Here is a 72,089-nt window from a genome sequence, read left to right on the forward strand (position 1 = left end):
CAGAACAACAAGGAGGTAGCTAGTAATGAAAGGAAAAGAAGAAAGGCCATCCTTTACTTGCACATGCAAAGTGTGGTGGTGCATCCCTCCAGCTCCAGACCTCAATATGTTCTGAGAAATGCTTGTCAAGCCTTGGCCCTGACCGACAGCACCTGAGCTGAGCAACTGTTGAGCCTATCAGAAATACCATCTGCTCCCAGGAACTTGTGCTGCCTAATGAGCTCCTCTCCCTCATTTTTTAACAACCTTGGAAGCTTCTTTTGCCTGAATAACAGCTCAAGTGGAATGATATTTTTGTTTTCATACTTTCAAAGAAAGTTTCCCATCTGAAGTGTGGCCAAGATGAAACATTGCTACGACTAAAGCTGACTGTCTTGCAGCCCTATAAACAGTGGTTTAATATGAGACCCTTTGAGCTGTCCTGGACCAGCAGGCTATGACCAGCAACCTCCCTCTGAGCAGAACACCTCTCAGAGCCAGCAAACTCTCAGGTACTTGAAGGATTGCCAAATGACAGTAGATCTGATACCCTTACTCCCCAAGGCTCAACCCCTTTACCTATTGACAGGATGAAAAGGCATCTTAAATGAGTATTCCACTACCTTCATGGGTAATTTTTCATAGTTACCTTGTACAGATTTTATGCCTATGTGCATGCAAGCATGCATATTAAATGTGGGAGAAATGCTGCTCTCCTTGATTCTTAAGTACTTTAGATTTGTAGGGAAGGTAGGCCTGTAATTACTGTTGTGATATAGTAAATCCTATATTAATTCTTTGCCAATTTGTTTAAGTTATGAAGTAAATTAGGTGAAATGTTGTTAAGTTTAAGTACTATCAAATTTAAATGCTGTTAAGTGCTATTGGGCCCTTAGGGTTTGGATTGATTGCCTCTGGATATTTTTGGTTGCTTTTCATCAGTGTGCCTTAACCATCTAGTAAGTAGTAGATTAAACCTTGTCAACAAATTTTGTCACTGTCACTTTTATATTAAACCTGTTCTTACTGATGCCTTTGCTGGTAATTCTTTAAGCAATCTTTAAATACTCTTTCATTATATACATGCATAGGAAGAATTTGAGTAGGAAAGAGGAACTGGTGTAATGTGTTCATGGAGAAGTAATTCCCTCAAACAAGGAGAAAACAGCAGGACAAAAATGGAGATGAAAGAAAATCATTCAACTGTGAAACACTCTGGGAATAGGAAAGGTGCCCCTGAGGACTTCACTTTGCACTTGGAAGGAGTGAGGGGAATTGACCAAAGTGCCTGGATACCAGAGGCTTCCCGTTGGCCCTGCTGCCAGCATGCTGCCCAGCTGCTACACAGCCTGCCTTGTTTGCAGCCGTTTCCCCAGCAGATCTCTGTGAGTGGAGAACATGGGTGTAAAACCAGCAAGTACTTCAGAATTTTATGTTTAGAACTGGGGCTCAAACCAAGATCTCTCTTTATATATTGGTTCCTTACTCAGCAGCACAGAGTGCTTAGTGTGTGCCCTTCTTCTCCTTTTCCCTACTTTCATCTTCTCCTTTTCCCTACTTTCATCTTCTCCTTTTTCCTCCTTTCATCTTTATCTTGAGAAAAGTGAAAGTAATGGTTTAATTCTCTCCTAAGCTCTAAATTATTTTCCCATGACCCATTAAAGAGCTACAACTACAACAACAATATCAAAAAACTCTCAAAAAAAAAAAAAACAAAAAAAACCCAAAAACCAAAATCAAACAAACAAAAAAACCCCATCCAAACTAATTAAACAAACAAACAAAAATATCCCAGTAAATCTTTGTTTTCTAGTTTTCTTTTTAATCAGGCATACAGGCAGGCTAAAGGATGAATGTTTATTAGGTAATTTGGGTGGATTTCCATAGGATAATAACCTCTTGGTGCTGAATTCTTCAAATCTAGCACACAATAAGACTCCCTGACCATGCCCTGAGAATTTCTGAACTTTTCCATATTTCAGAGTTGTATTTCACTGTTTACTGATGATTTTTGTTGTTTTGACTTATAATTGCTACAGTCTCTAAAACAGTTTTAAAAAACTACAATCAATATATGAAGGCTTCTGTGGTAACTGATATACATCCATGCATCTGAGAGCTAGGTGCTCCAAACTTTAAAAGAATTCTACTAAGCAGCTATTCAGTGAGGTATGTCACAGCTAGCACTTCCTCTCTAACAGAAATAAAATAACTGAAAACTCTTTATTAAACTACTCTTCTATGTAAAATTATGTATCTTTACTATATTTGGACAATGATGCTCTTTTCTTTTGGTCAAAACTTGAAAATCTTTCAGATTTAAGAGAAAAATTATAATATTCTGAAAATTCAGGCATGAAGAATAAGGAATTAAGCTAATATAATTTGCATAATTGTGATTACCAATGATGGGTCTTTACAGCTTAACGTTTTGGTCTCCCACATGCATCCCAGCATTTATCTAAGTGTCCCTGTGAACACAATCACACTCCAAAACAGCATAGATGGCAAAAGTATTTCCATACATGTTTTGAAGTGTTCTTCTAAAGGAAGCAAATATTCTTCAGAAACAGAAAAAAAAAAGTAATTGAAATATAGTTTAATTTTGAACTTCTTTTAATATTAAAGTTATGCAAGTTTGATTAAAATAGAAATTTTAACCAAGAGTGAATTGCTCACTGAAGAACAGCTGTGTATGGTCTGCAGCTAATTTTCCACAGCAGCATGCTGTTCCACAGTCCTTCAGCTCCCTCTGCTGCTTAATCGATTCACAAATTTTTCATATTTGTATGGAGTTCTTACTTGGTTTTTTTAACCTCTGTTTCAATGAGAAAAAAGGATGCAGTTTTAAATTGCACCTGAAGCAATGAAATGATTGCTCAAATTGATAAACAGTGTGTGCAAAGTTCCATGTAATTACTGTCCCTCCTTTTCTCAGGGAATGAGAAGAAGCCCATTAGATTGTCCTGAATACTTTCAGGTGACTTGCTGTGCATATATTCTGCCATTATAATTTGACTTGGTATAACTGAAAAGTATCTGTTGCTTAAACTGACTTTTTCTGGATATGCAATTTTATTTCATAGAAATTATTACATAGAATCAAATAATCATTCAGGTTGGAAAGATCAATGAGTCTGACTGTTAACCTAACGATGCCAAGTCCACCACTAAACCTACACCTACATGTCGTCTAAATACTTTCAGAGATGGTGACTCAACTATTGTTCCAATACATGATAATCCTTTCCATGAAGAAATATCTCCTGATATCCAATCCAAACCTCTCCTGGCACAACTTGAGGTTATTTCCTCTTGTCCTGTCACTTGTTGTTTGGGAAAAGAGACCAAGCCCCACCTGGCCACAACGTGCTTTCAGGTAGTCATAGAGAGAGAGATAAAGTTTCCCCCAGGCCCCTTTTCTTCATAATAAAGGACCCAAATTTCTTCAACTGCTTTTTATATGACTTGTGCTCTAGATGCTTCATCAGCCCTATTTCCCTTTTCTGAACATGCTCCAGCACTTGAAGCAAGGGGTTCAAAACTGAGCACAGGATTCAAGGTGTGGCCTCACCAGTGCTGAGTATAAGGGGATGATCATTGCCCTGGTCCTCCTGATGCACGCCAGGATGCCATTGACCTTCTTGGCCACCTGGGCACACACTGGCTCATGTTCAGACAACTGTCAACCAACACCCCCAGGAGCACCTTTCCAGACACTCTCCCCCCAGCCTATAGTGCTGCACAGGGTTGTTGTGACCCAAGAGCAGGACCTAGCTCTTTGCCTTGATGAACCTCATACCGTTGACCTCGACCCATCAATCCAGCCTGACCAGATCCCTCTGCAGAGCCTTTTTACCCTCCAGTAAATCAACACTCCCACCCAGCTTGGTGTTATCTGCAAACTTGCAGAGGGTGCACTTGATCCCCTCATCCAGATCATCAATAAAGATATTACACAGGACTGGCTCCAATACTGAACCTTGGGGAACATCACGAATGACCCACAGCCAACTGGATGTAGCACCATTCACACCACTCTCTGAGTCCAGCCACCGAGCCAGTTTTTAACCCACTGAACAGTGCACCTATCCAAGCCAAGAGCAGCCAGTTTCTCCAGGAGAATGTTGTGAGACAGTGTCAGAGGCTTTACCAAAGACCAGATAGACTGCATCCACTAGGTCACCTTGTCACAGAAGCAGATCAGGTTGGTCAAGAGGGACCTGCCTTTCATAAACCATGCTGGCTGGGCCTGATCCCCTGTATGTGCCACATTATGGCACTCAAGATGATCTGCTCCATGACCTTTCCCGCCCCAAAGGCAAGGTTGACGGGCCTCTAGTTCCCTGGATCCTTTCGACCCTACTGGTAACAGGGCATCGCATTTGCTAACCTCCAGTCAACTGTGACCTTCCCATTAGGCCATGACTGCTGATAAATGATGGAAGATAGTTCAGTGAGCACTTCTGCCTGCTCCCTAAGTATCTATGGTTGGACCCCCATCCAATCCCAGGGACTTGTGTCTGTTTAAGTGGTGTAGCAGGTCACTGACTGTTTCCCCTTGGATTATGAGGGCTTCATTCTGCTCCCTGCCCGTCTCCCATGCCAGGGGGCTGGGTTCTCACAGAACAACTGGTCTTACTACTAAAGACTGAGGCAAAAAAGGCATTGAGTACCTCAGCTTTTTCCTCATTGTTACTGTGTTTCCCCTGCCATCCAATAAAGCATAAAGACTCTCCTTAGCCCTCCTTTTGTCACAAAGGCATTGATTGAAACACTTTTGCTGGTTATTTTACGCAATAGCCAGATTAATTTCTAGCTGGGCTTTGGCCCTTCTAATTTGGTCACTGCAAAACCTCATGACATCCTTGTAGTCCTCCTGAGAAGCCTGGACCTTCTTCCAACTCTTCTGTTTTCCCTGAGCTCCAGCCAAAGCTCTCTGTTCACTCAGTCTGGCCTGCTCCAGCCCCTTGACAATTTCCTTCTTGAAGCATGTCCAGCTTTCTTGACTCCTTTGCCCTTCACGACTGCCTCCCAAGATACCCTGCCAACCAAGCTCCTAAACAGGATGAAATCTGCTCTCTGGAAGTCCAAGGCAGCAGCTCCAATGAGTCCTCTCCTTACTCCTCCAAGAATTGCAAAATCAAACATTTTGTGATTACAGTGCCCAACATGGTCTCCAACTGTTTCATAGTGGTATAAATATATATGTTAAGAATTGTGTCTTTCTATAGCCCAATGTCCTCTTTATTAGCAATATTTCTTACAGATTATCTCTGCTTTCTTTCCAAGATTTTTATCATGTTCACATATCAAAAATGTTAAAGGAAAAAAAAAGCAATTTGTATGCTTGCATTTTCTAGTTTTTATTGCTATATTTTTCATTTCTAAGCTTCATAAAGCTTATCCCAGATAGAAGACAAATGTATATATTCAAACTATGTATTGGTCAAAATACAATATAAATGCAAACACACACACATTAAAGCAGAACTTTGGTTAATAAGGTAAAATGAAGGGAAGGCAGAATATGTCAGAACTATAAAAAACCCAGCATCATACATCATACTGACTAAAACGGTGACTTGAAGAACACTAAGGATTAAGGGAATATTAACACATACTATTATGCAGATTTCAAGGCATCTCTAATCCTCAAAGGATTTTGGAACCTGCAGGTCTATAGAGATTACATGGAAAATGGGAAGCCTAGAATTCAACGTATAATTTTCTCCATAGGTATCTAGGTTATTATACCCATTTTTTTCTGTTCAGATATTCAGCCATGAGATTATGTCAGTCACTGATGAATTACCCCAGGAAAATAAGATTATGAAATCTCCATTTGAAATTCTGTAAAACTACTGAAAGCACAGGTTTGAAGAATCTTAGTCAAGACCTAACTTCCTCCAGTACAACGGGGATGACTTTCAGTGCTACAGGGATCTACATCAATGCTTAGCCCCAGAAGCAATGGTTCCTGTAGGTATGAATATGCTACAACTGGAAATAAATGCAACCCACACATAGTCCAACACAAACAGAACTCAGGTAATTCAGGCTTGATCAGCTCTCTCAGGCACTTTGTGTGTGTTCTGCTTTGTCCTTTGTGAGGACTGTGCTTAGGTTTTAATCTTCTCAAAGTGTTTGCTGCTGATCAAGAAAAGGCAACACACTGTTGTCATCTTCAGGCATCTTGTTCCTGAAAGTCACCTTCGAAGCAGGACCACTGGGCTGGAGACTTATCACATGACTGAATACTTCCCAGGAGGAAATTACAGAATGATGGTCAGATCCAAAACATTGTAGATACGTGAATAGGTGGATTGCAGGACCCAAGTCTACAGTCAAACAAGGGCCCTGTCAAAGGCTGCTAAATTCTGGAGGTACTTGGGATTACCTCCCCCTTTTAGCTGTAGCATGTCAGGCTCTTGAAATTGGTGCAAGTGCTGACGTTTCCCTTCCTGAGGAGTTCAGTGCCTCACTGCAGCTCAAGTCTCACCAGAGTCTGCTGCCCCACCAGAGTCAAATTATGTATTGCCCAAAAAAGCTTCATACGTTGACAGTTCTGTTATCACAAAACATTTTGGAACACAGAACTGGAGAAGGTAACAATGATCATCCTACACAGCCCTCCAACACCAAAGACAATGAGGACATGAGCAGCATGTTCAGGGCATAAAGGACTCAAGTCACAAAAGCTTTCCCACCACTGGAAATGTTAGACCACCCAAGAATTTCAGGAGGTGCTCAAAAGCAAATGTGGCAGTTACTAATTTTTGGGTTTAGCCATAGTTATTAAATCTAGAGCACAGAGCTGTAGTTCAGGTGCCCATCTGTTAAAATAAAATGATGAAGATTATCAAGTTCATTACTGTGTATTGAAGACAGGGAAAATGATTTTATGGAAAGATTTATTCAGTGACAACAAAATTTTCAGAAACCAAGTCCTAGTCAGTCAGAGTGAAAAAATTAAAAGCACACTGAATTGTATTTGACAAGTTATTTGGCATACTAAATTATCTTTCTGGAATAACAGGTGAGGAAGCACTGTTTTTAGTCTTGTTCATTTACCCCATTTACTTCCACGGAAGTTGACTCATGAAAAATGTCGAAAAAATTCATTTATATGTGTGACAGATCTGCTGTTTCCACGAGCACTGTGGGCATAGACTATAACTCCAGATGTTACTGAACAATCAGTATTAATTCAATTTCTCACAAGGCTTTTCCTCCCCCTCCCTTACAAATTAGCAGTATAGCGATCTCTGTTCTGAAAGTCTCTGTAAGCACGTTTTGCATCTGCCTTGCTGTGTGGGATTCTTCCAAAAGGCTCCAGATCATTGAAGCAGGCATCAAAAACTTCATCCACAGCTTTTTCTGCTGTTTCTTTGCTAACTTTTCTAACAGCCAGAATGGAACGAATTGCTCTGTCTCGTACACAAGTCTAAATTGGAAAAAAAAAAAAAAAAAAGATCTGTCATTATTAGTGTAATGTTTCCAGATTTTGTCAAGTATTAACTCCTATTATACAGGCAACAATTTTGTATGAAAGAAGAGTCAAATAGTAGCTGTAGTAAGCATTAAAGTACATTTTAGTTCCATCCTGTGTAAACTATGTGCTTTAGTTTTCCATGTACAGATAAACCATGAAATAATGAAAAGACATTCCTTACAACAGGAATTAAAATACAATTTGGCGCTTTTTTTTGTAGGCTTTTATTTGTAAAATTTGACCTGGACACAAAAAAAAAAGTCAGAAAGAAACAGACACAAATATCAGTTAGGTTATTTACAAACTGAAATGCTGTAAAACAAAGGAATGACTTTTCTACTGGCCTTCATTTTGATACTTCTCTTTCTGGTAACTTTTTCTTACAGTTTGTTTACCGAAAGACCAAAAATATGTAAGCATCATCTACAAGCTAACTGCCACTCTAACATGAGCAATTACTTGGGTCTTAATCTGTAGATTATTACTATTTCATTACTATTCACAAAAATAATTCCTGCAAGACTTAATACACATGATTATTTAGAAATCTTCTCATTTTGCTTCCTTCCATTTTCAAAGACTTTTTAAGAGTGTCACCCACTTTAAATGGATAACATATTTCCTCTACATTTCCTGCAAGCCCTGCTTTTTGTTTGGTTTTATTAGCCATCCATTGTCAGTGGTAATGCTTTAAAACATGACTAAATGTTCAGGGACTTCACTCCAATAAAAATAACAAGGTGGGAAAAAAAACCCTAGCATTGATCATTAAGGGTTAGTTAAGAGGAAACAGCAACTCCCTGGCATCTATTTCTTTTTCTAAAGTTTTCAGCTATGAAAGTTCAGAAGGCTAAGACCAAGTAGGTAACATAACAATGTGTTAACAGCCACGGTTTTTACCTGATGGTGCCCTTTCAATCCAAATTTAAACCTGGCTATTTCATTCATCAAAGTACAGTCTCCACTGAGATTAGCAGCTCGAATCTATTGAGAAAAAAAAAAATCAAAAGATCAGAGAAAGACATGAACATACAAAGTCAAAGAAATTGTAACAAACACTTTTCTTCAGTATATTTCCGGTAACTGTTGGTAGAGGATATTCCCAAGGCCACTTCAACTTCCTAAGTACCTGTTACTACCATAACCTTTACATCCATCTCAGCCTCAGTGAACTACAACCTTCAAGTTTCTCCAGGAACTACCTCTCACACATCCCTAAAGTTTAAATAAATGAGAAGTAGAGATTACATGTATGTGTGTATTCTCCCCAGTCTATATCAGAATCTGTTACAGCAGTCAGGAATAAAGGCAGATACCTTTCAAAGATTACAGATGCAACACCAGAAGAGCAATAACCCATCTGTTTTGCAAAAATCTACATGTAAATGAGCATGTATGTTTTAGTTTGACTGTCTTGTCCTGTACACTAGAATTTCTTTTGTCTGCTAAATATTCTATACTCTACAGAGTCTGTTAGGAAATGTAAATAAATCCTGATTTCCTATAATTAAGTACCAGAGTGAAAATAAATGCATGAAAAATACAAAAAAGTAAGAATTAAAAAAGCTGTCAACAAAAAAATGTAAGTACCATATAATTAAGTAATCAAAAGACCTGAAGTGAACAAATAATCCTGACAAGAGCAAGAACATGCACAATCATGATTTATATAAAACTTATGTTTGAGGTTTACATGCTTTATTCTGCACTGTGGAAATGCCTGGACAAAAAAATAAAGTATATGATAGTTAAGAATTATTGTATTGGGTTTACATGGCAAAATGAGGGGCCTCCCAGGGTGGCTTCTGTGAGACTGAAGAAGTGGCTGAGCCTATGTCAGACAGAGACTGTTTCAACTGGTTTTAAAATAGACCCACCATTAGCGGTGCTGGTTGTATCTCTGTGATGACACATTCAAGAAAGGGTAAAAAACCTACAGGGCAGCTGTGAGACAGAGGAATGATGAAAATGTGAAGGAAACAGCCCCACAGACACTGAGGAAGGACAGGGAAGAGGTGCTGCTGGAATCAGAGGAGAAGACCATGGAGACAGAGGTTGTTTCCCTGCAGTCTGTGAAGGAACACAGTAGAGCAGATATCCACACTGCAGTCCAAGGAAGACATCGTGACATGAGAGACAAACATGCCTTGAAAAAAGCAGCAACCCATAGAGAGCCCATGCAGGAGTACATTTTCTGTCAGGAACTGTGGGCCTTGGGGGACCAATGCTGGAGCAGTCCATTCTTGAAAGACTGTATGCTGTGGAAAGAACTCAAGCTGGAGTAAGTCTTGAAGAACAGCAGCCCAAGAGAAAGACTCATGTGGAAGCAGCTCATGAAGGACTGTATTTCGTGGGAAGGGCCTCAAGCTGGACCAGGGAAAGAGTGCAAGAGTGCAGAGACAAAGTGTTATGAACTAACCACAGCTCACATTCCCTGGCTCCCTGTGCCACTTGGCAGGGAAGGAGATAGAAAAATCAGAAATGAAAGAGTGAAGCTGAGCATGGGATAAACTTTTCTGTGACAACATGATACAGATTACATCAGAAATCAAATAAAAGTCCGCAGATTCATACACACAACACCTGTGCCACATACACAAGAGGAATCCCTCCCAGCCTGTGCTCCATTTAATTTCACCTCCTAAAGTGGCAAGTGTTAAGGCCTTTAATACTCAAATGTCCTCTGAAACCACAGAATCATAAAATGGTTTGGGTTGTAATGGGCCTTAAAGATCATCAAGTCCTTATCTCCCTGCCATGGGCAGGGACAGCTTCCACTAGACCAGGTTGCTCAGAAGCTCATCCAAAGGTGATGGATTCATAAGTACAGTGTACTAGCAGCAATTTCACAATTACTCAAAAAATCAATGTTACAGGAAAAGACAAGTTTTTTGTTAATCAAAAAAGCCTAAACAAAACGAAGGTTAATGTGATAACTATCCAACATACCATGACTTCCATGGGATAAAAAGCATTCTATAAGAATTTGATTAATGTGCAAATGTGTTTTCACTTCTAACAACTCTCTTATTTGTCAATAGCCATTTCTAACACTCACAGTGATCACATTCTATGACATTAACTTAGTAATATTTGTGACAACTCAGTATTTCTTTTCTGAACAAAACTATTTAGGTTGACCTGACAGAAATGACAAAATGAATTAACAGGATTAAAACAAATTAATTCTGTGTAACAGACCATGCAACACCAAGCAACCCTAATAATCAGCAATAATTAATAAAATTACAACATCAGAAGCATTTTAACTTACCTCTGAACATGCTAAGTGCTTAACATTTTTAAACCAGTCAACGTGTGCACGGCAGTGATCAAATGCATGAATCAATTCATGTGTGACCACCCGGTTCATATGGGATTGTTGGCGAATGTTATTCTGACAGAGAACAATCTGCAGAAGAAGAGATACAGGTATCTTTTCACAAAGTTGCAAAACCTCCTTTACTTCTCAGAGACACACCACAGACAGCATTTAGGGTCCTTGGACTGGTGTTTTTCAACACTAACAGCCTTATCATACTGAAGTGTACTAGTTCCAATGCCATGGAACATCTTTTATTTGTCTTGTTTTCATTATAAACTCATGTATCAGTATGGGTAGATTTAATCCTAGCAACAAAACACTAAAAAAATTGCAGTCCTTTGAAAGGGTCCAGAACCTACCTGAGATGTGGCAGCATCAAAACCTCCACTGACACAGCCATCACAGTTTTCACAAGAAAAGTGCCGGTCATTGAAGACAGTGCTGAAAGGCCCAAACAAACAAAGTCACAGAAAAGAATTTGAAAAACTTCAGTCACTACTTATCATGGTGATGAAGTTACTACACAGAACAAGACAAATTAGTTTACATACCAACCAGATTGCTTCAGAGCCTCAAGGAGAAGTCGAGCATATGGATCTAGAAAAACATTGCTGCAATCAATTTCTCTAGACAAAAGTTTTGAAAATCATCTATAAACAAAATATAAAGACAATCAAGGAAAAAATCAAATAAGAAAAGCTCTGTACACGTTGTATTTAATTCTACTGCAATGCAATTGGCATCTGTTACACATCAGACTACGTGATACAGAATCATAGAACTGTTTGAGTTGGAAGGGACTTTAGTGATAAACTAGTCCCAGTCCCCCTGCCTCAGACAAGGACATGTTCCACTTGACCAGGTGCCTCAGAGCCCCATCTAACTGGGCCTTGGAACACTCCCAGGCATGGTGCAACCATAGCTTCTCTGGGCAGCTGTCCCAGTGCCTCACCACCCTCACAGCAAAAAACTTCTGTATATCTAGCCCAAGTTTGCCCTGTTGCAGTTTGAACTCATTATTCCTTGTCCTATCACTGCAATTCCTGATGAGGAGTCTCTGTCTGGCTTCCACATATGCCCCTTCAGACACTGGAAGGTTGCTCTGAGGTTTCCATGCAGCCTTCTCTTCTGTAAGCTGAACAGCTCCAACTTTCTCAGCCTGTCTTTCTAGGGGAGGTGCTCCAGCCCCTTTATCAACTTGACAGCCCTGTTCTGGACTCACTCCAACAGTTCTGTTTTCTTCTTTTGTTGGGGGCACTAGACCTGGATGCAGTACTACAGGTGGGGTCCCAGGAGAGCAGAATAGAGGGGAAGAATTGCCTCCTTTGACCTGCTGGCCATGGTCCTTTTGATGTAGCTCAGGATACAGAGTAAAAGCTGTCCAGGAAATCAAGTAATTCCTGACATTATTTTAATACTAATAACATAAATAGAACGGCCTATAGTGACCATCGTTTGCTGTCAACACTCACAGTCCACATCAAACAGTGCAAGGGGCACGAATGAACAGAAATTTGATAAATCATCTCAATTTCTCAGGAAAAAAAGAGAAGTACAGGAGAACCTTCTTACAAGAAAAAAAGCCTCTCTCAGCCACTTTCGAGATTGTATTTTGTCTTAACCAAAACCAGCGTGTTCCTAAATCAGCAGCCCCACACCGCCACCGGCTGGGGCCCAGTCCGGCCGCCGCGGGGGTGCTGCGGCAGGAGGGCAGGGCCCTCCCCGGGACCCGCGTCACAAGGTCACCGCCGCAAGCGGCCGCGGACGGCCCGGGTTCCGCCTCGGCACCTCTTCTGCGCCGCGGCCGGGCCCGCGGGAGGACGGAGGAGCACTTACTCGTTTCCAGGGTCAGCCTCAGCATCAGCTGGCACTTATTGTGGAAGGTGAAGAGGCTGCGGACCAGGAAGCTCTGCGGCTTCTTATTCCGGTCCGGGAAAAGCCGGTAGCCGAAGTCCTCCTCCTCCTCCTCCGCCCCTTTCTTCTCTGCCGGCGGCGGCGGATCAGCCTCCCCTTCCCCCATGTCCGGCCGTGGCGTCCCGCGCCTGCCGGGGGCACGCGGGGCCCGGGGCCGCGCCAATCGCCGGCTGCGCTCCCGGCACGTGGGAGGGGGGCCGCGCGCGCAGGCGCTGTCGCCTGCTGCCGCCTGGGGCCGCGCTGCAGCCTGGGAGCGCGCTGGGCAGCGCGGGCGGCGGCGCGGGAGGAGCTGCGGCGCGGCGCAGGTGAGGTCGCGGTGGGACGGGGCGAGCGCGGGGTGCGGTGCTCTGGCGGCGCCGTCCCGCAGCCACATCCCCACCCCTGTGGTCCGCGGGCGGCTTGGCCGCGCGGGGTGGCGAGGCGAGGCGTGGGGGAGCGCACCCTGATGGAGTCAAGGCCTCGCTTGCAACTTGGGGGCGGTGCAGAGGCGGGTGTTGAGGCTCAGGGGGGCTGCTCTGCCTCGGCGCCTCCTGCGGTGCGGCCTCGGGACCCGCTCCAGGGCGGGGCCGTGCTGCCGGCCGGGCCGCCGGCGTGGTGCGGCCGCTCCAAGGGAGTCGCCGGAACGAGCAGCCTTCGGGTGTTGGAAAGGCTCAGCGTTGAGAGTCGAATAAAAGTGCCCCGAAGGGTGTAAGAGCTGCGCTGTAGAGGCTGCTGTCAGTGCGTGGATTAAGGTCGTTGCTAAGTTGTGTGCGGCTAGTGGGTAACGGAGCAATCTGACTTTATACACTTCAGCAGGATGCTTTAGAGTGGCAGAGAACAAACAGCCAGATTTCATGTTAGATTTTCACCTGCGTGAGAATACTGTTTTAGTCAGACATAGGAAAAAGAAAAGTTCGGCAGATTGCAAGGTATTTTTTTGCATATTTTCAAGTATCTTGTTCTAGCTACCTAGAAATGCTAGGCTCTATGAAATACTTGATGCCCAAGTTGCACGAAATTAACAGACTGAATATTACAGTGGTAGTTCGGCATGAGACAACAGTTGAAGGTGGAAAAGAACATAGTAAGCTGGAAACATGATGAAAGCTATGTACTTTTGGCTTCACTGAATGTTTCTTTTGTTTTGTTTCAAATAGACCTAATATTTGTTTCAAATACGTTGCTCAGGATAATTATGTCACCACCTGTGCATGAACTAGGGCGAAGCAAACTGCTGCAGCAGGGCATCTACTCAGCTGCTTATTCCTGAGCATGTAAAAATATTTCTACTTTGGTAGTATTAGTTCAGTCGTAATTGTGCAGTGTGTTTTTCCATATCTTTGAGATCCTTCTCTGTAATTATGGATGGCACATTGTACCACAGAAACCATTAGCTTTGTTTATCAATTTTTATATTGTTGTGCTACTAGGTTATTGCACAGGTGTGAAAAATAATATTAAATAAAGCATGTCAAATAACCTAGACCTTTTTCTTCTTTAAAAGCATTATGTGTAGTATCTCTACAAATTGCTTATTTATGTTTCCATGAGGCTTGTAACAGATCCTGAAGCTTGCCATCAAGAGGTTATGGTTAGCAACCATTTATAACTCTCTTTGTCTAAGTTTGTATTTAGCTTATCATGAGTTACTCAATCATGATTGTTTTCAAAACATGTTTCCTTCATCCTTTCAGATTTTTGTGCTGTGAACTGTACACATGTGGGGTTTCTTTTTTCTTTTTTCTGAATTGTAACCAAAATTTTTTTAAGGTTACTTTTTAATTGTGACTTGATATTTTTGTGATAATAAAGTTTCTTTCACTTAAGACAACAAAATGGAGACAGCGAAATTTATTAAGACAATCAAGTATTAATAATTATTAAACAGTGTTTTAGGGACTTTCTTGCAATTTCAGGATTATCATTGACTTGTTGGGTGTTTTACCTTATATTTAGTTAGGAAAATGTGAATTGCTGTTTGTTATTATATACTTTGTTTTATCTGAATAATATGGCTTCCCTTCATTTTTTCAAAGACATTTAAACTGTGTTTCTTCTTAGTGTTTAATGTTCCTACTATACTATTGGGAAGTCTGACTGGCACATAAGTCAGACTTGTTATTTTTGAAGTAGCCAGCTTCCTTCACTGCATACTTCCAACTTCTTTTTAGAAGGCTTTTTTCCTTGAATTTTGGCAGATTATGATGAGTGCACCAAGTAAAGCAATAGAACTGCAGCTGCAAGTGAAGCAAAATGCTGAAGAGCTGCAGGATTTTGTGAGAGAATTGGAGAGCTGGGAAAAAGATATTAAAGAAGTGGATTCTGAACTCAGGAAACAGAGTGGGGTCCCAGAAGAGGTAAAAAAACACAAGACCAGTGTCAACTCAGCTATTCATACTGTGATAGTGTTTATAATAATTATGTTTTATGTTAGCAAAATTACATTTTTTTACTTAAAATATCTGAATAGAAGGCATAAACTAATCCATGATGTGTTCTTCACCTCAAGTAATCGAGAGATTTCTCTGTGAACTGCACCACTAACAGAGCTATGGGGCAGTAGCCTTTGAAGGTGATGAGGCCAGTACATTTTTTATCGGTTCCAGGTAGATCTATGAGAATGTTTCTATTTACAGCATCAGTATTGGTAATTTACTGCTGACATTTAGTATATTGAAGTGATTCTTCAGTGATACTCTGATATGAGTTGTCTTCTAAAACTGAGTTTTATATCATACATGTAATATATACTATTAAGTGTTGAAAAATTTATGCTTGTAGTTCTTAATGGTTTTCTAGAGCTCATGAGAACAGCTTGCTGGATGAATTTCTAAAAATAAAACTAGCCAGTAGATAGAATCTGTCTAGATACAGGTGCTGTAGATTCTTCAGTGCAAGTGATTTTCACACATCTGTTTCATAAAAAGTTGCTTAATTCTGTTTAGAATTTACCACCAATTCGAAACAAGGCTTTTAAGGAAAAGAAGAAAACCAAAAATAAAGTCCCTTCAAAGATAACGTCTGAGGAAAACAAGAAAAACAAGATCAAGTCTTACGATTATGAAGCGTGGGGGAAACTTGATGTGGTGAGTCTTAAGATTTGCTTTGTTGCCAGAGTCCTGTCCCCAGTTGATTCTGTGTTAAATAAAATTTTGTTACAGTGCTGAGAATTCAGTCCATTAGTCAGTATCTTATTGTGCTGGGTATTGTATGGACATAAGGTAGCTTTCTCCCAAAAAGGTTACATGTTCATTTGGAATATTGATAAATATTTGGTTTTCTATTGACTGTGCTTTCATCCAGCAGATTGAATTTGAGTTTAAGGGGAAAAAAAACTTGTTTTAACAATAGACCTATTAAAAGGTCATAATTATAGTAGAATATAAGACTAAGCACAACTGTCAGTATTGGAGGACACATTAATAAAATCTTACTTGTATATTTTGCACTGTTAAATTATAATGAAGACAACACTTTTGAGTTTTTATTTTTTAAAATTCCAGGATAAAATACTTGAAGAACTTGATAAAGAAGATAGTACTCATGACTCTGTATCTCCAGAATCAGACTCTGAAGAAGATGGAATTCATGTAGATGCTGAAAAGGCTCTTGCAGAGAAGGAAAAGGTTATAGAATTATGGATGCTTATTATTTATAAAGAAAAAAAATAAGTATAGGAGTATTTGCAATTTTCTTTTAAAAGATCATCTACTGAGACTACACATCTGGTAAAAGAATTGCCTATTTGGAAGTCTTCCTGTCTTGTTTCCCTGCTCATTATTCCAAAATAGAAAATTCTCACTGCAGTTCTATTCCTTCTCATTGTCAATAGCAGCAAGCGTGGCAGAGTCTAATTAATGTATGCCTGTGATGACAAATGTATTGGGGATTATTTGCTTTGAGAAGTTGAATGGCTGTATAGAATTGATATATAGAGCAAACTGTTTTTTACCTGAACACAACATCTGAATGCCCCAAACTTAATCTGCAAAAACTTAAAAATACTCCTTTTGTGAGACCAGTACATCTGGGAATGATGGGTGAACTTCATTGCTTTAATAATGGCAAGTTTATACCGCTTCAGTTTTACCTAATAAGGTAGGATATAGAAAGAGATCTATCTCAGGCTTTGTTGCCATGAAAAAGAGACTAAGTTGTGTAGCAGCTTCTGTGTTTTTGATAATCTTCTCTGTTTGTAAGCAATCACCTAACCCATCTGCCAGTCAATATTAGAAATACTAGAAATAGTAGTTCTAGCTTTGGTTTGGGTTTTTGTGGGGTGAGTTGTCTGTTTGTTTTAAATTGTCTATGTGGGTGATATTTGTGTTGTATTCCTGCTGCTGTGGGAATTCCTTCACGTGTAATCTGCAGTCTACACTGAGAAGCTGAGGTATCTTTGGCTATTGTTATCTTGGCTGCAGTGAGGTCGTTGAGGGTGCATGAGGTAAAAGCTGTGTCCCAGAGGAGGCAGAAATGAGAATGTTGACTTGGAAAGTGAAGATGCCAAACCTAGTTACTAAAAACTTTAAAAAGCCCCATTCGGTAATTTTAGTAGCTATGTACGTCCTTGTTGCGTGTTTCTGGAAATGACCTAGAGATACTGAAAATTAATATTTTATAGCCCTGTGTTATAGAATATATCATGAAAATTACTTAATATGGTGCACTTAGAATATAATAGTTAGCGTATTTCATGAGAAATGTTGAACAAAAATATTGAAGCATTTCTAGAATACTTTGATTTTTTTAAGGGTTTTTAATAAGCAATGTGTCTGCCAATGTACAGTAACTTGCTGAAAATGCTTTTTTCTATTCACAGGGTAATAACTACTTTAAACAAGGAAACTTTGATGAAGCTATAAAATGCTATACTAGAGGGATGCATTCTGATCCATACAATCCAATATTGCCCACAAACAGAGCATCAGCTTTTTATAGAATGAAAAAGTAAGACTTGCATTGTTAAATCTCTTAATATTTGTGTATTTGAAATACTACCTTCAGATTTTTGGTCTAGTTTTAATTCTTGATTTATACGTTATGCTGTGATTCAGTCTGTGTAAGGCCATTGTTGCAACCTGCCTTCCAGTTTCATAGTAAAATAGGAATTGGCAGGAGAAGCAATCTGGTAGTCTCCTGTATCAATTCTTCCTTGTCTTGCACACTAACAGTTCACCATCTTCTGTGTTAACAGTGTAAGACTTGAAGAAAAAAGAGGAAGTTAAACTGCCTTTCACATTCAGTGAGCTCTATTTTTAAGGCTTTCATTTGTTTTGGTGAAGAAAGGATACAGGGGAATTGGTTATTCTTTCTGTGGCAGTAGAGATTCTTTACTGCTGTTTTCCTTTCTTATTTTAATGTATTTGGAATCAAGGAGTGTGTAGGTACTTGGTTTGAACCCCTTCTGAAGCATGTAAGATTCCCATGTTATCAAAAACCTGGTGAGGCTCAGAGTAGGATGAACTGCTGAAATTTTGGGGTTTGTAACCTAGATGTGTCCAACTGCTTTTTTTTTTTTCATAGGTTTTCTGTTGCAGAATCTGACTGCAATTTAGCACTTGCTTTAGATAAAAATTATGTAAAGGCTTATGCGAGAAGAGGGGCCGCTCGCTTTGCTTTGAAAAATCTTCAAGGTGCTAAAGAAGGTGGGTCTTTTTTAAATTCTTTTCTTAAAATACAAATTTATGTGATCTGCTTCTTTGATATAGGATTTTAATTTTTGTTTCCTATAAACAAAGAATTTAAATACTATGTTGCATATTCTTCTGGCGAGGTAAAATTCAAGTAGCAAGTCCCAATTATAGCGGTAGATGTTAGTAGTTCTTGAATAATTCAGCTTTAACTGTTCTAGAATGATGTATTCCTCGAAATATTTCAGGCTTCTTGGGTAATTACAAAAAAGGTTTGTCTCAAAAGAATGCTCTGCTTACTGGTCTGTGCTTTCTACCTGAAACATACTTTTCTGGTCTTCTGATAGATTATGAAAAAGTTTTGGAGCTGGATGCAAATAATTTGGAAGCAAAAAATGAACTGAAGAAAATTGATCAGGTAAAAAGATCAATAGACCCTAACATAAGTTAATACATCCTATTCAGTTTATATCTGTGTCAGTTTTTATAATGAGAGCTGATTCAATAAATTCTCACATGCTTTTTCTGGCATCTGAAGTTCACCGAGGTCAAAATCTTGAATGGAGTTTCTTTTGGAGAAACTCACACACATGCAAATATCGGTGTAATATTGGATTCCAGACTAAAACTGCATGTGTGCACCATCTGGTGTCTTTTGGACTTTTTGTTTTTGGTTGGTTGGGTTTTGGTGGGTTGGTTGGCTGATTTCTTTTTTTAATTTTCCCCAATTTTCTACCTCCTGTGTTAATGCTTTCTTCAGTCATGCTTAGTATTTTGGTATAAGGAAGCACAGCACAGGAGAGAACTTCTGTGTTCTCTTAGCCATAAAACTGCATTGCTAGCCTGCTTGTCGTCCCACTGATTGCTGTGGTCAACCAAACCAGAAAGTTGTTCTAAGAACAGAACAAAATACTCCTAGTGCAAGTTAGATCCTTTTCATGACAGAGAGAATGTTAATTATGGTGACCTTTGTAAATATAAGCTCACCTGTCACTTCTGTATGAATTTACTTATATCTCTTCAACTGTGTTTTTGACAGTGCTTTGGAAGCTACATCCTTTTCATTTACCCAGCATTATTCTGACTTGCAGTCCCTCAAAGAAATATATTTTCTAGAAACAATTTCAAGTTGTTTTTAAATTGTCTCTTCAATTTATATTTCATTTACAACACAGGCACTGCTGTTAAAAAGATTGGCAGATTTTCTTATCTTAAAAGTTTAGAAATTATTGTAATTTATGTTCTGAAAATGTTTAAGTGGGGAAATACTTACTGAAGGGAAAAATTATGTTTTTACAGGCTCTATCATTAAAAGAAAATTCAGAACAGAAAGAGTTTGAAGATTCAGTCAGAACAGGATTAACAGATGAAGAGAAAAAGCGCATTGAAGACCAGCAGCTCAAGCAGAAGGCAGTTACAGAAAAAGATCTGGTAGGTCACAGGTTCTGGTGGAACAGGAAAAACCCAGCAGAGAAAAAAGTTGTGTTGTGCTGTTAGTTATGCTGCTTTTAGTTATGCAAATGTATAAATTAAACCTGATACTGCTTTGAACTTCATACTTGGAATGTCCTTGATGTTACCTTAATTTTTTCCCATTTTGCCTTCAGGAAGGTGAGTGGGACAGTGAGTTCTGTATGGATTTGTCTGGAGGAATAATTATAAAAGGTGGCTTTTACAGCCCAAATTGTATATGCAAAATTTCAAATACACAGTAAGACAAGTAGAACTTTAACTGCAGTTTACAAAGATTCCATTTCTCCATTATTATAAGCATCTTGATGCTTGCTTGTCCAAGGGGAGTTGTGGACTATTTCTTGTTTTCAAACCTCTGATTACATGATGAATAGGAGTTATAAAAAGGACTTTGGGGGTGCAAGCAACAATGACATGTATTTCTGGATGCATAGTCTTGACTCACAGTTGGCTTATTGATTTCTCCCTCTCACCATTCTTTCAGTAAATAAATAAAGTTACCAACTAAACCATAATTTTTCTGCTCACTTACTTAGGTATGTAGCTCCTGACTTGTTATAGGTATGCTATACTGGTTGTAAAAAGTAATTAGATAAGAATGAAAGTATGGATTAAGGAACAAGAGTTTGACTAGGTCTCAAAAGAGAAATCTCAGTCTAATGCAATAGTTCATTGGCAGCAGAGCTGACTCACTGCAGGATTGTTCCTGGTGACATGGATCCTTGTCAAGTCTGAACTGTGGCCTTTCTGGTTTTTTGTCAGTCAGTAGAGTAGTAGCAGAGAAGATGTGCAGCTTCAAATCAGTACTGAGAAGCAAAAGGTAATTTTAGTCCCCCAGAAACAAGCAAAAAAGTAATGTAATGTTCTTGTATGGAAAACAACAACAACATTTGGACCCAAGTAATATTTAAGGATAAGTTTTATGGATCAGGATAAACATGAATTTGTGAAGTGCATAAAATCATCTTGAAACGGGAATTGTAAATGTTCAGCTTGTGTTTAAATTCATGGGGTACACGGTAGGTTATCCTGCACATCAAGCATAAAGTTAAATAACAAGTTGTAGACTTACAAGTCTGCATTTGAACTATGCATGTAGCAAAGTTTTTTTTTATCCTTGAAATATTAGAAAGTATTAAGATAGTTTTTGTATTCTGCCTCCAAACTTAGATAGGAAAAAATGTGCTGTAACTCTCTGCCCTGATGTGGGTGTTCTTTGCAATTCATCTTCATAATGTTGTCACCCTCTGCAAAAAAGGATAAGAAAAAGTTAATTGCACTGGATTTTCTCAGTGTTGTTTTTTTTTTTTTTTTTTTCGGACCTAAATATTCCAGGGTAACGGTTATTTCAAAGAAGGAAAGTATGAGGCTGCAATAGAATGTTACACCCGTGGTATCGCAGCAGATGGCACCAATGCACTACTGCCAGCTAACAGAGCCATGGCCTACCTAAAGATTGAGAAGTAAGTGGAACTGTACATGCTGTACTGTTTGTTGTAAATCAAGAGGAATAATGATCCAGCAGATTTTCACTCGAGTTATTGTCACTCCTCATTTTTGTTAGAATTCAGTATAGAATAAATTACATTGAAAGCAGTAAAGGAGAGGGAACAAATCTGTATGTGTGATCTCAAAATGCAATTCGTAGGGAGCAAGTGAGAGAATAAAATAGCACCACTCTGAAATAATGGTTTCTGAAGTTGAATTTTCATTCTTTTATGTGTGCAAAATCCAGTTATTCACCTTTCTGAAAGGAACTGCCCAAACTTTGTCTTTGACTATGAAACCCAGTCTGCTACTAAATATTGCACTGTAAAAAGAAGTGGATTATAGCTTTTGACTTTGGAAGGAATGAATAAAAGCTTTTTCTGGAAATTTTTACATTTTAAAATGTTTTTTTTTTAACTTCACTGATAGAGGGATGTATGTATTGCTTGTTTTTTTTTAATTAAGTTTTATCCAAATAACTCAGAAACTGTACAGAAATTCATGCTTTCCAGCAAATTAGATAAGTTCCGGTTTTTAGGTGTGAACTTTGACTCTGTGATGGTGTGGTAATTTAAAACTTGTAAGCTGGTAGCATGAAGAGCAGAGGGTTATGTTGGTCATCTGTTTTAATGTTACATGGCTGAGTATCTCTAGAGATAGTAGATTGATCTCAAATTACGATAAGATGGGTTGCATGGATAGTATTTCTGACATAACACTTGTAATTTAAAGGACATCAAAATGCAAATCTTCTGTGAAATTCAGAGGAAGCGATACTTTAATTGAATGACCAAGCAAGAAAATTGATTCCCTATGATTGTATCATGGGTCTTTACATTTGAAAGAGGACCAAACATAAAATGCAACAAAAGCTCATTGGTATTCTTACAAACTACTAGTGTTGGTGAGAACAGCAAATAAATATTAATGTGCATAAATTTAATGATAGTTTGAACATGGAGAAGAGGAATGAATGCAAATACTTCATTAAGTACATAGTGGAATCGTGATCTAATGTAACGATATAAATGGGATGAGGAAATTTAATCTTAAAATGAAGCAAATGACATTATTGCAAGGATATTCTGAGTTCTCATTTTGAAATAGTTAAGGACAAGTCACAGAATTCCAAATGCAGAGAAATTTATTCTCATGAATACTTGCTTCTCCTCTCTGGTACCTTTTCTTTGTTTGCAATGGTATTTCTGGTTTTCAGAAGTACAAAGCCATGGTACTAACTTTGATTTTAAGGCTGTTGTTGAATTTTTAAAGTGGTCTCTGCTCTGACAAGCTTTAATGTGTTCTTTTTTCTTTACAGAGTATGTGAATTTTTGTAATCCTAAAAAGAGTCAGCACTTTGTTATGAGATACCAAAAGATACAGCTTAAATTTCAAGGTGCTGAGAAACCATATTTTATGGGAGTTTTTAAATTCACATTTTAGCTCAGTGGTACATTTATGTATGTAGGTAATGAAGATTTACCTTTATATTTTAATTGGTTTGGGTAGCTCTATTGTTTCAGTTGAAATTGCCTCTTGAAATTGATTATTAATTTTGTACTATGCTTTTGCTGAGGTACAAAGAGGCAGAAGATGACTGCACACAAGCTCTGCTCTTAGATGCTTCCTATTCTAAAGCTTTTGCCAGAAGAGGAGCTGCCAGAGTTGCTCTTGGGAAGTTAAAGGAAGCTATTCAAGGTATGATTTTGAAGTAGCCTAAATGTGGTAGGTAATAGATCAGTATAAGGACATCCTGATCTTTTTTTGTTCTGACTTACTGAGATTATCAGTGCAGAAGTTAAGAATTAAGTGGTTTCTCTTGGATTTCACTGAATATGTATAAAAACTCTTGTGTTGGTGCCCACATAATGGGAGGACAGTTTTGTGTGAACAGCTGTTGCTGTTTATAAGTGGTAAGAAATAGTTTGGAAAACTCATTTAAAAGTAGGTCATGATATAGGCATTAGGATGACTTATAAGGGGACAGTGAGGTAGATTGAGAACTGGCTGAACAACAGGTCCCAGGGGGTCTTAATCAGTGACACAGGGTCTAGCTGGAGGCCTGTCACAAGTGGTGTGCCTCAAAGTTCAATACTGAGCCCATTGTGGTTTAATTTGTTCATCATTGACTTGATGAAGGGGCAGATGCCTCCTCAGCAAGTGATGATAGAAAACTTGGAGGAGCAGCCGATACCCCAGAGTGCTGTGAGCCTTCCAGAAAGACCTTGACAGATTAGAGAGGTGGGCAGAGAGGTACCTTCAGAAATCCAAAAGGCAAATGCAAGGGCCTGCACCTGTGGAAGAACAACCCCTGTACCAGCACAGACTCAGGCTGACCTGCTGGGAGAAGGACCTGGTGGACAACAAACTGTCCATGGGCCAGCAATGCTCTTGGGGCCAGGAAGGCCAATGGAATCCTGGGCTGCATTAGGAAGAGCACTGCCAGCAGGTCCAGGGAGGTGATCCTGCCCCTCCACTCAGCCCTGCTGAGGCACATCTGGAGTGCTGTATCCAGTTCTGGGCTCCTCAGTGCAAGAGACATGGAGCTCCTGGAGTGGGTCCTGCAGAGGGTGACAAAGATGTTCAGGGGAATGGAACATCTCTCTCATGAGGAAAGACTGAGGGAGCTGTGCCTGTTCAGTCTTGAGAAGAGATGACTGAGGGGTGACCTCACCAATGTCTATCAGTATCTGAAGGGAAGGTGTCAAAAGGATGGAGCCAGGCTCTTCTCAGTGGTTCTAAGCAATAGGACAAGAGGCAGCAGGTGGAAACTGATGCACAGGGAGTTCCACCTGAATATGAGGAAGAACTTCTTTACTGTGCAGGTGATCAAGCACTGAAACTGATTTCCCAGAGAGGTTGTGGAGTCTCCCTCAGTGGAGATATTCAAAAACTGTCTGGATGCCATCCTGTGCATTGAGTAGGGAGGTTGGACCAGATGACCCACTGGTGGTCCCTTCCAGCCTTGGCCATTCTGTCACTTACCTGCCTTTAATTATTTTTAGAGCTATGAAAGGAAAATAGAAGGTTTAAAATCTGCCACATGTACGTTGTAACTTGAAATATCTACAGTTTGTGTGTTGTTTTTCACTCAGATTTTGAAGCGGTTCTGAAGCTGGAACCTGGAAATAAACAAGCAATAAACGAACTCACGAAAATAAGGAATGTATGTATGCTTATTTGGGTATAGTGGGGTTTTGTTTGTTTAGGAGTTTTTTGTAAGACTATAGTACTAGAAGGTTTTTATTCTTTATTACATTATTTTTAACATACCTTGTATTTGTTCATGAAACACCTGATCTTTTGTACAACTTGGCATTTTTTTTCAGGAATTAGCTGAGAAAGAGCAGCAGACTCACAAAGAATATCCTGCAGTATTGATAAAAGATGCAGAAATCAAAAATATAGTGAAAATGATTGATAATCCATTGCAGATTAAATCAACAGTAAGTTGTTACATGAATTGCTTTCTATAAAGGTGGGAAAAGTAGAGTTTGGAGTTAAAATCTGCTTTCTGTATTGTAGACTAACCCCTGATAGATAGCCTTGCCTGTGGAAAGCTAAAAATACATAAATTTACTCTTTTGATATTTTTCAAGAACATATGCACGCATGGAAATGCTAATGTTCACAGCAGTGGTGGGGTAAGCATTCAGCCTGCAGTACCACCCTCAGCAAACATGGTGTATGCATACGTTTATAATGTGGAATAGGCAGGCAGCCCCAAAACCCTGTCTTGTGCCCATAGGTAACATTGCAGTTGAGACTAAATGAGAGAGAGTTGAGAACCTCTGGGTAAACTTTCCTTCATTTCTACTGCTGTTTACAGTTTTTACAGCAGCCATAGTGGTTATAAGACAAGTTGCCTACTTGTGCCATATGCTGCTTTCACATAGGGCTGCTTTCCAAAGAGTTTTGAGCGTGCATTTTCATCCATGTAAACTGCAGGACAGCTGGATATTGGTTTTCAATAAGCAATGTATTTGGACTATGAATTATCAGTGGTTATAGTCAGATGAATGAGTTATAGATGAAAAAAATGTAATACCAGGTTTCTTTATGTATTAGGCTTCCTCTTTGAGTACATTTAATCTTTATACATTCAGCAATGAGTTGTGTAAATACAAAGAGTGCTCGTACTTTGTATGTGTATGCACTCATGCTATTTGAAAACCTTTGTTTACCCTCATAAGTAATGTAATTCAGATGGATAGTTCTAATAGAAAATGTTTTGGTCCTTTGGGAGAGAGGAGTATTATGTCCTCTCTATACCTAGAAACATTATTTCTTTAAACCTAGATTAATTTATTTTGAAAAGCTGAAATACTATAGACAGTTATATTTATTAAGTGTTCACTTTGGCTGCTAAATTAAGTGAAGATGCTAGGTTGGTTGTATTCCTCTTGTTATTTTGTTAAGGTTTTCTAGATCTCAGTATTTCTAGAGCCATACATACTATGTTCATGTTCAGCAAATGAAGTTCTAAAGTAAGAAGCAATGAGAGCTTTTTTTTAAGACCTGTGATGGTGGTACTAGGCGATGGTCAAAAATAATGGGGATCACACAGAGATTAAATAAGCTGAAGCATTTTAGTATATGGTGGAATTAATTACCTTAGGATGTATGTAATATGGTCAGTCAGCAGGGCTGAGTTACAGGTATTTATTATATCAAAATTTTAAGTTGTGGGCCAAGGCCTGTGTTGTTGGGTATTTTTTTGTTTTGCTAAATTACAAAGTTTTACCACATTATGGGACAAAGTATATGATGGATCATGCCTATTCAACCTTAGTTGAAAAGTATACATTTTTAATTATTACTTGGAAAACAGACTGCATACGGAGATCCTCTAGGGTAAGGATATACTGGTTTATGAGGGTAAAGCAATAAAATTATCATAACAGGCTTTATGTAGATTTTTATGGTTTCCTGGTTTTGCCATTTCCCTTTATGCCAAGTGTCTTCTCTGTGCACCACTGCAGAGGTAACTTAACTGGTTATCATATGCTTATTTTAAGTTACACACAGCTGTGTCTGGAGTCTGTTTAAACACTTAGGTTGAGTCCACATGTGACGTGAGGTTTGTGCTCTGTTTAGAAGCCATTGCAAAGAATAGATATTGAAGAAGTTGATGATGATACATCAGATGGTGACTTTCCCAGCACTACTTTAATCAATAACTGGAGGAATTTGGTGAATGTTGAAGCAACAGAAGCTCTAGATCAGGATGATCGGTTGACTACAGTTGATACTCCAAAAGCAAAGCACTTGAAAATAGAAGAAATCAGTGATACATCACTATTACAGTAAGTATAATAATTCTGATCCTCTTTTTAAAAGGTAAATGTAGTTGAAATATAATCTTAATTTCCAGATGTCTACATGTGGTGAGGTATTGAAGATACTTTGGAGAATCTGAATCGAAAAAGAAATGTTGAAAGAAACTGCAGTCCTTGCACATCTGCCTTTTTACCACTCAGTGGTTGAAACAAATATGGCCTATTTAGTTTCAGGTGGAAAACTCAGACTTACATTGCAAATATAAAGGAATTTGTATTTTTCTGCATGCTGTACTCTTTCTTGCTTGGGCACTCAGTCTTCCCTAGCTGTTTTTACAACTTTGATTTGTTGTTTTTTAGAAGATATTTTGAACAGAGTTCAAGCATTCTTTGTACCCCAGTTGTGTGAGAGAAGAGGAGCAGAGGAGTGTCACCACCCTTTCCTCTGCTGAGGCAGGTGGTAGCTTCAGATGTGCTCAGTTTCTAAGTCACTCTGTGTTAGTTAGACAAACTGAAGTCTGTCTTGCTGAAACTAGACTGAAGTACAGAAGCTTTATCCTTGCTCAGTCTTAGAACTTTTTGTCTGCTGCATCAGCACTGCTTTGTTCTGTTGATATAAAGAATTCTTATTAAAGAACCTGTATGAGAAACACTGGCCTCACACACCTTTTCTAGCTCAGTTAGATGGATTTACTGTGAAGCATTGAAGAAAAAAGTATATTCTTAGCTATTTCTTAATTTCTAAAAAATCAATGGACTTAAATGACAAGTTATAGGACAGAAAATAGATCTGCTGCTATCAATGCTGAAACTAGTTTATCCATTTGACATTGTTACTGCTTTGTATTATGAAATTGCAGAAAATATGTTTTTGTTGTTAGGTATATATGGGAGAAACCTGCTACAAAATGCAGGGTTGTTTTTTCTTTGTTAGGTATCTATGGGAGAAACCTGCTATAAAAGGCAGTTATTTCCAGAAATAAAGTAGAGAGAGGCTGAGTATTTGCAGATGTGGTTTTTTTTAAGAAAAAGTGAATCAAATTTAAAGCTTGTATAATGTGATGGAATTTTAAAATATCTGCTTAAACTAAAACACATTCTTTTCTAAAAAGTTTTCAGTATTTTAGCTTTTAATGAATAGAGAAATCTCCAATTAGGTCTCACTGTAGAATTTCCTTAAAAGTTGATTTGATTTTGTGTTTCAAAATACCTTTGTAGGCAACCTGTAAATGTGAAAGGAATTTCATCAATATTGCATTCATCTTTTCCTGCAAGCAAACAGAGAGAAAAAGAAATTAGAAGGTCATTTATGTCTGCTTCTTCAGTTCCTCCCATTCCTGCAAATTCTTTCCAGCTTGAATCTGACTTCAGAAAGTTGAAAGACTGCCCTGAAAACATGTACTTATACCTGAAGGTAGGAAACATAGAGTATCAACAGTGTTTGGACAGTTTCTTCAACATAGTTGAAGAAACAGTACCCTTAGGTGGAAGGGATACATATGTTTAGAGTGTCTCAAGTGTGCAAGAATGCCTTTACTTAATTGTCTTCACATACTTTTGCGCCTTTTTATTTGCTTTAAATACAGTCTCTGCATTTTTTTTCCAATATAAACCCTTCTTTAAAGACTTTACATTTGTAACTCTATTAAATTCTTAATTTTTCAAATGAGTGCTTCTAGGGCAATTAGATATAGTGGCATTTTTAAACTGAGCAAGTACTTGAAACACAGCAATCTACTTAATGTGTGCTTTTACTTACATATATTTTGAAAAAATCACTTAAAAATTTTTAAGAGAAGTTAGAAATTACCATTAATAAAAAAACCCAAGCAAACAAGCAAAAATAGTTGTTTGATGTTAAATTGTGTGATTTGATTTTTTTGCTTTCATGCACTTCAGCATTGTTCATGACCTTTTGAAAATGCACATGTAATTCTCATTATTCAGTTGTGGGTTTGTTTTTTTTTTTTCTAAAATTAACTTTTAAAAATTTTCCATAGCAAATAGAGCCCTCACTTTATGCAAAGCTTTTTCAGAAGTCCTTAGATCCAGACTTGTTTAACCAGATCCTGAAAATTCTACATGACTTCTACATTGAGTAAGTTTAACTCCTCCTTTGTTTTACATTGCTTATTGGTGTTTTGAAAGGTTTGGGGTTTTTGTGGTGGGAGGAGGTTGTTTTTTTGTTTTGTGTTTGGGGGTTTTTTATGTTCTCTCTAGTCCCAACCTCAGGCTTACAAAATTGTTTCCAGCACACAGCATTACATGAGCATAATGAAATAATTGGAATTACTCAATAGTTGCTTCTTAAGAAGTGAAACTCATCATGAAAAAACAGGTAGAAAAGAAGTGAAAAAATACTTCTACTGAGTGTTGTTGAATTGTGCTTTGCTAAAGAGCATCAGAAACTTGCATTAATTTATATGAAATAACTTTTGTTCATATAATTGTGTGTGTGTTCTGAGAGCACATAAAATTGCACATTGTCTTCTATTTTAACTTTCTAAAGCTGAGAAATTCAGAGGGTTTTGGTTTTATGCCACACTTACTGTGATGCATTCAGACTTAATTATCTGCTAGCATTTTACAGTTGCCTGTAGCAAATGTGTATTGGAGACTGATGTTCTGATAAGACAGGACCTGACAAGTTATTTTTGAAATTTCTATCTATGCTACTGTTTGAGTCCTAAAGTTAATTTTGTCTGTCAGAGGCACTGTACTGCTTTTCTGAATTACACTGTCTGAGGAGCACACACTCAGTGTTTTTCGGTGTTGTTTTATGGAGATAAGCAAGCATAAATAAATGTCTCCTTTCCGTTGGTTTCCTTAAAAAGTAAAATGTCCATCAAATGGGTGAAAAATACTGTCTTAGAGATACAGTCCTGCATTTGGTGATATAACATAAAAAGGCTAGGAAGCTGAAATTGTTTGCTGTAAAGTAAAAGTCCTGTCTCCCTCAAAAAAAAATGTGAAATTATGAAAGAAAAATACAGTTTGCTAGTATTTTTAACAAAGGCAGTGCCTGTTTACTGTTGACCAGAAAAATGTAAAATGAGCACAATCTAGGAATTTTCTGTATGGATGAAAATTAAGGCAGCTGTAATTGGCTCAGCTTTTCAATGAGCTTCCTATGGCCACAGGTGCTGCTTACTTTCACACTACCTGATACATTTAAAATAGTGATGCTACAGCCAGGTGTAAGCTTTAAATCATGTAGTAGGTATTCTGTACATGACCAGCAGCCAATTTGCATCAGTCTAGGTTTTTGTATTTCTTCACTCTTGCTCAGTAGAACAATAATACCTACATAAAGGTTTCTGGATATTGACTTTTTGCTTTGTGAATGGACAAGTGGAAAGACAAAGATAGGGAATATGAAGGAGAGGGGAATTTTATTGGTCCTTTAATTTCTTGTTCCTGAATACTTCAATATTGCTTGCAGCTACTTAATATTTCTAGTCAACAGTGGTTATTTTTATATTTGTAATAATTTTTTTCAGGAAAGAGGAGCCGTCACTCATCCTTGAAATCCTCCAGAGGCTCTCTGAATTAAAAAGATTTGATATGGCAGTAATGTTTATGTCAGGTTCAGAAAAAAAAAGTAAGTAATTTGGTAGTGTCTTTGTAACCTTACTTTGTGATACTGCAGAATCTGGCAAAAATATGTAAAATTTAGCATTATTCTTGTTTATTCTTTGTAATAATCATTTTAGTTGTCTAGCTTTTTATTGTTTTAGAAATTAATATGAATGTCATGTAATTTTTCTTAATACTTTGACTCCTTATTTATTGTTTAGACTAGAAAACTACAGCTAAATCCTCTTATTTTAATCGGAAATACTACTGCATTTTATTCTGATAAAAGAAGCTTTGCTAGCTTGTCAGTTTGTAGTTGGTAATGTTACAAATGTATGAATTTGTATGAAATCCTACATCTGAGATACAAGGTATCCAGATTATAGAGTCTCCACAATTTACAACAATTTCTTGACAAATCCTGACTTTTCTGTTGGCAAAAGAATGAAAACAGAATCTCTAAAGCACTCAGCCTAGTTGTCTGTCCTGTTCTGGAGGCATCAGTCATGTTAGTTTGCAATTTGTCTTAACATAGGCTTGAATTCATGGTTTATAAAAGTGGGTTTTGTCTCAAACTTTTTCTTTATTTAGCACACCAGACAGACTATGTAATAGTGAGACTCTTAAAAGAAAATAATTTCTCCGGGACCATGTAAATATAAATCCATTATCTACAGTTGAGTTTTACTACTTACCATTATATTTAAAACATTTTGAAATGTGAATCTCCTTAAAATAAAGTAACTTGACTTACTGAAGTGCAATGCCTCTTACAAATGTCATTCATGCCTTTACCTGATGTAAGCTTTATCTGCCATTGGCATAGTTTGTTTTCTGCATGCCGTGGCATAGTGTCAAGATTCTAAAGAAACTAAAAGCTGTCTGTTGCCTGGATTATACACCTGTTTTAAGGAAGTGTTGTTAGGCAGCTCCTGGGCATCAAAACAAAGTGAGAGTTTTGATTTGCTACTTGTGTTCATCCTCCCAATAGTTCAAAAATGTATTCGTATTTCAACTGTATAATCCATATGCCCCTTACTCTCACCAAGGAAAGAATTGGACTAATTTACTTTAAGAATGTGAATTACAAAAATAAGAATTCATGTTGGGATTTTCTTTTTCAGTCACACAGGTATTATTTAATCATGTGAACCACATGGGATTAAAAGATGCTTCTGTTGAAGAATTGAAGAAGAAATTCGGCATTTTCTCTTAGCAAGATGGCTGATGTAAATGCCTAGATTTGCACCTTTTTTCATGTGGAAATTAGTTAAGAAGGCTGTAAAGACTGCAGTTTTGTTGCCTTTTATAAATAATGAAACTCTTAAGCTTGGGTTAGCCAAATGGCAAGTGCCTGAAGAGATCATTATTTAGTTATGAAGTACATTTGTTTTCCAGTACCTGAAACAATATGGATCTACATTTTCTTCAGTGGAATCTGTTTGCCTGAAAAACAGTTGGGCAGATGGGCATTCAGGATCTGGACTGTAGATAGAGATCTTTATTAAAAGGAAAATGATATTTATAAACATGTGTTTGGTAAGAATCAAATGCTGTATATTAGAATTATGCATGGGTTTTTTCTTTTAGAAAATAAACTGAATGTTGAATTGAAGATATTATATTTTTAAGGATTTTTTAAATTAAGATGCCTAAATCACTCTTCTGAAAGGATCCATCACATCAGAACTTCTACTCTGCAAAGTGAACCTAAAGTATGATGGCAAGAAAATTCCAGAATTTTTACTTGTGTTTATCTAAAAGTGAAGTTTTAGCATTGGTAGCTGAGAACCTCTGAAGCTATTCCTGTGAACCTCAACTCTAATTGCAGAATAGAAGGAAGACAAATATTGTAGCATTAAACTAAAAGTTTAAAGAAAAACACTTTCTGTCTTCTTTCAAGAGTACTTTTAAAACAATCTGGTGAAACTTAATCCTTGTGGATCAGTTGTTCTGACTGGGTAAACCCCTTAAGGTGACTCAGGAGGCTAAGCAAAATACCTCAACAGTAGAAGAAGGCAAAAGCATGAAATTAACTGAAATTCTTAAATAAGATTGAGCATGAGGCATGATAAGTTTCTTGCACTGCTCACATGACCAGGAGGAAATAACAGCATTTTCTCAAGTATACTCTAACTGTAGTATCCAAGTGGTGGTGTAAGTTTATCTGCTGCCTCTTCCATCCTAGACATGCTAATATCCTGCCAGTTTGCTTTCATCCTGATTCAGCCCTTGTGCTGTGCTGATGCTTTTCTGAAAGTTTTGGTTTGGTAGTTGTGCTTTTTTTCAGAGAAATTATTAAATAGCTATAGCATTCAAAAAGACTTCGAATTCCCAACATGGATTAGTAGGAAAAGGTGTAAATGTTGTCTTCTATGCAGTCAGTATTAGAAAAATAATTTTAAAACATTTGCAGCTACATTTGCATTATGTCCTAGTTCAGATATAATCCAGTTAAAAAAAAAAAAAAAACCAACAAAAAACAACCAAACAAACTGAGCTGCATCCTCAGGCCTGGTAGCAATTGACAGGAATGACATTAGCACTGGGACCCCTAAGGTAGTTTCAAATTAGCCGTGGACCTGAGCACCAGAGCTGGCAGTGCTACTGGGGAATGGAAGAGCCTTTATATAGCACTGCTTACAGGCTGCCTACAGTAAGAATTGTTACTGCTGGGTGTGTCCCAAGTTACTGATACCGGGCTATTTATTCCCCTTATTGTAAAGCACTTTGGATAAGGTACTGGGGATACTGCTGTAACTAGTAAATGGTAGGGGATGGAGTAGTTACCTGATAATTTTATGGACTGTTACAAGTTCAGTGTCGAGCAAAGGTGTTTGCTTGACTACATTTTACTAATAAACCATTTTGTGCATTCTCAAAGGCTGTTTTTTGAAAGATGTATGAAAACAGGTGATTGGAATAAGGACCTTCAAAACTAAAATCAAGATCATGGCAGAAGGATTTGAAACTATAAGACAAGAGTCACCTATAACCCCACTGTGCTGTGCTCTTAATGAAAATAAGCTGTCATTGTTGGGTTTTGACCAAACTGCTACTTTTACAGATTTCTGTTCAGGATTTGTGCATGTTGAAGAGGGCTGATGTTGTTTTCCAATCATGTAGAACTTGGTGAGGTGGATGAGTAGACCTGATTTTATGTTGCTACTGAACTTAGGCGGCCAAGATTAATCTTGCAGATGATATGCTACTATAGACTTTTGCTTTCATTTCTAAATGCAAAATCTGAAGTTACTTTTCAGTACATAGAAAACAATGCAAGATGGAGAGCAGAATGCAGGTATTCAGGGAACTGTCAGCTCTACCTGCTCCAGGAGATGGCAGTGTTTTTCCCTTTTAAATTGTTAAAGAGCGCCAAATTTCTGAACAGTAGGATTTGATAAAACATGGAGGAGATTCACAAATGTGAAGCAAGTAAAAATTCCTTTTGGGGGAGAGAAGTGGATTTTTTCTTTTTTTTTTTTTTAATGCAACACACTCTACACTGGTTATAACCCTATTGTGTTAGAGAAAAAAAAGTTTACATAAATAGTGTGAAGCAGATAAACTGTGAAATACTTCATAGCCTTTTCCTGTGTTACAGCATTCAAGGTGTCAAAAATATGAGATCATGTTTGCTGCAGTGATGGATTCAGACTTGAGTTTTAAATGATTCTTTTACTTACCAGTATTAAATTATGTTTTTTCTAGATAACTTTTTAATTCATCAAGATAATTTTTTAAATTTGAATGTTGTCCTCTGGTAGATCTCCAAGACAGTCAAACTCCATATTGTCTTTTGATTCCATAACCCAAGTTGTTAGAGTATTGAGGGAACTTATCCTAGGACTTAACTTCTGTAGAACATCCTTACAGCTTTCCCTTTTGACAGTAGACTGTGACTTTATTTTCTTTTTATGCTTTCCAGCAACTCTGATTAGTTCTGCATTCATAAAGTAATTGTTTAATCTGAGCTGTGTTTGTCTTGCTTATAAGGATGTCTGGTGACAATCACACATCAAGGTAAAGACACTTGACTTACTGCTTTTTCATTACACTGCTGTCAAAAAAAAAAGGTTTTAACATAACTTGTACTTGGCAGTACTTGTGTCAGTTACTGTGGAAAGCATAAATGAATATAGTTTGAGTACTTGTTCCAAAAGATTTTTTAGGATTTTTTTCTAGGATTGAAAATTAATGATTGTGACACTGCTCAAGAAGTTCTTGCTGCTTTTCTTCTTCCTTTTTGTTTTATTTGAAAAGAGACATTTCAGTTTGCCAATTCTCACATCCAACAACTGCTGTTACTTTTGAAGCTACTTTTAAAATAATTTTATTTATATAAATTTATATATCATTTTAATAACTTTAATATTAGTATAAGGTTAACATACCAGTTTTTGATATTTAGACTATAAGTCTTTGGGGTCCAGAGGACCTGTGAACATTGGTTTTAGGAAACTTAGGTTCCAGCTCTTTCTTCTCCTTTACTAAGCAGAGATCTTTCTTTGTCAGTGATGTGAATGCAATTGCTTGTAGGTGCCATCACTAGGGAATACTGAAATGGAAACAGATACTGAACAGCTCATTACTAGTGTCATCAGCTGTCACTTGTTTTCTTCCATCTTCCATGACTAACATGTCCATTGTTCAGGGTGGTTTTTTTGTTTTAATGCCGGTACACTTGACAGTGCAGTCTCTTCTTACTCCTGTCAACTACCACTTATTTTTTCTCTCATGGTTCTATGTTTTCTTGCTACTGCTACTTAATAATTATTAAACATGCTACTTAATAATTATTAAACAATCTATCCTCATTTCTATTACTTGCATGCTTTTCTCTTTTGAGATCATTGAAGAGCTCTTTGTTGTTCAGGTTGGTCCCTTTTCACACTTCCTATCCTTTCTTTCCATTGCCATAATTTGAGCTTGTTATCTTGATATTATTTGGTAGCTGCCAACTCTGGTGTACCCTGTTCAGCCCTTTTATTTTCCTCCCATGAAACCTTAATGAGCGATGTTACAACAGAGGAAGTAGAGAGAAGATGAAGGAAATGAAGTTAAGTTGTGTTTAGGTGCTGTGGTGTCTAGGCAGCTTGGGATTGCTCTGCTGTCAGTGTTAGAATCCAAGAGTGTGGAGCGTTAAATATACATCCTCTTTTCTCTCCTTCACCTGTGTCCCATGTAGGGGCAACTGTGAGGCAAGGAGTCTGTACCAGTCTCTTCTGCCACTAGGTTTTGTTTGCTTGTTTTCAGTAAATCCATGCTTTTCTAGGAATAGCAAAAAGGACCTTAATAATAGCATAGTATTGCACATTTATTGACTCTTACTTCTCCCCAGGTGAGATTCACCCTGTAGCTTTTCTTTTGGAGCAGCTGCCAAGCCACTCTTTCTCATGTCCTAGAGAGCAATTAGTGTTTTGAATTGCATTCTGTCTTTGCTATTTTTTCATGATGCTTTTTTGATTTCCTTAAGGTGTATTTCTAAGGGCTGTGTCATTCAGAGGACACTATTGCCCTGCAAAATCCTTTGTTAGTGATTATCCTTGAGAAAGCAGGAAACTAGCTTGACCTCTAAGGAATGCATTCCAAGCTGAAATCTAGTCTTCATGCAAGTCTGTCAAATGACCTGGAATTGCATTAGTGATTGATCTGACTTTATTTTCTTTGCTAGTTAGGCTTAGGGAAGGTACAGTTTTTATGATAAAAGGTGGAAGTGTATTTTTTACTGTTGTGTCTTCTCTTAAGCATGCAGTTCAGACTGATTGAAATAGTAGCGTTTTGTGGGTTTCACGCGTCTATCACTTTTTCTTTGTACCGTTTCACATAAACTATTTGTATCAGATCTTTCTTGTTACATCTGTCACTATGTGCTGATTCCCTCTGACTGTCTTCATTTTCACTGTGCCCTTTCTTTTTGAAACATTGTAGTCTTCAGTACTTTCCCTCTCCTGTCATTAGTTGCAAGCAACTCAGCTTCTGAAAGTGTCGTTAGAAGGCCCCTTCTAGCTTTTAAATATTTCTGCTCAAAGCTCTTTGTTTCTGAAGGCTCCTTCTAATAACCTTGCTTCTTCAGGCTCCATTTTGTAGAAATATTCCACTCTTGACTTTATAAACTGAAGCAAATACAGTATAAAACCCAAACAAATTCCTTTTTTCTTTTGCTTTCTATTCAAGTGATTGCTGAGTTCAGTTGTGGTTGAATACTTCAGAGTCTCTTGCTTTCTTAATAAAAGCAGAAAGTAGTGCTTTCTTCAAGCTTCAGACCTTCTAGTCTCTCTTCTGGCAGTTGTTGCATTAATGAAGTTTAAAATGACAGCATAAAAGATAGACTTGGTTCCTTGTCCCAAGTGAGTCTTCCTGGTTTTTAAAGCAAGAAATGTACCATGAAGCATAAATAGTGTTACATTAACCAACAATTGAATACACAAAAGTCTTAATGCTCTGTATAAACTATTTAAGTCCTGTTTTGTGGCCCCTTATTTAGACAGGTCTTCCATAATGAGCTGAGCATCAGATCAGTCTAAGTGAGGAGATCCGGAGAAACCCCTGTGAGAGACTGAAATGTTACTGGTTAATAGCTCAAACAATTGGCCAGTTGCAAGGGTGCTTTGCTGAGGCCTGGTTTGCATCTCCCAACCAAAGGGGAGGAGGAGATGGTTTTGTGTGTGGTGGGGAAACCTCTGACCTACAACACACTGAGCCACCAGAGAATGGTGACCAGGACAAACCAACTTCTGTTTAGCAACAATCTGGATTTTGAGCCTAATAAGGGAAAAGACTTATGAGAAACAGTGATGTGAGAGGCAGCTGTCATGTCTTATAAAGTGTCATAAAACCATCATAGACCCTTGAAGGGCCTCCAGACACATTTCTGGGGCCTTCTACTAAAGGATGATCTACAGTGTTGAAACAGAGAGTGGTTTAAAATGAATTGCTTTCACTTTTGGAAGAATCAGTAAACACCTTGCTGACTTGAGAAAAATGTACTCCAGAGCCTTCCCTGGAAAGTGAAAAAGCTGCTAACTCTTTCGAAAATAGCCTGAAGTTCAGATGTTTAAAACAAAAAGTAATGAGCTACTGCTGTACACCGGAGCCTGTGTGTAACACCATGTAGCATGTGAGGCTTGAGGAGTCCAATTCTGTTCTTAATGTTCAGATTTCTTTCTTTTTGTGATTGGATTCTGGTGGCTGTGAAAATGAGCCAGGCTATTACAGGTTACATCATACTAAATGCAGTATGTAAGTGAAAGTGTGTGTGTTTTTTTCAAAAGATGGGTAAAAACATTATACAGGACACCCTCTGAGCTGAGAGGGGAAAGATGATGGACATCTCTCTGAGCTCTCGTGGAGACAGATCCATCATCTCACACATCACATCATCTGGGACACAGATCTAGAGTCTCCCAGGTAATCCAAGAACTCAGTGACTGGCAGCTGAAGGAGAAGTGAATTTCCCTTTCACAAGACTCAAGATCAGCATATTTTTTCAAGCTTTCAGAATTTCAGTCTTAACATTTCTCTCTACTTCAGTAAAATCTAAAAATTGATGAATGTTTTTAACATAGGATTTGCAGAAGCTATGAACAGGAGAACAAACTCCACTAACTCTTTTTTAGTAACTTCCACTAGCTTTCCGCTCAGAATTACATTTTGTCCTAGTCTTTGTCCTTTCATGCTTGTGCCTTTCACATACTGGGTTTATGTGAAGCCAGCTGTACTGAGGACAGATTCCTGCAGTCAGTGCTCCCATTACTGGACTTTATCAGGACAGCTCTGCTGTTTCAGATGCAAAGAAATTTGGCTTAATAAGAATGCCCACATGCTGCATATAAAACAGCCAGGCTTTGACTGTACTCCTACCTGATTTGTTCTGGTAGAGACATGGTACCACACAGCCAGAGCTCCTATCTCAGCTCCTTCCTTCCAAGCTCTTCCAAGGCTCCTTCCTCCAACTGCAGTAATGCCAATGCAAAATATCATGGGGATCAGCTGCTGTGCTCAGAGGCTGATGAGGGGGATTGTTTGTTCCTGTTCAGCTACCTGCGGTTACAATATATGGCTCTTCATCTTCAGACCTCAAGTTTAAAAAGGTTGATAAAGGATGTTTATCATTCCCAGTTGCCTAATGCATAAAACAGAGTTTGTTCTAGTTTCATTACTTTCCCTTGCTAATTCCCTGTGCTGATAATTTTCCATCCTTCAGCCTACCTGTGCTCTCTGTCACTGCCAGTTCCTGACTGAACACAATATATATTTGCCAGAGCAAGGAGGATGTTTTCAATGGGTGGAATTAAATCAGAATAATAGACCAAAGAGTATTTTCAGGCACCTCAATGAATTCAATATCCTTGTGTACAAGATTCCCCCATGAACAGTAATGCACACTGACAAATTTCAAAACTTAACAAGATAGGTATTTCAAAACTGATGAGCATCTGTTGGGACATTGCCAAAGAAATGTGGCAATTAAATGTCCATGTGCCTCTAAAACTCAGGAAAAAACAGCTGCATTATGGAGCCTATGGGAGCAGTGCTGCATCCAGTTTTACAGTTTTATTACAGGCCACAGGCACACTTGGATTAATCAGTCCTTGGGAAAAGAAGGGAAACTGGGCAATGAAGTGAGTGATGAGACCAAGCCACCCATCATTATATTCTGTGAATTTAGGGAATTGCCTCATTTTGAGAATTGTCCCAACTTTGTGCATAGCCTCATATCTCAGGCAAGTTCCTCCCTGGAAATCATTTGTCTTGTGAGTTCAAGACCCATATTTGATTTTTTTTTGTTTTTTTTTTTTTGTTTTTTTTTTTGTTTTTTTTTGTTTTTTTTGTTTTTTTGTCACCATAGCTGTACTTGTGTGCTATCACTGCTGCATTAGAAACAGATTGTCACCTGTGAAATTTATCATAGAATCACAGTCTGAGTTGGAAGAGACCAGAAGGATCATGAAGTCAGCTCTTAAGCAAATGGCCAATATGGGGATTGAGCCCAAGACCCTGGTGTTATTAGCATCATGCTCTGACCAGCTCAGGTGGAACATCTGAGGCTTTCAGAGATAATTAGGAGACTGTTGTCCAAGTGTAGAGATGAAATTCTCCTCACTGGCAGGAGAAGGTAAAAATGTTTTCTTCTGATGGGGAAGGCAACTCTGGGTCTGTAGGAGGCTCAGGGCAAAGGGAGGTACACTGAACTTCTCAGTGAGGGAGGGTTCTGGTCTCTGAGAATTAGAAGAAGAAACCTTAGAGCAACTTTTGGGCTCATGTTACAGCTAGGAGGGCTACTCACTGAAGATTATATTTGATGAAATTTACATGAAATACCCTTTTTCCTTCCTAATTATACAACTGGCATAATGATTCAAGAAAATCCGTGGACTATTTGTGAAGTGAATTTTGTGAAGGAAAACTATGAACTATATTTGATTTGTTTAATTTATTTGACAAGCTCTGAATCTGACCCAGCTTGGCAAAAAGGAAACGCTATGAGGGAAAGAGAGCACAATGCCTTTATCTTCACTGAATTATTTCTGTCAGCGAAGAAAACCTTTGGCTCTTCAATTATTTCAGTCCCATCCTGCAGTTTGTTTCCTATGACCCAGTCCTGGATCATCTGACTTGTCACATAGGATAATGGCTCCTTTTTCCTCTTCTATCTATTTCTAAAAATGAGACTCTTGAGTCCCCTCCTTACTTAACAGCCTAACAGCAAGATATATTGTGACAGTAAATTTTGAAACTTCACAGAATTGGCTAAAATCTGGTATCAGGGAAACTGATACCAGAGTGCTAGGGTACAAACTGGAAATTGTTTTTCCAGGGGCAACATGTCTTGGGACATGGCTGTTGGTATTAAAGAGCAGCACAAGAGGGTTAGGTATTTAGGGAGGGTGTGAATGCCAGGATAAACAGATAGAAAAAGACAGGAGTGTCCAACTGTTGGCTCAAGGGAAGATTTTCTTCCCTGAAATAACTCACTGGCGCTATTCAAAGGCAATAGAAAAGTCAGAAGAGAGCCACAGCTTTCTGCTCTGACAGAAAGCGGCAAAGTTTGCCACAGCACCTTGTTCTTTCTGCCCTGATTTATCCCAGAATCCTTAAGATGCCACACTAGCTGATGCAGATTTCTTCTGGTCACCAATTCATTCTCTCAACATAAAGTGTGTTGATTTATGGATACATAGAATGCATTGGCTGTACTGAGCCTACTGATCATGTTTGAACACAGCCATGGAAACAATACTTCTTAATAGAATAGAAGTAGAATGGCAAAGTCAAGCACTCAAAAGGCTCAAATTGCCAGTAATGCCCAAAGTGATACTTAGCTTTATACAGTCTATTTGTGTATTTTTCATATGATGGTATAATCTTTAATTATATGCTTCACCAAATTTCTTACCTTCTAGCAGCCACGCTTGGAATGTATTTATCTTGCAAACATGGATGGTTTGTTTGAAACACTAGCTTTTTTCCAGGAAGATTTTTTGGTGCCTGCATTTAACCATCAAGAGGCCAGCCTCTCTGCAGCACAGTTCATGCTTTTAAGCATTTCATAATACAGTTGTTAAAAAACATCTAGCTGAGTTGCAGCCACCAGAAGCAAAGTAAAATTAAACTAGTCCTTCCTGAGCTGAGTTTTATAAGTTTCTTGATAGCATCGGTGACAGCCATGCTCCTCTGTTTCCTGGCTGTTTGGCACCAGAGAATCACCTGTCTGACAGAAGGACATGCACACATGTGTTTGTGCCAGTTCAGCTGAACCACATGCCAATATGAAATTTGCTTTATGTTAGACTGGAAATGAAAAATCACTGTAAAATCTACAACATCAATATATTGTTTTATTAATTTTTGAGTGCCTTGCTCCAATAGACCTTCATTGTTTTTTGTTTTTTTTTAATTTAATTTTTGTTGTTCTTACTGGTCTAATTTTCCTTCCTACTTTTCTTTTATTCATAAGTACTAATTAACTCTGCCTATGAGCCCTAATGCTTTTCTAATGAACAAGCCATGAGCTTTCTTAAAGTACCTTAAAAGACATGGAAAAAATCCACTTCCAGCTGAGCCAAATGCAGCACGTCTCCTTGTGTCAGTCAGGTTGAGAGCAGCTCCATTGAGTAGCCCTTTGGAGAGCTGCTGGAGCTGTGCAATTAAAATCAAGCCTGGAAGCAGCCAGAGCAGCAGTGCTCAGACACAGCAGCCACAGGTGAGTACCTTGCTAGGAGAAACACAGGGGAGATTGTGCCAGGAGGAGAGGGGCTACCTGGGGGCCTCCTGAAGCTGTGCCTACTCTGACTCCCATAAAAATTCACCACATTTAAGAAAAAGGAAAAATGTCTGAGGACAGAGTAAAGGGAAAATGTTTCAGGGAAGAGCCAGCTCAGCAGGAAGCAGGAAGATGTGGAGCTGGTGTAATTGGAGGTGCATGGGAGGTTCATGCAACTTCACAGGAAAGGCACTGCAAATGGAGAGGAAGGATCAGTCCTTTCTGGAAAAAGGCAAAATGGGAGAAATTAGTTGATTTGGTGCTTCTACAATAACAGAAAATGAGATGGATCTGTATCTCCATCCCTTCTTTTTCAGGCAGATACAAAAACAAAATAGCTGTTCAGTGCTTTTATGTTCTTCAACATAATGAGCAAAAGAGAGCACTGTAAAGAAATAATCTAATTCACACTATTTCCTTATTTTTTATACGTTTTCAGTGAAAGATCCCATGTTGAAGTCTTTACAGTGTTAACATTAAAAAAATGGGAAAGAAAGAATAGAAATGGACCTCCATTTGGAGAAATAAAAATCTTTTCATATAATACCAAATGAAATTGTTGTTGTGAGTCATCATGTAGCAGAGACAAAAAAAAAAAAAGGATGTTTGATTTGCACAAGTCCCTGCTTGATTTGCAAAGGTCCCTGCTTTTCATTCAAGGCAAATGAAGTAAATGCAGTTCTATTGCATGAAGGAGTTTTCTTCAACTGGCTTTGGCTATTATGCACTTCATTTAGACCAGACATGCCACAAGAATGAATGTTATGTAAAATAGGCAAAGGCTGATGGAAAGCTGCAAGAATGAAGCTGCATGGGGCTGAATGCCTTTCCTAAATTTCTGTACTTCTTGCACATTGTCCATGGAACAGAGCCTGGAAGAAAGCCGTAAACAGCATTTCTCAGGCTGTGCTTGCTCTTCTGTATGAAGAATGTCTCATGCAGCAGTGAGAACAGAAGGCAAGGGATGGTGGGGGATAAAAAAAAGATCAGGACCCTTTCTTTGGCAGCCACTGTCCAACCTTTTCTACACCCCACAGCTTGTTGAAATCATAGCAATTCTTCCTCTGCAAAGGTGAGTTTGTGAAACACTGAATGAAAACCCTGCTTTCAGGTATAGAGCTGTGTCAGCCATTTTCCCCACTAGCTGAGAGTTTCCAATAACATATGCAGCACACATATTTTCCTTCTGGCTTTAACATCACTTTTCCTCAGTTAAAGACACCACGTGAAAACATGACAAATATGAATATTTCATGACTCTTTGGTGCTTCTTTGGACTTCACACTGCAGTCTTATTCATGACACAAAGAAAAACAAGGTTAGAACAACACTGATTTTTTTCTTATAATGCTCTTTTATGTGTGAACATTAATGGAAGAAAAGCAAAGCTATGAATAGCTTTATAGAAAAGCTTCCTCCAAAGGGAAATTAAAAGAGGAAGATGAGATTAAGTGTGTGTAATCACACAAAGTGCACTATGACTTTCTATTTGGTTGTTACACTGTGTTGGAAAAGCCAACTTTAAACCTGGTGTAGAAAATAAACACACAGAGAGGAATGTCCAGTCAGAACAACTTGACTGCCAGCCTCATAATTACATTTGTAGCCTGTAACTTTTTTCTAAATCTTCTTCAAGAAATAGATAAGAAGATAAACATAATAAATAAAACTTTCAAATAAAAAATGATTTTGAAAAGAAAGAAAAAAGCACCAACAGAAAAACTGGCATAATGAAAACAGCAATAAAACAAATAAAACAGGCTGAGCACAGTACAGTGTGCCCAAAAGCCCAAAATTTGAATGCAAATTAAGGTAGAAATAAAGTCTGGCATTTTCCTTTTCAAACTGTTCTACACTCTTGACTTGTACAACTTGCATTCATGAGTACACATTCTTATTTAAGAGGGTTTTTTATCCTGAGGCATTAAAATTCCTGCTGGAGTCTCTCAAGTTGTTTAATAATTCTGTGGTTTAATTATTGAAATGATTGCATTTACAACCAGCAAGTCCTGCACCATGTTGGAGATTTGAAGGGTATGATATATGTATATTTCCAGCCGTAGAAGAAATATAAACAGTTTCCAGTCTTGTTGGGTTTTCCACATAAAATAATGATGGGAAGAGAGGCTTTTTGGAGATTCAACAACACAAAGAGGATTTGGGACCCAAATTACTGTGGCAGACCTTCGCTTCCAACCTATCAGGTAAAATGTCTTCAGCACATCAATTTCACTACTGAATTTTCACAGTCACCTGACGTTCCTCACAGTGGGTACATGTTGACCACCAAAACCCAGAGAGGATAGAGCTGCACAACCCCTAGTGTACATTGAAACCAGTTTGGGGTACATCTTACCAACCAACAGGGCTTAATCCTTTAGTTTAACCATACCTCATGAGAAAACTTGGTGCCCCTACACACTCCCTAAGATCACAGTGGATGAACATCAGAGGGAAAAATCCTGGCTCAAATATCTTTCTCATCCTTACAGCACAAGCCAGTGCCCTAGAATATCCTAGATAGTGGGTCCTAAATGCCTCTGAAAATTTAACTTTGAATGACCTGATTAGATCATTGGAAAACTGTCTGCTTTGAAAAAAAAATGTGGAAGAATACTGTAGAATATAAAGATACAAAACTTGACCTATCTTCAGCTGCTGGGAACAGGTTTCATAACTAGTTTATAACTGCATAAATACTGGATTAATTGCTACAGGAACAATATCCAGTAGGTGAGCCACATATCTTGTGTAAAGTCCCACGCTAAAACTGAGGAAACAAAACATGGTGTTATTTGCAGAACATTCCCTTGCCTTAATATTTGTTGTATTTGTAGCAGTCAATCTTGGTGTGCATATTGGCCTTTTGACTTGGGTGTGTATCACAGTCTTTCCCTCTCACCTCACTCCTTCCTACTATGAAAATAAAACCCAGATTCAGGGGAAAATGAACATGCAATAGGTTCCAGGCAGACCTCCAACATGGATGGTCAAATCCAAGATTGCTAGTTGTGGTGGTCCTCTGCTGGGAAACGTGCTAAATAATTTTCTTACAGAAATCACTGAGGTCTCCATTTGCATTGTAGCACAAAGTCCACATTCCCAGGGTAGATTCCCCCATCTATCTGAAAAAAGTGAAGGAAGAGGGTTGATGAAAAACTAAAAGATGCCAGAGAGAAGGAATATGGATTGTCCAATGTGTTTGTAGGCGCAGTAGGAATCCATGTGTAGACATAAATTATCAGAGAGAGAAAATACCTCAGCATCAAAGCCATGTTCAGTGCGTGGGAGAGCCTCAATATAGCTCAAATATAGCACAGTGAGCAGATGTCTTTACTACTGTAAGTGTACTTAGACCTCCATGGATTTACAGCAACAGCAGAGAATCACAGTCTCTTTCATTCAAAAATTATAGCAAAAATCTATGTTGCCAGTCACCTTTTATATCAGACTGCGAGGCTACAACCCTCACTTACAGTAAGAGATCTGCACTAAAGACAACAAGAAATGGGAAATTAATGGAGGGAAGATGAAATTTCCATTTTTCCTTTTGAAGCCAGACTTCCTTATGTGGAGAATGCAAAATTCCTCGTAGCCAAACTCAGGAGGTGTAGTCTGAATGGTTAGGCCACAAAAGTGGGATGTGCCTCAAAAGTAGATATAACTGACTTGAACTTATCAGAACATTTTTTTTTTCACTGAAAGTGTGATTAAGCATTGGAAAAGGATGCCCAAAGAAATGGTGAAGTGACCGTCCTGGAGGTATTCAAGAAATGACTGGGTGTGGCATTTAGTGCTATGGTTTAGTTTACATAGTGGTGTTCTGTCTGAGGTTGGACTTGATTGTCTTTGAGTTCTTTTCCAACAATAATAATTCTATGATTGTATGATTCTATGTCAAGTTTCTGGAAAGTATTGCTCCACATCTACCCCTCTGGCTTTGAAAAACTCTCCAGAGTCAAAGATGATAAATACATAGCAGCAACAAAACAAGGTAGCAGGAGAAGCAGCTATCCCTCCAAGCACCTTTCCTCTCAAACATTGTAGGAGAAGTTGTTTACAATGAATGGTTTACTTCAAGTTTTGTTGAAAATATTATCTAAAACCTCACTGAGTACGGCTACTGTGGACACATTGGGCTTTTTCACTTTGCTTCAATTCATTGGATTCTTGGATAGAGAAACTTAATTGAAAAAGTTTCAAATAAAACCCATGCGTGATTTAGTATACAAAACGACTATTAATGAACTCTTAAGAACAGGACTAACATGAATTCTTTATAATGATGTCCTCTAAAACTATCTTATTTCCTATTTTAAAGCTGAATTTCTGGAAAACAATATTGAGGTATGAAATGTTCCTATTTATGACTATTCTAGAGTTACACAATAAATTTTTTCTGGCAGATTTACTGTTTTTAATTAGAATCAAAAGTGAAGACAAAAGTCATAGTTATAAGAAAATGTTCTATTTTCATTAATATTTTAATACAGACATCTGAAGCAGTCATTTTGCAGAAGAATAGGTCAAGTCTTCAAATATTTGATTTCAAATGTAAGTGGAACAAAAATATTGATTTAAATACAAAGTATTAAGTATATGAACCAGGTACTGCCTTGAGGAAATAAACTGGCATGGAACAACAGCAAAAATAAATTTTATTAGGCTGTTGGCAACAAATATATGAAATTCTGATTGCCTGAAGTCAGGTCTCAGACAATTTCTTTTTGTAATGTAAATAAAGATATGTGATTAATATACCATTTCCTGAATGGATGCTAAAATTACTTCATCTTTTTGATTAATCTCTTAGGCATACAGTGCAGTTCACATTGAAAAAAAAAATCACATACAAATGTATTGAGGCAAGAATACATCCCTCCTAGTTAAAATGCATGCTCTGTTCCATGTGCATCCATTGTAACCCATTGTGAAGAGAGGAGAATGGTTCTAAACAGCACTGGTAGCAAAAACATCCAGCCTCTTTTTCCCCTTGCCCACCATTACTTGTCACCCCACTAAAAATGCATATAGGATTGTGGGTGAAATTTAGTCATCAACTGAGCATGAAAAAGAAGCAGAGAACTTTCACTTACTGCTACATAAATTGGTTTTCTAATCTCTATTTACATGTGATAAACAATATAAATTCAAGATTAGTTTTATCTATTTTTTTGCACTATAAGGGAAATGTTAAGACTTTTTTAAAGAAGCCAGTCACCAGGCACATGTGTACTTTCCAAAAGTGCTACCTTGACTCCTGAAGCTATGTAAGAACAGCACTTTGACCCAGGGAGTAGGAGGCAGATGCCAAATTTCCCCATTACATAACCATGTCCATCATCACATCTGGCTGGAGTTGCTTCTCAGTTTCCTCCTATGGTTGCACCTCATTCCAGTAAATCTCAACCACCGAGGCTGCAGCTGTGTGCCTCAGAATTGCTCTTGTTTTTCCTATCACCCCATGAGACAGCCCATACACAGGAAACTTGATTTATCTTTCCTGTCTCTGTATCAAGACCAATAATTACATTCAGACAGAGCAGATGACTGCATCTGGATGTGATCTGGAGATGGCAGGAGAAGGAGAACTGCCTGCTCTTTGGTTGTGATTTCTAAATTCTACTTCATTACTAAAATTACTTCCTAAGTTCTAGCAGTACTTAAGCTCTAGCTGGAGTACAACTTAACTTCCAGATATTTGTTTTTATTAGGGTAGGTTCATGAACTCTAAAGTGCCTGCAATTTTTATCTCCCCAAAGTGTTTATTGGTGATTTTTAGACTATCTTGGCAAGTTTGGAGGACTTCACAGCACTTTACAGTGTTTCCATACAACGCTTTTTTCACCACAACATTTTGATATTCAACGTATAGATTGACTTGTCAGGGAGCATAGAATCACAGAATCATTTAGGTTGAAAAAAACCATTGAGATAATTGAGTTTATTGGATGAGAATGTAAGAGGAGAAATTAAGTAAGGTATAAAGTTTAAAAACATATTTGATTGCATTCAATCTTAAAAGCCTCGGGATTAGTGTGAGGCCTGTCTTTTAAACACCTCTCTTAGTTCACAACATGCACAGCTGACATATATCGTGGGACAGCGTGTCTTTAATCTAAATTGTGTTGTGCTTGTCTCCACACAAAGAGCCTCTTCAGGTGGGGTTAGCTCCCAGCACCACACCAAGCTGCAGGGCAGGACAGCAGACCATGTGTTAGCAGAGACCAGGCAAACACCAAAAATGTACAGCACTGGCTCTGCATCATCTTCACTGGCAAGGACAGCCAACTGGCATGGGCAGTCTTGTGGCTGAAATCTATCTGACTGCACAGTGCTACAGAGATGTGGGTGTGGATGTGGATGTGGGTGTGGATGTGGATGTGGATGTGTTTGTATTGAGCTGGGCTGGGGCTGGCTGGGATGTTTCTGAATAGCTGCTCCTGGATTCAGGAGATGGTCCATAGCAGCAGCTATGCTCAGGCAAGCGTTCAGTTTGGAGTGCTCTTGGCAACCGGAAGCATAAGTTGTTACAAGCAATCCCATTATCACCCTTGACTTGTTTGGCTCTTTTCTGTATCTTTCTTGGGGGTACTGCAAAAGCCAGAATTGTGTTTACATAGCTCTGTTCCTCCTTGGCAGTCTCCTTAATCTTTTGGAAACTGAGTGTGGCACAAAAATAACACGCTGCAGGCACCAGGTCCAGTAACCCTAACTCTGCCTATCCATAAAACAAGTAGTATAACAAAAAATTTTGTTTTCAGTCTCTCTTTTTGAAGATAATACTGGAAAGACATATGCATTTTGTTTCAATTAAACTACATGCCACGAATCAACCCAGAAAAAGACAGTACTTTACTGGGGTTCTCTGCTAGCATCAGAAAAACTACAGGTTTTGTCCAATCAGAATTTGTTGTTCAATGCCTTGCAAAGGGTGGGTAGGATCCTCAGGAGACCACAGAAAAGACCAAGAAAATTTTTCTGTTCTCACGCCTTCTCGTCCCATTTGAAGGTTTGGTTTCCTCACCATAAGCCTCATTCAGACTTGGGTGCCTACAGCAGTTTTCCCACAGGCATGCCAAAGATAAACACACAATCTTCTATTGATGCAGTGTAGAGCAGAAGCTCGAATCTTTCCTCTGGCCTGGAAGGTAGGGATTGAAAATAATTTCTCATAATTTCTAGGTCAATATCCTACTTGTTGTCTAACTGTTCTCTCCTCCTTTCATTTAATAAAGCTTCAATTACTCTGAAATGAGATGTGGTTAACAAAAGAGATGAGGAACCTCCTTCTCTGCCCTGTTTGTCAGGGTGGTTCATAGTTCAGTGATCAGATGAGATATGGAAACTGAATTTCCTCAGAGGAAACAGGGAGTAGTCTAGAGATTTCATGTGATGTGTGACCCTCTCACTTCAGAAAAATCAAGTAAAGAAAAAAAAAAGGAGAAAAAAAAAAAAAAAAGTCATCTTTGCATACTTCCCACCCTGGCTGGAGCTTTTCTGCAGTCAGATGATTCATTTCCCCCCAACCAGACCTGAAACTGGATATATTTGTTCAAGTCTTCATCACAAGAGCAAATTTCTCACTAAGATATCTCCATATGCTTAGTGCTGTAATATAGTAATTATTGTAAAATCTCACTAAAGAAAAGTCATTCATAAGAGTATTTTTAGAAGAGCATCCTAATGTCCTCATGGTATCCTCAGTTATTTTGGGTCTGAGGACTTTGAGACAGGCTAAGAACCCTCTGCTATCCGACAGAACAGTTCTGCTTAATTAAAGTAACATAATTTGGAAGCACAGACACAGATAAAATGATATAAAAAGAAAACAGATCACAAAACAAGCGATTTGTCACCAGATCTGATTTGTACCTCTTACCCTTTACCAACACATAGTTTACCCATTTGAAGTGTTTTTGCATTTCTGTTATATGTGATGCTATCAGATCACTTCATGAGCAATTTTCATATAACAGAGTAAAATAAACAGCTCCCAAAACATATCAGAGACACCTTCACTGTATATTATTTTCATGTCAAAATCCTTGCAAAAATAAATTGTGAAGGGAGCCTTACAGAAATTATTCTGAAATATTATGCTGTTAAAACTGAAACCTTATTTCCTTAAACTATCTGCAAGATTATTATTTTTTCTAGATGGAGAATCTGCAAAATTGAGCAAAAAACCTAAGCAATTCCATAGCCATTTCTTTGACTTTCTGAAAGTTATTTTCAGTCCTCATATTGCAAATATTGCAACTTCTTTAGCATACTATTGAAGGAGTAAATGTCATTCCTGAGTTATTCCCTACAACTCAGAATTTTTAATGGTCTCAGTGGGAGCAGGTTTGCTCTCAAGTAATGTATTGCTATGCCAACACAAAATATATTTGGGTGTCAATCTTGTAAAATGTGAGAAATGAAGCCAGAAAACTTATATGTGCTACCAAACTTCTTCCAGTCAAATCACCAGACCTAATAAACCGTTAAACAAATGTTGCCAGCATTTGTGATACCCCTGTGAGTATCAATAGGATGGAGAGCTTATTTCTAAAGGACTTCAGATAATGCTGGGACGCTTCAAGCTGTGCAGGAGCTATTAGACAAAGTTCTCTTTCAGCAGGAGCATCTCATCATATGCAGAGCAGGTCCTGAAGCTTTTCAACCTACAGAATAGCATGTTCACACAGCGCATGAGAAGCTTTGCTTTGGCTGTGTGGGCTGACAGTCGGGAGCTATACACATGGTTCACTTGTTGCCATAGAGGTGGCATGGCCACGAGAGGGGCTGGTGAGTAAATAGGCACAGTACACAGCCATGTCATTTTAACCTGCTTGAGTACATGCAATCACCACCCACGCTCACGGAGTGAATAGAAAAAGAAACAAAAATAGCAGTGAGATCCCTAGTTATTTCCCACCTGGTAGGAAATGCCTGGCACCATGGTAGACCTGATGGCAGCAGAGGAGGAGGAAACCCTCCATCACTCCAGTGCAACTTGCTGGTAGCTCTTACAGTGAGTTAAATCAGCATGCAGGTTGGACTGAATTTATTCTGGTATAACATGACATAAACTACTGAAAAAAATCAATCAACACTATTACATAATAGAGGGATTAATCTAAGATTGTCTAAAATTGTGCTTATTAATTCTTGTACTCCCAGGATGTGTATCAGATATGCAAGATAGGCTCATTCAAAATCCCAGTCCTATCCAGCCGAAGATTTGCTCATCTCCTGTGATTTATTTTAGCTGCTTTGTCTCAGTATTAAACAAGCTTCTTGTTTAAAACTGTTGGAGCAAGTGAAGATAAAGAGAATGCCAGTTTTTCCCCTAATAAGCTGTCATTACCTAAAAAATCGTAAATGTTGGGCTATTGCTTTCATACAATATGAGATACTGTAACATAGACATTATTTCATTAGGTGGTATTTAAATCTTCCTCTATCTTCTATAAGTGGATTTGTCAGGTTGCAATTTACAAACTCTATTTATTGTGAAGTCAGTTCATTGCACTTCACTGAACTCTTTAAAATAATGGAGTCACTATTCTGAAACTTTCCTACTTTACAAGGTATTTGTCTTTATTCATGAAGCCTGTGGATACCCAGGTAATTTTATTTTAAAATTTCAAACTCTGAAAATGAGTCATTTCATACACCCTCTTCTGTCTCATGTAACACATATTAGCTTCTTAAGGGAATAATCCTGAAAATATCTCCTTAAATCACCCAGAATACATTTAAATCACCCAGAATACATTTCCCACACTTGTTTATGCCAATGTAGTGAGAATCAAATTTTTAATGTGGGATATATGCCTAGCCTAAACATGACTAAGAAGTAGCACACATTTCCATAGCCACAAGATACATAAGGTATGTCCCCTTTGCCATAAAAAAGCATGCCTGAGAAATTAATGCCATGGAATACGAAATGCAAACTTCACAGGCCCAAAAATTAGATGGCTACTATTTTTTTGAAAGAGTAAGTTACATTAGCTAGTAATGAGAAGTTATCCTTGAGCTGACAGCTGCTAGTCAGTACAAAACTAATATTATTTTCCCTTTTTTTATCTTTTTAAGAAAAGAGACAAGCTTTATCTTGTGGACCTTTAAAAATAGCAGCTGTTATATGAGCTGATTTCACAATAATACTTCTGTTGTTAGAACTCCCAATAGGGACTTCTAGCACTGAAAGGGAAAGAAATGTACTTTCCATCTACTTTTTTTCATAGCTGGGGAGTGTAATCAAGTACACAATTTCTAAAGTGGGTTGGGTTTGGGTTTTTTGGTTTGGTTTTTTTTTGTAGTTTTTGTTGTTGTTGTTTGTTTGTTTGTTTGGGGTTTTTTTTGTTTTTTTTTGGGGGGGGATTTTTATTTATTTGGGGTTTTGGGGAGGTTTTTGGATTTTTTTTTTTTTTTTTTTTTTGTGGTGGTCGTGGTGGTATTTTTGTTGTTGTTGCTGTTGTTGGTTTTTAGTTTGTTTTTTCCCTTTATGGGTTTTGTTTTGTCCTTTGAGAACTGTATACTTCTTCAGGTGAAAATAAAACAAGATTCACTTTGCTGTGTTTGAGTGATGGTGAAGGATAAGAAATGTGCATTTATGTTGAGTTGAATAGGAGCTGGGCAGAACCTATCACTTTAAAACTCCAGGTGCTTATTGGGGATGGAAGTTATGGTTATGCTGCTACATTATAGTCTGGAGCAAACTGTTGTTTGCTATGCAGCCAGATGACATTGCAATGTGACCACTAAATTCGCTTCCTCCCCAGTAGCCAGGCTACTGGCAGGCTGCCATTGCCACCTGCATTTGATGGTGTCCTGGGACAATATATGTCACCATGTCTACTCCAAAACCATGCCAGGAGCACTGTCCAACAGCATTTACTCCTTGCTGGCATTTTACTAAAGCAGATTTTTAGGTGTAGTCTTACAGACCCAAGCTACAGGACTGGCCCTAAACTCTTCCCATGGTAATTCAAGCCCTACTGTCTGAAACCAGCATAGCATCTTACTGGGAATTCTACTAAGTGATAGGGTGGGAAAAATCAAGTAACAAGACTTGTTGTCAGACCTCTTTGTTTTCTATTCTAATTTCTTTTTGCAAATGAGTCTTATCTCTTGACAAAATATCACCTATCTTATCCACCATGCATAAGAATCACACAACAGAAGAACGATGGGGTGTGTCTGGAAAAGTTATTTCTACCACAGAGACAGTAGGATTTGTAGAGACATGACTTGTTCAGAAACTATTTCTTTCCACTTTTCAAATTTCCTATCTCAGTCCACAATTCCAATTGCTAGCAAAAGAGGCATCTTTCACAGATATTTCACAGATATTTCACAGATATTTCACAGAAAAGAAGATTGACTTTGAATTTCTATTTCTTTTGTGGTCTATAAACAATATGTTTCTTTTAAAAGAAGCTTATTTTTACTTGAGCTCCTTGAATTGCATAAACTGCTTTCTTACAAAGGGAACCACAACACTTTTGATCATGAAAGGTAGTTATTTGTGTGAAGATCAATATAAACAGAAAAGTTACATTTTGAGAGGCCCAGGTTACAGGCATTGTTGGACATCTGCTGTAAGCAATTTGGCCAAGTGCAGAAAATGTTTTTACAGCCTTACTGAAGAGGTGATGCCATGTGATGCTGAGGAAGCGCTTCTAGAAGAATAATAGTTGTGAGAATTAGCTATTTTGGAAAGTGTTCCAGATTATGAACTGGCAATATGCACTGGACAAACAGTTTGCTTGGTACAATACAATAGACATCAAAATTTGAGTTCTCTTAATCCATAGGAAAAAATTAGAGTAAAAACATTTTATTCAGTGCTTTTGATACTGCATTTAAAAATCATGTTTAATTAAATGTAATTAGATACAACCATTAAAAATTCAAAAGATATTTTGATTAATCTACCATGAACAACTAATTTTCAAAGTGATCATTATTTTTCAAGGAGTAGGGAGAAAAGATATATATATAAGCAAGAGAAGAAACCTCTTTATGTTAAAGGATTGTTCTTTTGTTTTGCCATTGATTAAAATGAAAATAAAATTTTACAATACTGGGATTGATAATGAGTCTAAGTCTGTCACCCATAGTCATGCTATTTCCCAGAATAAAGAAGGAGAGCAACACATGGTACTTAATCAAGACCTACCTTGTTTTGGTCATGTAAATCTACATTTACTCAGATCTGTGGCAAAAATAATCAAAAATTACATCCTGGGATATATTTGTAATATCACCTACTTTAAAGTAAGTGTAAAGAAACATATAATTTTTATTTATGTATATTTTTAATATATCCATGTACTTATTTAAATCATACAGTCTTAATTAGAGTTCCTTAAAAATGAAAGAATTAGGATCTTTGCCCATGAATGCAAGTCACAAAATAAAGCAAGAGGGTAAATAAATTAGTATCTAGATAAATTTCTTGATTAAATGAATCTTGCTAAAAACACCAGATGCAAAAAAGACAAAAGACTAATTGTCAGCTTCGGTGATGCTAATTGAGTGATTGACTTGCTGATTACAATGAACCACTGCTGTTAGACTTCTGTGAGAATTGTTTGCTCTTTAATTATTCTCACATGTTGAAAATGCTGTTTGGTGGGGTATTTTATATGCAATTATTTTGTCATTTATATAGAACACATTTGCCCCAGGAAAACATCTTTTATTGTAAGTTGGGATTTTTGTAGTATGCAAGTATTTTTTCTATAAACACTACTGACTAGACTAATATTGGTGGGTTTTATTTTTAAAACTCTACACAATGTCTAATTTGTCTACATTTGTCATCATTTTTTTATCCATGAACTTCTTCTAATTGCCACTGAATGTCATTTGCAATCTCATAGAAATTTATAAATAATAAGTGAAAAATCAGAAGCTCTTCAGCTAGTGAAAGTTGAGAAATGTTCAAGACATAGCAGAGGTTCACCAAATGACATATGACTGAATACTCATAACAGAAAAACCCTCTAATTAGACCCTGCTGAGCTGTGGGAATATAATCAACAACCTCCCATTGCTAACAATACTTAATTTGAAAGACCTTCCAAATATATGACTTTGTCATGTCATGTGTTTAATTTATGTAATTGGAACAGCAAAAAATATGAATAATTATCAAGAGACTTTCTGGATGCGGCTGTCATATTCTTAATGGTACTAAAAAAATGAAAAGCCATGAATATTTTCAATAATTGGAAAACAGCATGTCTTTGCTTGCAGATTTTGCCTTGTCTTCTGTGTTGGTGCTGTGCAAATATCTAGGAGTCTCCTGAAGAGAAAGAGAGGGAAGATAGCTGCTTTACTGCCTCTGTGTTTCTGAAATCCATTTTGTCTCATCTTTGTATATAAGGATTTTTGTGCTCCATTAATCTCATACTGGCAGGTGTAAGAACTAGATGGATGATCAGGAGGAGACTGAAGTCTCTAAGACCAAGTCAAAACAGTAGCAAACTCTGACTTGACATTTTGTCCTGCAGCATTTTTGCACCTACATTCACAAGAGTTCCTAGTTCTCCAACCTAAATTACCAGCCATTACCAGGTCTCATAGCTTAATGCCATTTTATGCACATCTGAGGGGAGAAAAATGTTTGAACCAAGGAGCAGTCAGTCATAATAAAGAAAAGGCAAGGAGTAATGGCAGAAACCTGAAGCAACCTATTATCCCAAAAATGTTTGTCTTCTCTTTGTATACATCCTTTCAAGTGATGAGCTAGATTTGATGGACTTAGTTCAAGGTTTCACTTTGTACCTCTGCAGCTCTCTCTTGGATAGCATTGCTCAGGCTCAAAGGATCCTGAAGAAGCCGGCTAAAGACCTGTGTTCAAAGAGACCCAGCAAGCAAGATGTGCAAAAATTCAAAGTGCATTTTCTCACTGGAAAAAGCTGCAGTTACTTGTTTTATAAGGACAAAAGTGCTAGTGAATTTTCTTATTCAGGCTAATCACAGGACTTTATGTCAGTCATGGAAGACTGCTTGAAGTGGATTCAAAATAACGCCTTCCCACCTACTCAGCATTTAAGTTTACTGTGTGCTGTGCATAGGAGTAGAGAATAAACATGTATTAAGTTAGCATTTTAATGACAGAAAGCAAAGGAATCCATCACTGTCTTTGCATGTGGTGTCACGTATGTGCCAAAGAGAAACACTCTGGAGTCATCAAAATGTTCTTTCCTTTTTATGTAACTGAATGAGCTGAGGCAATTTCCTCAAAAGTAATTTTTAGAAGGAGGTGTTAATTGTTATGTCGACATGTGAAATTTTCAATATTATGCAAAAAAGGTGATTTAATAGCCACACTATTCATCACTCGCAAAAGACTCTGATGAGTTTACTGACATGCAAAGAAAGTTTTCCATTTTCTTCCAAGAGCTAAGCATTATTATTGCTAAGCTAATGACTAGTTTGAGGAAATGGCTACCAATGACAACTGGAGAATTTCTGAAGCTGACGTCTGTTCTTAACAGAAATCAATTAGTTGTAAGGAAATTATGGAAAATAAAAAATCCTGAATTCAGAAAATGGAGGTATTGTTAGCCTGACGTGGCCCACACAACTGGAACATTTGATTGAAGGAAGTAATAAAAGAAATTACCCTTCTGTGAAGCCATTGTTACTATGTGTACAATTCCTACAATTCTAATCAATTGCTAAGGAATAAAGTGAAAAATACTGTGCTTCTTACAAAGAGATACCTTTATCGGTATTCCAGCAAAGACTTTCTGGAAATAACTAGGTGGGTCTGAATCAAAGCCTAACTATAAATATCACCAGATTTTGGCTGAAGATATTGTGAATTTTCTCTCTTCTCCTCTGGGAACAACCACGTCTGTCTTTGCACTTTGGAGCTGTCCTCTCTGTCTTCAAGTTAGTTTAATAAGCTTCCATAAACTGAAGATAGTATGAGTTGCAGAGCTGTCTCATCAAGAAGCAACCTTGGTCAATTTAGTTCATTAAGATCCTAACAAACTTTCATTATTGCTGTTCTCAGACTCTAGATATTAGAGGAACAGGAGGAATTGTTTAAACATTAACTTTGAGATTAAAAAATAATGTTATAAATCAATGAAATAAATACACATGAGCAGAAATATAACATCTTTCATCATCTGGAGCCTGAAGTGAGGTTTCTAGATTCCTTGAGCTATCACCCAGATAAAATCAGGGTGCTAAGAATGGTTGTCAATATATTCTTTACAAAGCATTGCAAGACTCCTATCTAGTTTGTATGTGAGATTTTTCAATTGATTTTTTGATGCTAGCTTGATCCTTCCCTGCAGAGCATTTTTATTCCAGATTGTACAGGACCTGGCCAGAGAGAAATAACAACCAGAGAAACATAGAATAATTTAGAATAGATCTAGATGTAGCAGAGCTGTAGCCAAGCAGTTGAACTGCATTACACAGTGTGTGCCATGCATGAAGAACTGGGCCTAGTAAAAGTGAGTCTTAAGAAACATTAGACTAGATAGTTAACTTTTAGATGGCTAAAGTTAAGGTAGAATTTATCACAACTTGGATATCAACTCCAAAATTGCAATCCTATCTCAGACACTAGGTTGAAAACAACAGTCCTCAGTGTCCTGCCTAAAGACACTGGGAACCTCTCCTTGCACCCAGAAGCTCACTGGGCATTTTGAGGGTATGACAGCTCCCACCGAGCAAATGAGGCACCAAGTTTCCATCCAGTTTTACATGTCACCTAAAACTGATTCCCATGGAAGGTCCAGTTCAGTGCAAAAGAGTAAGTGCCAGGCACACCAAGTTACAGTGTCTGTCTTTCCAAAATACTGCAGTTCCACTAATAATCAAAACAAAATGCCACGGTTTCCAGGTCCGCTTGTTATTATGCAAGTGTGTTTTTTATGGGAAATAAATGTCAGGTTTTGTCAAGTGAAGGCTGAAAAGCACTTGTCAGTGACAGAGTATGCTCTGTATTATTTTATGTTCTCAGTGTAATAAAGAAATAGCAAAAGTTGATGCAGGAAGCAGGTGGTGGCTGCTAGATGTATTAATGGGAAAGAGAATAGATGCAGATGCAGCCTCTTTCTAGAAGCACCTATCTGGCAGTGCTATATCAGTGAATCATGAGTAGGTCTAAAAATTTGAAACCCCAATATGGAGAATACTTGGACTTTACCACAGTGTTTCAGAACATGGCCTACATTTTCCTTCACAAGCTAATGAACACACTGTATCACTACAATTTCCCTTCCTCTGTCCACAGTGTAGCTGCATCCAACTCCTGCTTCAAAGGGATTTTGCCATCAGCCAATTCTCTGATCCTTGCAGGGGATGGAATAAAGATCTTTTCACTGTTTGGGTTTAATTTTGGAGCAGAGGGGATCTTGCTGAACATGTCTTGTCACTAAATAAGAGAGGTAATGCGAATTGTCTGGGGAGAATTTGCTCTGGACATTGTGAAAGCCTGGGATTAGCTTTGCAGGGTTTTGGGACTCTGCTTAATTTGAATTTTGATTGTGTTTCATGTTCAGGCAAAACACTGGAACAAAAACAACCCATCTGTAAGAGCTCAAGGCTTATCTGGCTGGTTTGATCTCAGGTTACACCAATGGGCTCACTTGATTTTCCCTCACAACAAAAATCAGCCAAATCCTGCTCACGCACAACCCTTGGTCAGAATGAAAGTCGTGAAGCTTGAAAGATCCCCACTAGACCTGTCCTGAGTTTCCCTTTCTCTCTATCCTACATTTTTTGATAGCTTTGGCAGCCTTGTCTTCCTAATGACCTAATCTCTTCTTTCATCTTGATTAAGAGTGCATTTGCTTTCTCTCTCTCCCACTGGGGCACACCATCGCCCACCCACCTTGTTTGCTGCTGTAGGAGCCTCCTGTGCTTCCTCCTGTCCTGGTTGCTCAGCCATAGGGCAGCCCCTGCCCATCCAGCCCCTCCAGACCTTCTCCTCTGTCCACTGTCCCTGCATATCCCTCAATTTTTCAGTCTCACTTAGAGCCCAACCATCCTGGGCTCCATAAGCATCTGTTCATGTCTGTCCTCAGTCCCTCCATTTTCTCACCACAGGTATTTCTACCTGTCGTCAACAAAAAAGGCTATCCCAGGGAATTCAGAAAAAACATGAGAAAGAATCTAATCCTGGAGTTAAAACAGGTAACTGCAATAATAGACACTACTAAAATAAGGCAAAACCCTCCACAAACAAATATGCAGGAAGCTTCTTTATCTGTGCATGACAGTTCCTGACAGTTCCTGGTTTGAACAGGAACATGCACTTTTGTGGTTTTGATGAATGTTTCTTTTAATTTAATTTCATAAAGAAACATAACTGGCTTTCATATAACACAGTGTTGAATAAATGATATTAAATGTAGTGAGTTTACTGAAGTTGCCTTAATCTGTATTTTTAATTAGCACCAAAAAATCCTCTAACATCATATTTTTATTATAATTAATATTTTAAAATGGAAGTTTCACACAGTTCAGATGAAATAAATCATTCCCATTTCTCCCCTTCTTTTTTCTTCCTTTTTCCATTTTAATAGTCAAATATTTGAATTATTAAGTAGACTAGCTAACATTTATAAAAAAATTTAGGAATCTATTATGAAATAAAAGAAAATAATTACACATATTACATTATCTTTTAAAAATATTATCCTATATTTCATATTCAGTAAGTTCTTGAGTCTACAGTACCTTATCAACACTTCAAAGTTAATCAAATTAGAATAGATTCTTGTTTTGTACTTTTATAATGCTTCATGTCCAAAAGTTCTAGAAATTTCTAAAGTACTACACCTCAACAGCTAGGAAGGTAAGAAAGCAAACTCCATGAATTTCTGATCTTTTGGCCTATTCTTTTTTGAATTGCAATTTACATTTTGATGAATTAGAATCACATTTGAATTGCATCTTTTTCTTCTTTAAAATCTCATCTGTTCTGAGTTCCCACATCTTGTACTTCTGCCATCTCTGACTTTTGAACTTCCCTTCACGACATTTTGCTTTGGAATTCTGAAAGTAAAGATGCAAAAACATGTGTGTGATTTGAATGCTAACACTGACTTGATTTCTACTTTTTAGTTACATTTTGCTTTAATTTAGCATGAGATAAGAATTTGATGCATATTATATAGAGCAGCTTATCATAAGTATGGAAAATTATAGGTTTACAAATGGTTGTGTCCTATTGGTAAGCTCTTCTGTATTCCTGAAAGGTACTTCATTAAAAATAGCAGCTCACCCACCTAGAAGGCAGATGCCAAAAGCAGACAGCAGATCACTGCAGTAAAAGAATAGGAACCAAAATATGAAAAAATAAAAAAAATTATCTGTGTGAGAGAGTACATGGATTTGTAAATTTGAGGAGAGGAAAATTTGAAGAGTAGAAACACCAAGTAGCTTTTTACAAAGCCAGACACTAAAGGCCACAATCCCTAAGCTGATGAGCCAGATGCTCCAGAGGGAGGGGAAGGCAGACCTCAGGCAGGACAATCATTAATGTTTTAATACAAAAAGGAGGTTCATGTGATAAAATTATATTGATAAGAATAGTTTAACCACAGTTAGATTACATCCTTAGTCTTACCTTTCTTCCATTTTTCCAACAACCTTTCATTAAAATCAAACACTGAAAAGCTGATTTGTCTGTGATTCATGCAGATCTTTTATTCTTTGCCTCTCATTTTTATTCCCACACAGACAGGCACAATACTGCTCACAGTGATATAATTGAAAACACTGCCACTGAATTTGGTAGGAGCAGCATAACACAGGTTGGTTACTCAGTTTCCATGCGATATCCATTGTCTCTATTCACTGCCAATATCATGCAGGCCTGCTACAGGAGCACAAAGTGCCATATTACAATTATACCGTTAAAGACCCATACACTGTAATCACATCCAAATTGTCAGCCCTAGAGTACAGCAGTGCTTAAAGCAAAAAGTGCTCTGCTGCAGATTAATGCTCAAAGAATAGAAGTAATTGTTGTACAAGAATGTATGCAACGTCCAATTTTCTATAGGAGAGCATCATCAGGAATTATCTGAATCATCATGTTCATTCCCGTTAGGGCTTCATGCTGTTCAAATTCATATAATTCTTTGCAGCTACCATGTGAATTCCATAAATTCACAAGGCAAGAATTCTTGCCTTTCAAAACATTTTCATAAAAAGATGTATATAGTCCATTTCAAGCCACAGAAATGGTTATTTTGACAGCCAAGGCACCGATGCTGAGATACTGAGAGCTACTTTCCACATCATTAAACATAGCCTTTACCCCTTGCTAGAGTAGCTGGTAGAAGAAGGGCAGGCTGCTTTTTGTCATGACGGCTTTTCAATGGTTCATTTTGTAGGGTATTAATCATGAATGGTTTTTCACCTTTCAAAAAAATTAGTTTTATTTGCATAATGGACCAGGCATAATTTTTGCCAAATTGGAATATTATGATAGACACCTGAATTATTGAAGTTTTTTGAATTTGAGAGTGGCTATTCTGACCTTCCAAAAACTTTAGCCAGTCCAAAATGTACTCACTTTCTCAGACAGAATCTCACTATAACACTACTCAGCAACCAGTGGAGACTCCCCAGCATACCTCTTCTTTGTAAGAAAGGTCAGTTTAATAGTCCTCATGAATGATTTACCTTCAGTAGCATCACTAAAATTACCATGAGAGCTCATGAGAGCTTTCCAAGCAAATGATTCAAATCTGGAGTTCTTTAAAAAGAATGAAAATCATTCTCTGAATCTAAGACCTTGACGTGCAAAATTCCCTTGTCTTGTCTTGTCATGATAGAGGGAGGAGTGCTGAATATCAAGACCTTTATATTCAATCATGTTTTGAAGCACTGATGGCACTCACAAGTTGGGCTTGTCTGCACAAAATTAAAAACAGTCATGAGAGTGAAACACTATCTCCCAGTCATTTTCCATTTTCCTTCTCTATTACTACCTGTTTGCTGGAATTGATTTTCAGTGTATTTGGCTTTGGAAAACCCCAGGACAGGATAGGTGCTCCAGGATAAATCTGTGCATGCTTGGCTCCACTGGTAAGTGACCTGATCAGAGTGACCTGCTCCCTGAACAGGCATTTGGACCTACACTAGGACTCCAGAGGCAATCAGAGCTAAGACTGAATCTTCACCATGTACATCTAAAATGGAGATGGAGTATGAAGAAATAATTGGACAGCAAAATTTGGCTTACCATTTCAGTCCTTAGAGCTCTTTTTCTTTGGAGGAAACAGCATGTTTGCCTGTAGAGCTCAGCACCGGATAACAATGAAGACAGACAAGGCCCAGTCAGCATGCAAGCTGCACTATGTGCTCAGAAGAACAAATGTATTACGGAAGCAATGGCATGAAACAAATGAATTTTGCTGTATTTATTAATACAGGAACTTGGTTGCTAAAAAGAAATCTCAGAGGATGATAAATAGGTTGTCTTTTTTGTATTATCATTGAGTATGGTACAGTTAGTATTGTAGGCTTAGAAGATGAACATAGGAGATCTGAATTCCATTAATTTCCTGGCTATTGTAATGGTATAAATAAACAGAATTTTCTACACCAGGGAACACACTTGGCAGAAGGGTCAAATCTACCAGGATATGTAGGTACTGATAAGGAAGATATTGTAAAACCTGTTGTTTATCTACATCCAGGCTGAAAAAAACATCCAAAGAAAAGAAAATTTAGTATCATTTTAAATATTAACTTTAAAAGGTGCCAGAAAGTCCTGATGCTCTCGAGGAATATAAAATAAAGGCTTACTGTTATAAAGAGTTTAGGATTTATTTCACATCTGCAGAAATTCAAAATTTTCTCATGGGGAAGATTTTTTTCTTTTTTAAAAAAAATGAGTAAAATATAAACTGACAATATTTCATCAGGAATTTATATGGAGAATTACATGATATAAGATTGTAGGAGCATAACCCTAATTATCACAAATATACAGGCTAGAACTGTTATTCATGCAGCTACACTCCTGGCAGAACTCCTAAATGCCTCAACTCCAACATTCAATTCTATTAAAGGGAAGTCACTTATTCACAGTATTTTTAAGGATGATAAGTATGCACTAAGTGGAAACAAAACAAAAATACTGAAATTCTTATGTACAGAATAAGTATTCAGATATCCAGGACAGAAACATCATCCAGCCATGTGCTGATCCTCTGAATTCTGAAGCATAAACTTCTATTGTCTTCTGGTACAACTACTCTGTCATAATCTGACTCAGTAACACTTACTGACGGGTTCATCACCAGAATCAGTGCCTCAAGTGGTGTCCTGTGTCCATGTGCACTCTTGGCCTCCTGGTAGAAAACAGTAGCTGGTGATCTTTGCAAGAATGCTTGGCTGCAGGGGTGCTGGAGCTGGTGACTTCACACTGTCAGCACAAAATTCACATTGGCAGAGTACAACAGGAAATATTTGATAACAAATCACTTAGATTGTTCTTTAGAATTTTCATGCAAATGAAATTCCAGTAAGATTCATGGAACCATCTAGATGTAAAAAAAAAAAAAAACCCAATATTTTTAATCTGGAGCTGCAAGCCTCAGCACGTTGTGACCACTTTTGAGAGCTGTGAACCATTCCTCTGTCAGTAAAATGTGAAGTGTGGGAATGCTAACATTTTTCTACTCCCTGCCACCATAATCCATTCACAAGCACAATGGTAGCAAGGTCATAGCTCCCTCAGCCCAGTCCCAAGTCTGTCCTGCCTTTTTCTACAATATAACTAAACAAATAATAGTTCTGCTCCATCTATCTGTTGAAAAGTGGGGTGAGAAGAGCAGGAAAACACAGGGAGATGCTCAAAATATTTCTTTCCTTTTGTTTCCTGGCTACAAGACAGATGAAATATTTGATGCAAATGAAAACCCTCTTGACTGGCAACTTCTAAAACTGCTGATGATATGCACAGCAGGATAAACAGTTGCCTGATTATGCATAGTATACATTGCAAGGCTTCTTACTCAAAGAAAGTAGATTAATATCATAAAGCATTTCCCATACCAATGTTGATAATTCATGCTGTATATGCATTATGCATTTTAGTGGCATATCAGTGAAATACAGAAATCTGAATATAAGTGTTTATTCATTGAAATCTAAAAAAATAAGCACTATTTTGTTAGTAATTACAAAGATGGCACATGACAAAACAAAACTGCATGCATGCCATTCACTTAAATATAAGTGATAGAGGAGCTCAGTCTAAGTATATATTCAGCATCTTTGAATACAAAACTTATCCAGACAAGCAATAATAAAGGATAATATATTCTGGCTTTTACACAGTATTATGTCTGATTGACCTGGAAGATGTATTTCATTTGTCACAGAAGATTATGAAAACATCCTATACAGCTTTACATTAGCAAATAATTTTTGAGCTATGCATTTGAATCCACTGAAAATTATGTCTTTTTCTGAAATTCCATAAGGAAGCAAAATATCCCATATTTTTGTAATTGACCCATCATTTTAAAGCAATTTTGATGTACATCAACTATAGTTTTACAAATTGCATAAGATTAAACTTGATTAATTTGTCCATCTAATTCCACAGCCTTATCTAGAACCAGTGCCAATAATTATATACTGGTTGCTTTCAGTCAGAGAAAGTAGCTGCGGCACAGAAAATGTTGTGCCATGGTCAATCAGAGACTTTCTGGAAGGTCTTTCCTGTATTAATTAAAAAAAGAGAAGTGTATCACCTTTCAGCACATGGGGAATGATTCTGTTTCCTTAACACAGATTGACAAAAGTTGTGGAAAAGGGACAAATCTAGAAAAGAAATTTCAACTGTCCCCAAAAAAATTTACTTGGGAAATGAAAATTCAGGTGCAGCTGAAATAATTCAGTTCTGATTAGCAACCTTCCTGTGAAGAATATGAAAGCAGATGCTTTGCACGATTGATAGGATAATAGTGTACCTTCAACTTTGTATTTAAGAGACAGAAAGAATTAAATGGATAGTGTATTTCTTCAGCTTTTATCCAAGTCTTTCCTTCTTCCTAAAGTTTTTTTTTTCTACTTGAGTCCTCTTTTTGACTTTCAATATATCATCTGTAATCATGCAAAGTCTTCTGAGAGACCTTTTCACTTAATGCACCTCATTCCATGTCTTCATACACAGTAGCTTTATATGTAACTCTAGCATCCTGTATTTTCTAATAATATTCATCAAACTCTATAGACAGTAGAAACTAAACTACATAAATTTCAGATTAACCTTGATTCTCATTAAGCTGTATGGTAACCTTGATTCTCTATAAGAGGTGTTTGTCATATTCTTTCTCCCTGTATTTTGATTTTATTAATCAGGCCAGCAAATGCAAACTTCCATTCATCCACTATATCCTCTTTCTATTAAAATCATGTTGATCCCAGAGCTAGTTTGGACCTAGTGAATTATAACATATCATAGTAACTTCCTATTGCAACATTCTCTGAAGTGGTTATAAATTCCACACAAAGAAAATATTTTTGCTATGAGTCCTTTTGTTTCAGAGTAATTTCTAATAGAGCCTTATTTCAATTACAGGGAATCTGAGACGCCTCTTTTATTCTTGCATAATAAAACTTCAAGTTATTTGTGGTTTTTCCTAGTTTTGGCTAATAGTAAGTCAAGTTTGCTACCCTTTCTTATACTGAACACTCCTTCTCTCTATATCGTCTTGCATTGACTCATGGATCTTTCTACCTCTGACATGTCCACAGTAAGCAAAACCTTCCCAGGAGATTAAGTTACATAATACATCAAAACTCACACAGCAGGGAAGAGAGGGAATGAAGATAATTTTATATACTTAGATTTAGCTGTAAATTGTAATGAAAGTTTGAGATGAAAAAAAAAAAGAGTGAAATTAACATGAATAGACTGTATAAAAAAATCTGTTTATTTAATTACCTATGAAATTACTTGCAAGTATGGGAATCATGAAATATACTGCAAAAAGAAGATAAAATTCTGTGCTAACCTCAAATGCACTTCTGTTCAATGAGTTTACAGAGCACTGTATGCTCATTAGCTATGTTATAATCCAGCATGCATTAAAATTTTGTATTTTTTTAGAAGATAAATTAAAAAAATGTAAAAGACAGTTTTGCCTTTTGTAAAAGGACTTTTTTGTAAAAAATCTTAATATCAGTTTGATCCAAATTACACCTTTGTTCAAGCTCATGCTTAGATATATGCGGCATGGGTTTTCGCTCTCCCCGGCTGCACGCAGCTCTTGGGAGCCCGGCTGTGGCGTAGCTTCCACGTGCTGCCAGGGTTTGCTGCTGCGGGTTCCCGGACACGGCTCCGTGTCTCAGGTGCGTGGGCTGGCCAGCCTCTGTTACCATGTGCTAGGGATCCAGTAAAGAGGTAAGGAATTTGTCCATTTACTCCGTGCTTGGCAGGAACGGTTTATTGGTCACACATGGCGCGGTTCGATGGAAAGACGCGACCGCTCCCGTCACTCGCATGGGAGAAAATGGCGCCTGGATGCCGGCGGGATAGCATTTTATGGAGGGGCGGGGCGAGAGGATCCACGGCCTGCCGCCCAATAGGGGCGGCTGCCGTGGCGGTGACGCCAGCAACAGCGACCAACCAGAGAACCCCGCAGGGGCGGGCACCGAGCCGCGGGCTGAGCGGGACCGTGTGGCTCGGGGCGGCCAGCACGGGGTTTCCCGGGGCTGGACGGCAGGGTGCTTACAGGAGCGGCACAGGGGTAAGAATCCGGCAACAGGCAACATGGGGCCAGAAACCGCGGGGGGGAACAACACGGGGGAAACGCAGGATTACAGAACTTGACTTATTTTAACATAAATTAAAAACCCAAATCTAAACCCAAACTCCAGGATGCAACAGATATACTACAAAATAAGCTGCTGGCACCTACTTTGAACTCTTTAAGATTTGTTATAACTGAACTGAAAGTTCTTATAATTGAGGGATGGTAAATATAAGGTTACACATGGGCATCAGCTCATATCTACCAGTACTACTGTATGGCAGTCCAGAGCATTACCTGGACTGCCAGTCCAGGCAGTCCAGAGCTAAGGAATAACACTTATCACCGTCTCAAAGTCTATTTGTGAAACTTGCTGTCAATGAAGAAGACTGGGATGACTCCCGGAGAAAAGAGATAACTTGTTTTTTGTGTGGAGAGAAGGCAATAAATAATTTTACAATACTTATTCAGACTTGTTGAAAATAATTTTCTATATGCAAAATAATCAGTGGGCCATGTTAATATTGAAGTTTCTCAAAGCAGACACCAAACATTCACCTATATTCATCAGCATACAGTGTGAAAACTGGTACAATCAATCCTTATATCATTCTAATACAGGAAAGTACTTCCATCTAACATCTTAAAGATACTCAGCTGGTGTTATCTCCCAGCACAAGAGACTTATAATACTAGAAATTATATTGGGTTTACTTGTCCTGGTGTTAGCAGGGGAGGAGGGTGGAGGAGAACAGCAGAAGTAGGTTTGGTGGAGACAAATGGCTTTCCTCATGTGATAAGTTAGAAAAGACTCTTTGTTCATCAAGACAGAAAGAAGAAGCCTTGTGTAGATAACAGAAAATCAAAGGAGAAGCCTTGTGTAGATAACAGAGAATCAAAGGAGAAGCCTTGTGTAGATAACAGAAAACCGCCAGACAGAAACTAGCTAGTATGTTGATTACTTAAGCTGGTTGTGTAATTAGAACTTAGGTGCATATAACATATAACCTTATATGGAAAAGATCATTACAGGGACGTGGACTTTCACCAAGGAAGAAGAGAGGAGCTTCCCTCGGGCGACCACCAGAGAGTAGAAGACGACCCCCTAGCAACAGAAGGCGCAAGCGCAGAGTACACCCAGAGATATCGTGGCCCCGGGAAAAAAAAAAGTATAAAAAGACTGTGGGAAGGGGGAAAACGGTGTGTGGGCCGTTTTTGTGGAGTGGGGACTCCCCGGCTGCAACCAGCGCTGTTTGCTTGCCATCGCTTGCTGTAATCAATAAATTTCTGATTGACCCTTGAAAGGCTGAACAAATTATTCACCTCTATTTATAACACTCATGTCAGACAGAGCCAATTCCAAACATCTCCAAGATGGGCCCACTGCTGGCCAAAGCTGTCCATCAATAATGTTGGTGGCACCTCTGGGATAACATATTTAAGAAAGACTAAAATTTCTATGCAATTGTTGTGAGAGAAAGGAGTGAAAAAATGCAAAAGAAACAACCCTGCAGGCACCAAGGTCAGTGGAGAAAGAGGAGCTTCAGGTGCCAGAGCAGACACTCCCCTGCAGCCCATGAAGAAGACTACGGGTGATGCAGGTTGTCTTCCCGCAGCCCATGGAAGGCAGCAGTGCAGCTGGTATCCCCATTGCAGCCTGTGGAGTACCCTACATTGCAGCAGGTAGATACACCCTAAAGGAACCTGCACCCCGTGGAGATGACTCCACACACAAGTGGGAAAAAAATCTGAAAACTTTCAAAAGAGATATTCTGCTGCATCATGGCACAAAGTTAAAACAAGCTGATTGAAAGGTAGGGTGATAACAGTTCAGCTTTCAAAGTAGTTGCCATGAGGGAAGAACTCAAAATAAATGGTTTAGAAACCTGAATGGACACTAGCACATGCCCGGAGGAGCAGCTCTATAAAGAAAGCAGTAGGTGCTGACATGTGAATTTGCTTGTATCTGTTTAACCGTGTATAACCCATAATACTGAAGCTCTGAGAAAATCTGAGTTTAAGCTATGAGAAAATTGAAGGAATCTATTTGAAGTTTAATGCTTCAGTAATTCCAGTGCCACCCTTTTCAGTCTGCTGACTTGCATGCCAAACATGCACCCCATATAATGCTATAGTTCTAAAACTGAGTGGTCTAGGTTAAGACAGTCATATATGTTCTGGAAAATCTCTGGTTTAGAGAAACAGGCAACTCTTGAATAAAAATTAGCTCTTCTACATTGAGCCCTTGAGTGTAGGATGTGATGGGTCACCTACTGAAAGTGTCTGTCTCTCCTCATTAACTAATGATGGAAAGCAGCTAGACAAGGTTTAATACCTTACAATTAAACAAATTCATTTAGGTGAGGTGAATCCTAGACAGGAATGCAGTATTTTGGAATTGCTGACACTTGGAGAACTTGAAAAAGCAGAAGTTCCCCATGTGTGACCCATAGTCCTCTGACTAAGAGTCCAGTAAGGAAATAGTACATTAAACACACTACAAACTATAAAATGTTATCATAATGGTGGTAATGTTTTCTTATTTGTCTTCTGATTATATTTGTGACACATGCTTCTCTTTGTTTCTCTCTTCTCATTATTGAAAAATGTATTTGAGCATAGGCAAAGTTTCTTCCACCTCCTACTCTTTCAAAATTGTTTTGACATAGAGAAACTCCCTGCACCAGCATGGGAAAACTTATCTGAAGCGTCTATTACAATTTTGGAGCAGCAGAAAGAGAGGACAACCCTGACATGGATCCATCTCATAATTAAGCAATGGTCCTGCCAAAACCAAGTGGAAAGTAACTTGAATATCCGAGGTGCAGACACATTTCACAAGTTTGCTTATCAGATTATATAGATGTCTCTTGTCAGCCCTAAAGAACACATTAAGTCATTCCTTCACACAATCCTCTGTTTTAAAGGATGCAGAATTACTAAACTGAGTAATTAATCTGAATGTGGACTCAGATTACTATTATTCTATGAAATTTTGGATCATTAATAATTAATTTAAAAAGCTGCTTTCTAATTGTGAGAGTGAATCATATATCCAAGTGGTTTGAATTTGACACAGATACAGAAGAATGAAACCAGTAGAGGTGGAAAATCCAAAGCACACATACGCAGTGTCTATATGAAAGTCCCTGAAATCAAATCTCCCACGTCTGCTTTTTTTTCTTTAAATTCTCAAGAATGTTTATGGAACCAAGCCTTTTTGATCTCTACAGTTGTTTTTCCCAGAAGCTGGTTCCTGGAAAGACCACTGTCTCCCAATTATAATTAGTCTCTGGTGTACCAAAGGCTGATTTAGCAAGTTCCAGCTCAAGGGAAAAAAAATGTTGGAGCAAAATATCTTAATTGTTAGTCTTTATGTGAGAAAGTCAGCAAGTCACATTTGATGTTTCTTTCCAGATCGCTGCCTTTTCCCTGGGTAGACATGAAACAGGACATTCACTTAAACAGATGGTTGTTGCCTCTGAATTGTTTAACAGCTAAATCAATGAGAAGCTTCTGCTGCCATGAGGGGAAGGAGTGTGCTGGAAGCATTCCTTCTCCTCCACCTTCTCCTGTTAGAAGTGGCCAGGAAGAGAGCCTGCTATTGGCAGCATCAAAGCCTGAAGGGGTGGAAGCAGAGGATGCAAAAGTGAAACTTGGATTCTAGAGCTATCAAAGGAGAGCTTTCTAACTTAAGAAATATGTTTATCCTCTTCAAGTGGTATTGCATCCAGTTTGATGCGCATCTATAGTTACTAGATGGGTTTAATGGAATAGGGGGGTTAAAGAAAAAAAGGACAGAGAAAAGAATAACAACAAACACAAAAGAAACCACAACCAACAAAATAACCCACAAAAAAAACCAACCCAAAAACCAAACTAAACCAAAACAAATCAAAAACAACAACCAAAACAAAAAACCCAAAAAACCAAAAACAAAACCCCAAACCCTCTCAAACCCCCAAAAGAAAAAATGGTTAGGCAGCTGTACTGTATGTACTGTATAGTCTTATAGGTTTGCATGATACATAAGAGGTTCTCAGATTTCATTTTTAAAACACTGTGAGACCATAGGCTAATTCCATTGAGCTATGCACTCAACACTGACAATACCTCAGGAAAAACACTGTAAGGCCAAATTTCTCCATGTTATTTTGAGATGCAAGTGTATAATCCATTGCAATCCCTAATTTTCACAAGAAGGAACGGTCCTTGCTGACAGTGTCATGAGACTTATAAAAGTCTAATATTTCTTTGAAAAATGGAATTTTCAGGTAAACTTTATGGCCAGGAAGTCCAAATTTCTCAAATTTCTAACCTTCTAAATTTGAAATCAAACATAAAGCCTTTATCCAAGAGACTCAGACAGCAGTCTCTTCTTCTCGGCCCTCCAAATGTGTTTTTTTGGTCGAAGCCATGAATCAGAGCGGATAGTGATGGTCAGAGCTGGTGGTGAGGGAAAAGGAGACCTCTTCAGGTTCAGATCCCGCCTGTCACAGCTGGCCAGCTGCGGCCCGGAGGGCGGAGACGAGGCATGAGGCGCTGTCCGTGGTGCTGAAGATCCACGGGCTACCTGCGGTATCCGGCACTGCCGTTCCAACCCCGGCTACAGGGAAACCCAAAATCAGAGTCCCCGCTCACGCCCCGCCGCAATTCACACAGCGAGGGGCTGGAATGGGCTGCACAGTGTGAGTAAGGCAGGTTCGTTTTGCTTAGTTTGTAATAAATCCTTATTTCTCTTTTTGCTTTAAGCAAACCACCCAAGCATCCATCAGCAGCTGGACTGAGTGCTGAGCCAAGCAGGCTGTGCCCAGCGGTATATATTTAATAGTTCACAGCATAAATTAAAAAAAAAAAAAAAAAGAAAGAAAAATACGAGAGTCAAAACCAACAGGATGGTCATCACTTGTGAGGGGAAAAAAAATAAAATGATGCAGCTGTTGTGCCTTTTGAATTCAAAAGCTACCTGGACCAAGACCTGACAGAGATAATAATAATAAGATCACCTTTAAATGTTTGACAGTTAAAATAATTCTGTGAACTTTTAGTAACCCTAGGTTTAGGGGAGGCAGAACCTTAAGGCATCTCTGCATAAATATAATGAAACTCAGCCTGTATTGTTACATTATCATACAGATTAAAAAATTGAATTCTTATGCAAAGGTTCTCTTCTGAATGAATAAATTCAGATAAAATTAATCCAGATAAAATGAAACAGAGCTCAGAACTTTTACCTGGCTAGATAGTGGCAACTCTTCCTTGTGGAATTTGTTGCATATATATCAAACAGACAGATAATGATCGTATTTTATGCCATTCTGCAATATTTTGGACTTTAAATCCTAACACAGAATGTGTTAGAGTGTAGGAAGATCTTGTGTGAAATACTAGAATAAGAGTTGCTCAGAAGTAGAAATAAACAGACTGGAGACATTTGGTTTCTGAGTATGGAAAGCATAAAGACAAAAATCTGAGTATCATGCTATTATTAATTCACCTGCCTGCAAAATAAGCCAGCCTACACAGTTACTCTTTTCTAATTGTAGAAAAATGAAGCTGCTTACTTTCTCACAGTCATGATTTATTTTTCATAATGAAAAACTAAGTAACAACAGAAATTTGGTATTAAGGAAAGAAAGCACACAATCACAAATGGCCTTTTAGTACTCAATTCCTTAATGCGATGAGAAATTTGCATGGCTTTAAACATTAGCATGAGGTACAACCCTTGCTATAAACTAAAGAAATTAAGTACATTCTGAACCTCACTAAACTAGCACACACTTAAGCAGTTTGGAGAACAAGGATGTATTGGTGTAGCTACTTATAATAGTTAAGTTTACACTGAGCAAAAGGATAAATGAGTAAATGGCATAGAGCTCACAGGTTCTCTGTAAATAAACTTCAGTTGGGTAACACGTGGA

The 72,089-nt window shown here is 38.1% G+C and overlaps 2 protein-coding genes across 3 annotated transcripts; one reads left to right on the top strand and one right to left on the bottom strand.

Annotated features, from left to right (window-relative positions):
* Positions 1–6,876: 6,876 nt before the first annotated feature.
* Positions 6,877–12,888, bottom strand: ATP23 (ATP23 metallopeptidase and ATP synthase assembly factor homolog). Its single transcript, XM_053942304.1, has 6 exons — positions 12,636–12,888; positions 11,351–11,396; positions 11,159–11,240; positions 10,749–10,886; positions 8,375–8,458; positions 6,877–7,426 (listed from the first exon to the last, which is right to left on the bottom strand). The coding sequence occupies exons 1-6, from the start codon at positions 12,817–12,819 to the stop codon at positions 7,223–7,225; spliced, it is 738 nt and encodes a 245-aa protein (XP_053798279.1). The 5' UTR covers positions 12,820–12,888; the 3' UTR covers positions 6,877–7,222.
* Positions 12,889–12,952: 64 nt separating this feature from the next.
* RPAP3 (RNA polymerase II associated protein 3) lies at positions 12,953–31,753 on the top strand. Of its 2 annotated transcripts, none has more exons than XM_053942303.1 (17): positions 12,953–13,018; positions 14,891–15,049; positions 15,638–15,778; positions 16,196–16,318; positions 17,512–17,639; positions 18,216–18,337; positions 18,670–18,740; positions 19,622–19,753; positions 21,131–21,258; positions 22,860–22,981; positions 24,379–24,449; positions 24,613–24,729; positions 26,381–26,589; positions 27,781–27,976; positions 28,563–28,660; positions 30,063–30,163; positions 31,263–31,753. In XM_053942303.1, the coding sequence occupies exons 2-17, from the start codon at positions 14,894–14,896 to the stop codon at positions 31,352–31,354; spliced, it is 2,007 nt and encodes a 668-aa protein (XP_053798278.1). In that variant the 5' UTR covers positions 12,953–13,018; positions 14,891–14,893; the 3' UTR covers positions 31,355–31,753. The 2 variants fall into 2 exon arrangements, with proteins under 2 accessions (XP_053798278.1, XP_053798277.1); XM_053942302.1 differs by lacking the exon at positions 12,953–13,018 and adding an exon at positions 13,329–13,621.
* The last annotated feature ends 40,336 nt before the right edge of the window (positions 31,754–72,089 follow it).

Source organism: Vidua chalybeata, chromosome 5, assembly GCF_026979565.1.
Source record: "Vidua chalybeata isolate OUT-0048 chromosome 5, bVidCha1 merged haplotype, whole genome shotgun sequence".
NCBI classification, from domain to species: domain Eukaryota; kingdom Metazoa; phylum Chordata; class Aves; order Passeriformes; family Viduidae; genus Vidua; species Vidua chalybeata.

What these genes read in the sequence shown, in the direction of transcription:
- ATP23 (XM_053942304.1), bottom strand. Translation starts at nt 12,819, where the DNA reads ATGGGGGAAGGGGAGGCTGATCCGCCGCCGCCGGCAGAGAAGAAAGGG. An exon ending in TTGATGCTGCCACATCTCAG is followed by an intron (nt 10,887 to 11,158) that starts GTAGGTTCTGGA and finishes CTTCTTCTGCAG; the next exon opens with ATTGTTCTCTGTCAGAATAA. An exon ending in GATTGAAAGGGCACCATCAG is followed by an intron (nt 7,427 to 8,374) that starts GTAAAAACCGTG and finishes TTTCCAATTTAG; the next exon opens with ACTTGTGTACGAGACAGAGC.
- RPAP3 (XM_053942302.1), top strand. Translation starts at nt 13,547, where the DNA reads ATGTTAGATTTTCACCTGCGTGAGAATACTGTTTTAGTCAGACATAGG. An exon ending in AGAGTGGGGTCCCAGAAGAG is followed by an intron (nt 15,050 to 15,637) that starts GTAAAAAAACAC and finishes AATTCTGTTTAG; the next exon opens with AATTTACCACCAATTCGAAA. An exon ending in GTCAGGTTCAGAAAAAAAAA is followed by an intron (nt 30,164 to 31,262) that starts GTAAGTAATTTG and finishes TTTCTTTTTCAG; the next exon opens with TCACACAGGTATTATTTAAT.